At 36.2% G+C, this 72,089-nt stretch overlaps 2 protein-coding genes and 2 long non-coding RNA genes across 4 annotated transcripts; 1 reads left to right on the top strand and 3 right to left on the bottom strand.

Annotated features, from left to right (window-relative positions):
- Nucleotides 1-31,544: 31,544 nt before the first annotated feature.
- Nucleotides 31,545-41,413, bottom strand: LOC145791155 (uncharacterized). The gene is made up of 4 exons (XR_014330919.1): nt 39,844-41,413; nt 38,676-39,698; nt 38,031-38,580; nt 31,545-31,644 (listed from the first exon to the last, which is right to left on the bottom strand). It is a non-coding gene; the product is annotated as an uncharacterized LOC145791155 (long non-coding RNA).
- Nucleotides 41,414-44,131: 2,718 nt separating this feature from the next.
- Nucleotides 44,132-49,693, bottom strand: LOC145790339 (uncharacterized). The gene is made up of 2 exons (XR_014329023.1): nt 49,440-49,693; nt 44,132-44,431 (listed from the first exon to the last, which is right to left on the bottom strand). It is a non-coding gene; the product is annotated as an uncharacterized LOC145790339 (long non-coding RNA).
- A 1,843-nt stretch (nt 49,694-51,536) lies between these two features.
- SBH2 (sphingoid base hydroxylase 2) lies at nt 51,537-58,329 on the top strand. The gene is made up of 2 exons (XM_028204113.2): nt 51,537-52,143; nt 57,588-58,329. The coding sequence occupies exons 1-2, from the start codon at nt 51,922-51,924 to the stop codon at nt 58,137-58,139; spliced, it is 774 nt and encodes a 257-aa protein (XP_028059914.2). The 5' UTR covers nt 51,537-51,921; the 3' UTR covers nt 58,140-58,329.
- An 8,215-nt stretch (nt 58,330-66,544) lies between these two features.
- On the bottom strand, nt 66,545-71,165 carry LOC114263560 (protein PHYTOCHROME KINASE SUBSTRATE 1). The gene is made up of 2 exons (XM_082871313.1): nt 69,411-71,165; nt 66,545-66,694 (listed from the first exon to the last, which is right to left on the bottom strand). The coding sequence occupies exon 1, from the start codon at nt 70,937-70,939 to the stop codon at nt 69,662-69,664; it is 1,278 nt and encodes a 425-aa protein (XP_082727439.1). The 5' UTR covers nt 70,940-71,165; the 3' UTR covers nt 66,545-66,694; nt 69,411-69,661.
- Nucleotides 71,166-72,089: the final 924 nt, after the last annotated feature.

Genomic DNA, 72,089 nt, shown 5'->3' with positions numbered 1-72,089 from the left:
TCTAATCATCATCATTCATCATCAATAATGGAGACTTTTTGTGAACCTAATGAATACAATCCATTTTTTTTTTCAAAAAACACAGTGAGTTAAAAATCAAATCACAAATTAAGTCAATTGATAGTTAAAAAACACAATTAATTTTTTTTTTCAAAAAACACAGTGAGTAAATTACAATTTTTTTTTCAAAATACAATCTAATCATCATTAATAATTGGTACTTTATGTGAACATAATGAATACAATCTTCTTCTTTTTTCTCCAAAAAACAGAGTGAGTTAAAAACTAAATCACAAATTAGGTCAATTGATAGTTAAAAAGCACAACAATTTAAAAAAAAAAACAATGAGTTAAAAAAATCAATTACAAATATGTTGCTTCAAAATACAATCTAATCATCATCAATAATGGGTACTTTATGTGAACCATTGAACTAACTACAATCGGTAGTTACAAATCCAATGAATTAAAACCAAATCACAAATTAAGTCAATTAGTAGTTAAAAACACAATCATATTTTCGGTCATAATAATTAAAAAAAAAAAAACATAGTGAGTTAAGTCAATTGATAATTAAAAAACACAATAATTTATGTTTCAAAAAACACAGTGAGTTAAAAAAATCAATTATAAAAAAAATTTAAAATATAATCTAATCATCATCAATAATTTATCATTAATAATGAGTATTTTATGTGAACCTAATGAATACAATCTTTTTTTTTTCTTTCCAAAAAACACAGTGAGCTAAAAATAAAATAACAAATTAAGTCAATTCATAGTTAAAAAGCACAATTATTTTTATTCTATCTAACTACAAGCATATTTTTTTTCATAATAAAAAAAAATAATTGTAAAGAAGAACCATTAAAACAGTAAATAAAAAATATTAAATCACATTAAAAAAAAGAATTATTGAACAAACTACAATCACATCACATTTTTCCCATAATAAAATAAATAAATGAAAAAAAGAACCATTAAACTAATTACAATACAATCACATTAAAAAAAAGAACCATTGAACAAATTACAATCACATCATATTACTCCCATAGTAAAATAAATAAATGAAAAAAAAAGAACCATTAAACTAATTACAATGCAATCACATTAAAAAAAAAGAACCATTGAATTAACTACAATACACTCACATTAAAAAAAAAAAAATCATTGAACAAACTACAATAACATCACATTTTTGCCCATAATAAAAAAATAAGTGAAAAAAAGAACCATTAAACTAATTACAATACAATCACATTAAAAAAAAAAAGAACCATTAAACAAACTACAATAACATCACATTTTTTCCCATAATAAAAAAAATAAGTGGAAAAAAAAACCATTAAACTAATTACAATACAATTACATTAAAAAAAAAAGAAAAAGAACCATTGAACAAACTACAATCATATTAAAAAAAATCGTTAAACTAACTACAATCACATTTTTCTCTTTGTGAGTGCTTATGTTTATCTAACTTCAATCATATTAAAAAATCAAATTATAATTTTTTTTTTTACAAATCACAAAAGGAAATAACTTCAATCATACAAATCAGAAATATTTTTATGCTATCTAACTACAATCATATTTTTTTCATAATAAAAAAAAATTGTAAAAAAGAAAAGGAGAAATTGCTAATTGTTTGCATGCATGGGAAAGGTTATTACTCACTGTTTGCAAGGGAGAAGTTGAAAGTTTGCATACGTGGAAGTGAAGAAGTGCTGCACATTGAAAAATAAATGAAAAAAAAAAACATTAAACTAAAAAAACCATTGAACTAACTACAATAAAAAAACACAATGAGTTAAAATGATTAATTACAATTTTTTTTTCAAAATATAATTTAATCATTATCAATAATTCATCAACAATAATGGGTACTTTATGTGAACCTAATGAATATAATTTTTTTTTTCTCAAAAAACACAGTGAGTTAAAAATAAAATCACAAATTAAGTCAGTTCATAGTTAAAAAGCACAATTATTTATATGCTATCTACCTACAATCATATTTTTTTCATAACAAGAAAAATAATTGTAAAGAAGAACCATTAAAACAGTAAATAAAAATATTAAATCACATTAAAAAAAAAATATTGAACAAACATGTTGGCTTTTTGGCTTTCGAATGTTATTTTTGTAATTATGAGCGTGCCAGTAAGGATCAATCAGTCCTTACAGAAAATTAATTGCCAACCAATTATCAGACGATTGTGTTTTAGTTCTTTCAGCCTCAATGATAAGGACTTTTACTGATGGCTTGATTCAGGAGAATTAAGTAAATAATAATTAAATGAACAACAATTGAAGCATTTCATTAAAATTAAAAAACTTACAATAATTCAAACTCAGCCTTGTAGAGGTTTAGAGCAACAATCTACTTGAAACTACTCCTATGAACGAAGTGCAATGCAGGAATTTCAAAGTACAGAAATGTAAATTCTCAAGGATGACCATCGAACTGCATTTCCAACCGTCGAACTGCTCCTCTATGATCGCTAATCATGTTGCCTTATAATTAGCTCCACTATGCCATCACTTACAGTTAGGCTTCCCTCTTAATTTTGAATTTGAATGTGAGTGACCATTGAAACCACATCACTTTGTATTTTCTTTACTGATCCAATATTACTCAAATCTCGTAATAATCAATACTAACTGTCACGTGTACGATTATGATTGAAGACTTGAATAGTCTTCCTGTATTACTCCTATTCTACGCGCGTCGAATTGTAATTGGCTTATACAAAAAATGTAGTCAACTACAATCACATTACATTTTTTCCATACTAAAAAAATAAATAAAAAAAAGAACCATTAAACTAACTACAATACAATCACATTAAAAAAATGAATTATTGAACAAATTACAATCACATCACATTTTTCTCATAATAAAATAAATAAATAAAAAAAGAACCATTAAATTAATTACAATACAATCACATTAAAAAAAAAAAAGAACCATTGAACTAATTACAATATAATCACATTAAAAAAAAAAACCATTGAACAAACTACAATCAAATCACATTTTTGTCCATAATAAAAAAGAAGAATCATTAAACTAATTACAATACAATCACATTAAAAAAAAAAAAAACATTGAACTACCTACAATCACATTAAAAAAAAAAGAACCGTTCAACTAACTACAATCACATTTTTCTCTTTGGGGTGTTTATGTTTATCTAACTTCAATCATATTAAAAAATCAAATTATAATTTATTTTTTTTACAAATCACAAAAGGAAATAAGTTCAATCATACAAATCAGAAATATTTTTATGCTATCTAACTACAATCATATTTTTTCATAATAAAAAATAATTGTAAAAAAGAACCATTAAAATAGTAAATAAAAAGAACCGTTAAAACAGTACACAAAATGAGAAATTGCTCACTGTTTGCATACATGGGAAATGTTATTGCTCACTATTTGTAAGGGAGAACGTTTGCATACGTGGAAGTGAAGAAGTGCTGCACAATGAAAAAAAATTTTTTAAAAAAAATCATTAAACTAAAAAAATCATTGAACTAAGTACAATCACATTTTTCTCTTTGTGAGTGTTTATATTTATCTAATTTCAATCATATTAAAAATCAAATCATACAAATCACAAATATTTTTATGCTACCTAACTACAATCATATTTTTTTCATAATTAAAAAAATAATTGTAAAGAAGAACCATTAAAACAATAAATAAAAAGATTAAATCACATTAAAAAAAAGAATCATTGAACAAAGTACAATCACATCACATTTTTCTCATAATAAAAAAAAATAAATGAAAAAAAAAGAACTATTCAACTAACTACAATACAATCACATTAAAAAAAAGAACCATTGATCTAATTACGATACAATCATATTTAAAAAAAAGAACCATTGAACAAACTACAATCACATACATTAAAAAAAAGAACCATTGAACAAATTACAATCACATCACATTTCTTCCCATAATAAAAAAAAAAATAAATGAAAAAAAAGAACCACGTTAAACTAATTACAATACAATCATATTAAAAAAGAACCGTTGAACTAACTAAAATCGCATTTTTCTCTTTGTGAGTGTTTACGTTTATCTAACTTCAATCATATTAAAAAAGTCAAATTATAATTTATTTTTTTTACAAATCACAAAAGGAGAAAAAATATTTTAAAAAAATAATTATAAAAAAAAACAGTAAATAAAAAGAACACAAAAGGAGAAATTGCTCACTATTTGCTTAGGTGGGAAAGGTAAGCTCACCGTTTGCAAGGGAGAAGTTAGAAGTTTGCATACGTAAGAAAGGGTATTGCTCACTGTTTGCAAGGGAGAAGTTGGAAGTTTGAATGCGTGGGAAAGGGTATTGCTCACTGTTTGCAAGGGAGAAGTTGGAAGTTTGAATACGTGGGAAAGGGTATTGCTCACTGTTTGCAAGGGAGAAGTTGGAAGTGAAGAAGTGTTGGTGGTGGAAATGAAGGGAAGAAGTTGAAAGGGTCCAATTGGTATGGTAGAAGTGAGGAAGGCTGCAATAGGTATGTGAAAAGTTAAAAAGGGTGTGTATATGAGAGAAGTCAAAAAAACTTGGAAAAATTCAATAAGTGCGGAGTTTTTTTTTATAAAAAAAATCAAAAAATTAGAAAATGAGGATTGAGATATTAGAGTTCCCACAAAGCTTGTGGGTTAGAAATCCCTTTTTCTTTATATAATATATAGATAGATAGATACATACATACATACATACATACATACATACATACAGATGTTTATAGTTGTTTGAAATATTTCTTTATATACAAATTATTTTTTTATAGATTTTTTTTATAAAAATAATGTAACAATCCCAACACTAAACATAGTGTATGGGAGAAAGGATAACTATGAGAGAAGTCAAAAAGTTTGTTGGTTGGGAAAAGTCAATAAATACTGAGGTTGTTTTTTTTTTTTTAAATCAAAAAATTAGAAAATTAGGATTGAGATATTGGAACTCCCACAAAACTTGTGGGTTAAAAACTCTATTTTCCTTATATAATATATAAATATAGATAGATAGATAGATAGATAGATAGATAGATATGTCTAGATTTTCTACTTATTGATTTAAGAATGTTGCACTTGTTTATAATTATTCCATTTTATTGTGAGGGAAACACTATATTTGCAAAAGAATCTACTTCATCCAAGCAGATGATGAGAGACGACCTTCACTGAATGCAGCAACATGATGCAATATCTTGATTAAGTGGGGTTGTCTTATTATTTTGACTATTATGTGTTCATGACCAGGAAAAAGAAAAGGTCTCAATTATACAAAATGCACCCCATGATTCCCAAACTACATTCCAGTTCTCAATATAAATTATGTGGACAACAAACCAACAGAAGTGGCTTCCATGAAAGAACACAAGTAGCAGAAATCCATGAGAATTCTCTCTAAAAAAACATTATATTGAATTGCAAGATAAACGAACCGATCTAACAAATTGTTGTTGGAACACCCACTCAATAATAGGTATCTTCTGCACAAAAACTGATAGTGTTGGCCAAAATCTACTGCACATAATACCCCATCAGCTACTAATATTAAGTAATATGAGTAGAGGACATGAAATCATTGGAGGAAAATCCAATGAACCTAAAAAAAAAAGATGAACCCATATGCCTCCAAAATCATTCCCAATATAGCCCATCCTATAACAATCAAGAAAAAGCTCACACCGAAAGAAATAGTTCCTTGTACAATCATCACAAGGCAAATAAAAATGGGAGATGAGTATACACACTGAATGGAGAAACATAGAACAAACCAACCTTGAAATTGCTACATTTCATGAAGAACTACATCAAGGACTTTGGTCCCATGGTCATCGTTACCCTTGATGAGAAAAGGATCTGATTCAGTAGTACCAAAATAACACTATGTTAAGCAGGCATCAAATGCACAGTAAGCTAAACGGAAAATGCTCAATAATGGAAGAAAGTGAGCAATAAAATTATAATGAGAAAAACTTTTACTTACATTTCCCATGGCAAATAGTCCCTTGTCAAAAAATAAAATGGTTCCCAAGAATGAGAATAGTATGCCAAATGCTGTCAATCTCAACCCAATCTTTGTTTCATCATAGAGTTTCCAGTTCTTTCATTAATCAGAATTTTGAAATGGAAATATTCGTAAAAATAGAGCAAATGTTATGAATGTAAAGAACCTAAATAAGTTAATTGCTTTGTATAGCAAAATAAACATATAAAAGAGTACTTTATCCATGAAAGGAACCATTTCATAAGGAGCTGATCTCTCAAAATACTGAAAATAAAGGTAACCTAGTCTCTCATTCCAATGCCAAAGGCTCTCTTGCTCAAATACTCCATCCTTAGAGAAACATCCATCCTATCTTGATAGTTTCTCGTTCTCGTTCTCGCTCTCACTCTCACTCTCATCGCTGAATGAATCACTAAATGAGTCCCTTGTCTCACAAACTGACTCGGTCTCTTCTTGAAAAACATTCCTTGTGAATTCATTCAGTATAGCCACTCAAAATCAAGATTTAGAAGTGAATACCCCAAAGAAAACTATATTATACATACCTTTTTAAGTACCAATGTCAATAAACACCAAACAATCAATCATGGGATTGGAGAATTTCAATTGTCAAACCAATTTAAGAACATAGAATTACAATTAATACCAAAAAGCAAGAAAGAAATCACCAAAATGGGAAAATTTTGACTAACCCATATGAGGGTTCCAATCAATTACATTACAAAATTGTATCAACCTTAAAACCAACTATAAAGAATAAGAGATGATGGCAAAAGTAGAATAAAAGTTCACAATTAATTGTTTATACAACATTGTAATCACAACAAATAATCTTTATTCCAAACTGTATCAAATTATTAAATTACAAATAAAAAACAAAGCAACCCATTGCATGAGCTCTAGCTAATTATAAATGTTTATATACAAATGTCAAGAATGAATTTGATACCTAAACTGTTCGACGAGTTGCTCGTAAACATTTGGATTGTAGAGAGGTAAGGCACATAGCACTGAATTAGAGTTTCTCCATTGTCCACTCTGATCTGAACTCCAGCACCATAAGCACTCCATTCATCAAAAGAATTCCAAAGATTAGCCAATGTAAAATACACAACTTTTCCCTCTCCCAAGGGTACTAAAGACTGTTAAATTTTCTGATTTTGCTCTGTACAAAGATCATAAATCAATCAATCATAAAACACATGAAACAATCATCATTCTATTAGCATCAAAACAATTTTAAGGAAAAATATTGAAATAAGAAAACAAACCTTGGGTAGGAACTGAGATGGGAGTAGGCCAATTCGTTCTCCCTTCTCCATCACTTTCTTGATAATTCCATCATTCTTGCAAACATCTACTACTGTAATCCATGAGATAAGATCCACTTCAAACTGAATGACACAATTGGAAGGGACACCATTTATGCCTGTGGCTCCATAACCCAAATCAGGGGGTGCCATGAACACTACCATCTCCTCATTCTTCATGGTAGTGATTGTATGGTCCGATGCATGAACCACTTGACCTAACCAACCCATCAATAAACCAATCAAGTTGAAGGAAACCCAAAAGTAACTCCATGACAATAAAGAATCACAACGAAATAAATTTGCATCTAAAAATACTACTCAATGTTTTTGAATTTTAATGTAATGTCTTTAAAGCTATAAATCCATCAATTTTGTTAGTGGAGATTGAAGTCTTTAGCATCATTGGTTTAGTTTCTGAGTATGAGTTCTCTAACTTTTATGAGCATTCACACATTTTCAAAGCAAGTTTTCAATTAAGGAAGCCTCTAATTTTTTGGTTTGCATGTTCAGGCATATTGTCAAACAGGTGGTGTGCCTAATTTGTGTATGCACTAACAAGCAGCCACGAGAATAGAGGCATTCAAATCAGATATCAATATATCTATAGCTAGCAGAGAAAAAAAGTAAAAAACCACTAAATTACATACCAGGTTGTAGATTTTGGGCTGTAATCTGTGTACCTAGAAACAACGAAGCTAAACCAAGATGGGAAGTGAAACAGAACAAACGAGTATATACATATATGCGTTGGTCTTCGGCTGAGAGAGAATCGTTTGATTGCAAAATTTGATCCACCGAACATAAGAAAATTCTATGAGGGACAGGTGATTACACCCGGTTCGGTTGCAATACTTAACGGAAGACACGTACACCTACCTCACTCAAACGACATACGGCCAAGAAGACACGCAAACCAAAAAATTGGGAAGAAAAGTTGCAAATGACACGTAAGTGAATTCTTCGGGCCAAAGGTAATAATGTGAACACTTGCTAGGCATTTTTGGTAATTCCATCAGTGTTAGATTCAAAAAGAGCTGCTTGCTTCCGCTCTTTTATATATAGGTTATAAATAACAATTAGCTCCTTTTTATTTATAATTTGTTAGCCAAAATAAAGTGAAAAATAATGTCATCATTTTTTTTACATTGAAATGTATATTTTTATTTGTTTATCCTTGTGTCTTTATAGTATTTGCATTAGTTTCGGTTCATTAAATCTCACTAAAAGAGAGATTAGTGTAACAATGGAGCTTTTATTTTTTTTTTTTCAAATATCTATCCTCAAAAAACTTATTATAGAATCACATCAGTTTGTTTAAAATATGAATTGTTGTTTATAATTTTTAGGGGATTTTTTTTAGGTTCTTGGTATTAATATTTTATAGTATAAATGATATCCAATATTTTCATGATATTTAAGGTCCTTCAACATCGATCTAGAGAATTTTCTAGACTTTCTAGAGAAATTCTAGGAATTTCTGTGGACTTCCTAGAGAATTTCTCTGTATTTTGACTAATTTTCTCTAGTTTCCTCATAATTTTCTCTGTGTTTTTTTTTTTTTTTTTTATCAAACTAGAGAAAATTGAATAACCACTATTTTTATTTTGACCAATTTTCTCTAGACGGTAAGACATTTAGACAACAACAAACCAGAGAAAATTGAACAACTACCATTTTGATTTTGATCAATTTTCTCTAGACTGTAAAACATTTAGACAACAACATATCAGAAAAAATTGAACAACCACCATTTCATTTTGACCAATTTTCTTTGGAAGGTAAGACATTCAAACAATGACAACCAGAGAAAATTGAACAACCACCATTTTGTAAGACATTTAGGCAATAACAAACCAGAGAAAATTGAGCTACTTAGAAACCAAAAACAAAGAGACCAGGAAAAATTCAAATTTCTCTGACTTTGTTCATAGAGAATTTCTCTGACTTTCTTCACAATTTTCTCTGTGAAAAAAGCATCTGTCTTAGTTTATCCAAAAATTTTACTCCAAAATTTATACCTATCAAAACCATTCAACAACTTTGAGTTGAGAATCATCGTCAAGGACCCAATCAATAAGTTATTGTTTGGGCTTGTTGATGCCAACAAGATCAGCTTCTTCTAGTAGAAATGCATCACCTCTTCGATAATACCATCTACCATTGTTTGCCAAATCGGAGCTTTAGGCTTGCTCTGAGGTACTGAATTTGTAACCATATCTCTCTTTACTATAACAAGGTTTCATTCTCTCTCTCTCTCTCTCTCTCTTTCTCCCTCTCTCATATTTTCTCTCTCTTCATCTATCACTATTGTTGCTTTTATCTTGCTCTTACTCTGGTTCTAGGGCTTGGCTTGGCTTCTAATTGGGATTCTCGAAGGAACAGTGCTTCTCACAGCAACAAAAATGGTGATGACAATGATCTTGCCAACCGTTGAAGGCTTCAGATCTCGCCATCGTGGTCGGTCGCAGATCTCTATCAGACTACAAAAGAAATTGTTAAATTACTAACCTGAATAACATGCAACATCACCGTTGCAATCAAATCAAATCTGGGCCACCGTCGCAACCCCTTTCCCACCATTGAAGTTAATGGAGGTCTCGTGACATGAAAAGAGAAAGAGGTGGTGGCAATGACACAAGCAGAGTCGTGGTCACAGAGGTGACAGACTACGGCGGAGAGGAGTTTGAAGAGAGATAGATAAATGATGTTTGATTTGAGAAAGTCAAATTTCTCTGTGATATGGGTGTGAAGTTGAGGGACCGTAGACATCATAAAATAATATTGTGGATCCCTTCCATTATTAAAAATGGGAGAAGGACCTTAGACTAATTTTTCCTAATTTTTATCTTATAATTAGATTTTTTTGTTTAATAGAATTAATACAAAAAATTGAAATTTCTAATTATTGTTGGTACTTGAAATATATTGATGATATCTTAAAAACTATTAATCAATTTAATGGTTTATTACTAAAATGAATTATTTGTTATAGAATTAAAATTTTGAATTGACAAATCTTAAAAAAAAAAAAAAATTATATATATATTTAAAAAAAATCTCAATATTTATAATTTACTATTTTATATTTATATTCTTAAATTGTTAATATAAGCTAAGTTTGACATCTTTTTCTTGAGCTAAAATAGTTACAAAAAGATAAAGGAAAATGATCTATAGCTCAAAATTTTCGAGCTCGAATGGCCTGAATAAAAAGTAAAGTCTATTCTCTCTCCTAAGACTCTAAAGCCATCTCTCTTTACTCACTCTCTCCTCAGACTCGAGTCCAAAATATTATCTACTCACTCCAAAAGCATTCGAGCCCTTAATCTCTTTCAAATCCTCTCATCAACACCGTATCCTCATCTATCTCTGTGAACGCGTAGAACAGATCTTCAGCTACAGGTGTGGACTCGCATACGTCGGTGTCGACTCGCAGGATAAAAGGTACCACAACAAAAGGTAAACCCAGAATCGAAAAAAAACTAGGGTTTTTGTGTTTGGATTTTTCTTGCAATTTTTGTTAGGGTTTTGGTTTTGCCTTCAATTTGTAGAACATGTTTTCCGGCCTTATGAATTAATGATTGTTAGGTTTATGATTGTTTGTTAGGGTTTGGGCATTATGGGTTTTTCCTTCAATTTTTGATTGTTATGTTGATTTTGATTGGCCATTATGTTGATTGTTTGGACATTATAGGATATCTATTGATGAAAGATGTTTATTTACAAAAATTGATTGAAGTTAATTTACTTCACAAGGTGAATGAACACTGATTCGGCATTATTCTGTTGATACCTATTATTCTATGACTTAAGTTGATCAAATGTGAATGAACATCCCTAAATGCTTGAAATCTGGGAATGTCCAAATGGGGTTAACTTAATTTACTTCACAAGGTTCAATTAGAAAATGTTGGTTTTTGATTGGGCATTATGTTGATTGTTTGGGCATTATGAGATATTTGTTGATGAAAGATGTTCATTTACAAAAACTGATTGAAGTTAATTTACTTCAAAAGGTGAATGGACACTAATTGGGCATTATTTTGTTGATACCCATTATTCTATGACTTAAGTTGATCAAATGTGAATGAACATCCCTAAATGCTTAAAATCTGGGAATGTTCAAATGGGGTTATGTGGACGCGCCCGAACGTCCCGGGAAAATCCCGTTTTGTTCATTTGGGCTCACTACAGTTCGGAGTCACGGTTCTGATTCTAATCTTGCAAAGTGCAATGCGAGATTGATAAATCACCAAAGAGTCCAAATCCGACAAATCGTTTTGAAAAACTGATTTTTAGAAAGAAGTGCCAAACATGGACTACTTTGTCAGATACAGAGTCGTCACCTAAATGTTTTATTTTGGGAAATTTAGGAAACCCTAACTCGTGCCTAAGGCCACGTGTCCGTCATCACCAAAGTTGTCTTGGCTCAGGAACTTGGGTATGAGAAAGGAAGGTCGTGCAATGAGCACCCCGCTCGCCCGATCAAAGATCAGCCTTTACTAACATGATATCTTGTTTTTGAAAACACATGCGTTCTTATTCCGGTTATTTAACTTAGAATTACTATGCTATGCGCACAACAAACAAGTACAGACTATATCACCTAAATTGGAACAAAGCATTACATATCCGTTTGTTTGAACATGGTTTGAGGTTTGCTACTCGCAAGTAGGCTAAATCGAGGATTTCAATGAATTGTCCCAATTTCAAGCAATCCAACCTTCACCCACAGGCATTCAGGCAGTTATATCACATAAGCAGTTAGCCTTATGGCAAGCATGCTATCATGGTAACACTCATACTCATGCAAGGATGCTAAATCATAAACACTCACCGAGTACTCCAAGCCAAAACAAAAGCTATGCTAGAAATCAATTCATGATCCTAGCTATGTCAAGAATGCCTAATACAACACATACAAAATGCAACTAAGATAGGCTCGGATATTCTAAAATGTCATATAAAATGCAATTTGATACATGTATTCAAACAGGAATTGAAATACAATGCAGTTAGCATGATGCGCCGAGCCCGGTGCATGCAAGACAGATGAATGGATGCAAACATGCGAGCATAAGAATGCTAATTGAAACATGCCCAAAAACTAACCATCACAAGCTGGTAAATAAAAGGGAGAAAAAAATGGGGGTTGGAAGACATGCATCACACACACGCACACTTATTTATAACAGTTGTGCCCTCTCGACGGAGGGTCCGAATGAATAATACAGAACCAACTAGCTAATCTAAGCTGATCTAATTAAATTAGTTATTACACAACAGAATGAATAACAAGCTACAGCTAATTATTACACAACTCTAACTAATTAACAAATTAACTAAGTTGGCAATTGAATAAACATGTAAACTATATAGAATAGGCTGCCTCCAATCTGCCTTAGATGACGAAGGGTGCGTGCCCGGTCACCTCGTGCGAAAATCCATCGCGATGCCCCAATTTGCCTCTGTTTGTAACTGGTCTAAGAACATTGCAAAAAGCTCCAGAAGGCTGAAACTCCATCATGGGAATCTGTAGGAGGGAGGCCGACCAGTTGTTGGCATTGGAGACCACCTACCGACCACTTTTTATGCTGAAAACCAGAAAAAGTGGTCGGCGAGCCACTTTATCTGGTCGACCGACCAGTTTTTGTTGTTGGTTTCTGGTTTACTGCAACATAGAGCAAGAAAGGGGCATGGCAAAGTATTTGCAGCACATGTATGCACAACCACCCTCCCTATCATTACGTAAGCTTAAGGGAGTATGATTCTCGACCCTCGGGCCACCAATCATGCATCTCGATGCATGATGGCCGAGGAGCCCAAATTGTACAACTCAATATGGAATGAATGCACACACGAACATATAAAGCCTAAAACTCCATCATGTATAGTCAAGAGTGTCGGCGACCGAGAATTGAGGCACGTTTCATCACTTCGAGTATGAAATGCCCCTCGTTTCCCGTGTTTGGACTAACTCTTATTCCAAACACAATGCAACAAATAACATGTCATAGCATACACAATGCGGGTACCAATTAGCATGCACGATGCAATGATGGTATACTCAATGCAATGTGACCTAAGCATACACAATGCAAAGGATAAGGCATACACAATGCAATGGACAACATAGCATGCAAACAACATGCAATCAATCATGCTTAATGGACTTAGACTAAAATGAACAGACCTCAGCCATGCCCAAATAGAGGCCATTTCACACCAAAACTTAGGCACAAAAAGGCAAAGAACTTGTGCTCATGCAATGGCTCATCAACAAGGCATAAAGGTCAACTCTCAAACAAAATGAAGAAGTGACGAATATGAGAGTATGGCATAGGTACAAGCACTGAAATCATCTGCCAAGTGATGTCATATCATGCAAATAGCTCAAATAAAGCATGCCAAGAGACTCGAAATACAAAGCTAGTCAAGGGCTTTACACTACAACCATACCAAGCAATGCTCAAATGACCTAAAGCACTCAAAACAGACCTAAGGAAGGTCAAAATGGTAGCAAAAACAAGCTAAACTCGCAACAAAGATGACAAGAAAGATAGGCTCCCGAATTAGCTCGCAAACAAGGCATAAGGGCACAACTCTTAAACACAACGAAAGAGTGATAACCATGAGAGCATGGCAAAATTTATGGTCTGAAATTACCTACCAAATGGTTTCATATCATGCAAATAGCTCAAATATGACATGCTAGGTGGCCCAAAGTGCAAGGCTAGCAAAGCCAAATACACCATAGCTATACAAAACCAAACATGCATGACCAAAATAATACCAAACAGACCTTAAACGTGGTAAAATAAGGCTAAAAGCTTCTTTGGGTCGAGCCAAAATCATGCTAAAAACATGGCTTAAAGCACAAAGCATGTTAAGGCAATTTCATGGAATTGCACTACAAGTGCATGAGGCATGCAAGGGCCAACCGAACCAAACCAAAACAGAGTCATGACATGGCAAAACATCACCAAAAATATGCTGAAATGGAAAGAAAACAAGCTAGAATGACATGCTATTTCATGAAGCATACAAGGCTAGTTTGTGTGATTTACACTACAAGTGAATTATGCATGCAAGGGATGATCAAGACAACCAAAAACAGATCTAAGGCATGCTGAAATAACCCCAAATACATGCTAAGAACAAGCCAACACAAGCTTAAAACACATGCTCAAACATGAGGTATATATGGCAAGTATTGAAGACACAAGGAGAGGGGATGACCCTCTCCTTTTTAGGACCTTAACATTCCACTACTGAAAATCCTCTAAATTTCAGTGGTGAGAATGCCAAAGCAAGGTGATCCCAAAGGCTTAAAGGGAAGGTTCAAAACAAGACCAAACAAGGAGGTAGACTACCCCAACACAAAATGACCTTAAACAAACATTTTAAACAACCTAAAAAAAGACTTTTTTCAGTTGAAAGCTAAGCCCAAGTAAGCATGCAAATGGGACCAAGGGAACAACCAAAACAAAGCTTAAAAGGGAGAAAATGGGTTACCCTTGAAGCACTGCAATAACAGCTTCTTTCTCAGCCAAAAACCAACTTTTTAGCCCCCAAATATGTCCTCCAAGAACCTCAGCTCAATGATGGGGGGGTGTGGTTAAGTGAAGAATAACACCCTTTTTAGGCACCAAAAATAGAGATATAGAAGAAGATATATGCTTGTGCCTTAGGAAATTTTCTGAACCTCTCCCATGGAGAGGGAGAGCCTCTCTTGTAGAAAAACAAAGGTTCAAGCTTCTTGGAGAAGCTAAAACTTGGTTGCAATCCCTCCATACAGCTGGCACAACTGGCATCCACATAGTCTGCCAAAATAGGGAGAGAGCTGCCGACCGCTTAAAGTGGTCGGCCTGCTACTTGCAGTGGTCGGCCGACCACTAAAAGTGGTCTCCCCAAAAAAAAGTGGTCGGCAGGAGGAATTGGTGGTCTCCACACTGAAAGCAAGCCAATGGTGGGGGAGAGACCAGAAAAGGTGGCCTAAAGACCAAGAAAACCAGTTTCCCGACCAGAAAACCGCCTGGCGGGAAGGAAAGTGGTCTCCAAGGGGAAAAATTGGTCTCCCATCCTCGTACCACCTTCCAAGCAAGGAAAACAAGGTTTGTACCAAAAACAAACCAACACAGATGCAAAACGAGAGTTCGGGAGGCAAAGCGCGCAGCCGGGAGCCTCGAAACCCTGCTGTTGAGCACCAAAAGTGGTATACGACCACAAAAGTGGTCTCCCGGACCACAGTGTCTTTCTAGATAGCGGAAACAAGGTGTGGTTCAAAAACCACGCCAAACGGAGAACGTTAAGCGGTCCCGAGACAAGGCGCACGACCGAGGGCTCCAAAAATCGAAAACTAGTTTCCAAACGGGAAAAGCGGTCTACGACCACGAAAAGTGGTCTATGACCACAAAGAGATGGTCTACAAGACCTCTCCCTTCCTCCGGGAAGAGAAACGGAGTTCGGTCCTCAGACCGAGCCGAAGCACAAAAGAGTTCAGAGGCCCAGAGGCAAGGCTCTCAGCCAAAATTCCGAAACCTCTAAACGAGCACAACATGCACCATCACCGAGCGCTCAATCGATGACGTCTGAGTCTTAAGGTCGGTCAAAAATGGGGTGTCTACAGTTGTCCCTCTTTGATAGAACTCGAAAGTCATAAATGACGGGAGTGAATGTCAAAGCCCAGAGACGACCCATTTTTGACCAGGCCGAAGACTTAGACAAACATGCAAGATAACAAAGAAATGTGCCTGCAGGCAGGGGCAAAATGCAAATGACATGCACAGAGCCGAACATAACTTATGATCATGCAAAGAAAGCTGTAACGAAGCAAATATACACAATAAATGCAACGGTTTAAGCATGTGAATATAAAACAAACTTCATTACATGCCGAAAGGATGTAAGAGAATTATACAATTCTCACTACGTCTCACACGGAATACATACAATACCGTCTGGTTCGTCTGGTCGCGCCAGTTTCAAATGAACCGTACATACAATATCGTGCCTACATAAGAAAGAAACTCAACAGGTACAATATCGTTAGAAATATGCATAGCAATGCAAGTTAAAAGTGCGTAATAACGCAAGTGGAGGGATGCATGACAATGCAACCAAAGTGTGACGCATTATAATGCGGAAGGGATGCAAAGCAATGTAATGCACTAACAAGTGCAGATGAGGTGCGCGAGATCGAGCGAATGATACAATGCACAAAACAGTGCGATAAGGTGCGCAAGATAGCGCGAATGATGCAATGCACAAGACAGTGCGATGCGCAAGATAGCGCGAATGATGCAATGCACAAGACAGTGCGATGAGGTGCGCTAGATAGCGCGATGCGCAAAATAGCGCAATAAAATGCATGCACAATGCAAGTAATGTGCACAAAATAGTGCGATGTAACAGACAGTATAGTAGAAGCAAAAAAGGGGGGGCACATTCCAACCATGTTGGAATCATGTCTACTCGTCATGAACATATTCACATATCGACACTTCAATCATTCTGAACCCACAGTTCGTACCTAGCATTCCGCTGACTCGGCACACGGCTCGCTACACAATGCTTTGTTAATTCGGCACACTGCTCATTTGGGCACACAGTACATTTAGGCACACAGCTCATAACACTGCTCAATCTGAACACTCAGTCCATAAAACAGCATTCTGTTAGGTTGGCACACAGCTTATAATACTACTCAATCTAAACACACAGTCCATAACACAGAATTTGATTAGGTCGGCACACAGCTCATAATACTGCTCAATCTGAACACACAGCCCATAACACAGCATTCTGATTTAGTCGTGCACACAGCTCATAATACTGGTCAATCTGAACACACAGCCCATAACACAGCATTCTGATTTGATTTGGCACACAGCTCAAACTTTTCAATGTGAACACACAGCTCAAATTTTGATTGTGAACACGCAGCTCACGATTTGAAATCTGAACACGCAGCTCAAATTTTGATTGTGAACACGCAACTCATTCTTTTGAAATCTGAACACACAGCTCAAATTTTGATTGTGAACATGCAGCTCACGATTTGAAATCTGAACACACAGCTCAAATTTTGATTGTGAACACGCAGCTCATGGTTTGAAATCTGAACACGCAGCTCAAACTTTTGAAGTGAACACGCAGCTCACAAATTTTTGAAATCTAAACATACAGCTCAAATTTTGGTGGTGAACACGCAGCCCACAATTTTCAAATATGAACACGCAGCCCATATTTTTTTATAAAATCTGAACACGCAGCTCAAACTTTGGTGGTGAACACGCAGCCCACAATTTTCAAATATGAACACGCAGCCCATATTTTTTGAAATTTTTGAACATGTAGCTCAAACTTTTTTTTGAAATTTTGAACACCCAGCTCAACTTTTGAAGTGAACACGCATCTCACGATTTTGAAATTATGAACATGCAGCTCATATTTTTTTAAATTTCTAAACATGCAGCTCAACTTTTTTGAAATTCTGAACACGCAGCTCAACTTTTTTTGAAATTCTGAACACACAGCTCAACTTTTTTGAAATTCTGATCACGCAGCTCAACTTTTTTTTTTGAAATTCTGAACACGCAGCTCAACTTTTGAAGTGAACACGCAGCTCACGATTTTGAAATTATGAACACGCAGCTCATATTTTTTGAAATTTCTGAACACGCAACTTAACTTTTGAAGTGAACACGCAGCTCACGATTCTGAAATTATGAACACGCAGCTCACGATTTTGAAATCATAAGCACGCAGCTCATATTTTTTTGAAATTTTGAACACACAGCTCAAACTTTTGATTCTGAACACACAGCTCATTCATTTCACTTTGAACATACGACCCATACATTTTATCTGCACGCAGCTCATTCGTTTCAATTTGAACACACAGCTCAAACATTTTATCTGCACGCAGCTCATTCATTTCACTTTGAACACACAGCTCAAACATTTTATCTGTACGCAGCTCATTCATTTTATCTGCACGCAGCTCATACATTTTATCTGCATGCAGCTCATTCATTTTATCTGCACGCAGCTCATTCATTTCACTTTGCACACACGGCTCAATCATTTTATCTACACGCAGCTCATTCATTTTATCTGCACGTAGCTCATACATTTTATCTGCACGCAGTCCATAAATTCTATCTACACGCAGCTCATAAACTACAATTTGCACGCAGCTCATTCATTTCACTTTGCACAAACGGCTCAAACATTTTATCTGTACGCAGCTCATACATTTTATCTACACGCAGCCCATAAATTTTATCTGCACGCAGCTCATAAACTATAATTTACACGCAGCTCATTCATTTCAATTCTGAATGCAAGTATCCTCCCATTTCACACGGGGTTATGGATCGATCTTGGTGAGGGAGTGGTACATGGAGCTCTCGGATGTTGTCCGACACATTGTGGACAAAACAAGGTTTGGCCCATTCTGTGCAGGGTTGTCACGTCATCCAGCGAGCAGGACCCTCCTAGGCGCACTTGTAGAGAGATGGTGGGACACCACCAACTCCTTTCATTTCTCGGCTACCGGGGACATGACGATGACCCCATTTGACTTCTCCATGCTGACGGGCCTTGACGTAACAAGCCGGCTGATCCCATATGATGCAGATATGGGTGAGTGGAAGGCAGCTTGGATTTACCTGCGCGGAGCCCGTCCGCCGATCGACAGATCATCAGGCAGGGTCAGGTACACCTAGTTCTCCGAGCGGTACAGGGGGACTTCGCCCCAGACAATTGAGACCGTATAGTAGTATGCCTGGGGATTTTTGATGTTCCTCCTTGGGACCACTCTATTCTCCGACAGGGGGAACACAGTTGGGCTTTATCTGCTCAGTGCTCTGGTAGACCTATCACGGGTCAATCAGTATGATTGGGGTGGCGTTGGCCTCGTTACTCTTTACTGCTACATGAGCGCGACTTCCCTAGAGTGGGGAACCATATTGGGCGGCTACTGGCGAGCCTGGGAGGTATATTCTGCCCTCTTGATTTACAGTTCTGCTTTTCATTATCTGTACACTGCACACTGCACACATTACATTCTGTATTCTACCTTCTGCACTCAGTATTCTGCATTTCCTATATATTTTGTATATTGTACACTGCACACAGCATTCTGCACTCAGCATTCTGTATATTGACAGCCATTGTATTGCCTTTCACAGCTATGGGTTTATGCGTATTTCCTGACATTGGCCCTTGAGCTGGAGGTCGAGACACCTCTTGAGATCCCCTTCTCGTGCAAATTTGAGGGTCAGTGCCAGCCCAGGCCTCAGGAGACTTTGCCTTACCTCCAACAGTTCTTTGATACTGTACGGGTAACGGAGGTAATCCAGAACTCTCAGCTCTTCATGTTTTCCGCTTTGATTTGTCTTGCATACTTATGATATCTAATCAATTTATGCACTTGCTACCCGCAGGTGACCTGGCAACCTTGGATAGCCATGCCAAGGAATCTCCGATTTCTATTTCCTGGGGGATGGGGCATTTCGCGATACAGGGTTCTGCTTGAGGGACCGATAGGCAGAGCCTGGTTCCTTGGAGAGCGTTTCATGCGCCAGACGATGGGCAACTCCGATCAGGACGTTCCCTCATTGCCACCACCAGAGATGCGGTCCGCAGGGGATCTCCTTTTGTGTTCTGTTGTTCGAACACTTACCTTTAACTCACAGTACAAAGGTGCTGAAATGAGGACAAGGGGCAACATCTGCTGGGAAGCCACGGATGCCACTTTTCTTCCTGATCATATTCACAACTTTCCCTATTCTTCAACGGGGTGACATACTAGGTTGGTTCAGTATCCAGAATTGAGAAGCACACCCGTTACTTCAACCTATGGGGCTTCCATACAGATTTCAAGCAGAAGATACACCCCTGGGTATTTAAACCAGATTTTAGTCTCAGAAATTCCAAACCTTTGTGTTCTAGGCATTAGCCATTCGAACTCTAGTTTCCACTGTCGCAGTTGATCTCCTAGGAACTCATTGCAAACACAGCCAAGATGCCTCTGGCAGGGATTGGTACTCCGGGAGAGCATTTCTGATTGTCATTCTGGCTTTGAGGAAGTCGACACAATATTCTATTCACTTGGAACACACAGCTCGTACGGCACACTGCTTATTCTGAACACACAACTCATAACACAGTATTCGGTTTATTCTGCACACGGCTCATACAACGCATTGCTCATTCTGAACACACAGCTCAAAACACAGTACTTGGTTTACTTGGAACATAGCTTATATAGCGCATTGCTCATTCTGAACGCACAGCTCATAACACAGTACTCAATTTATTCTGCACACGGCTCATACAACGCACTGCTCACTCTGAACACATAGCTCGAAACACGGTACTCGATTTATTCTGCACACGGCTCATACAACGCACTGCTCACTCTAAACACACAGCTCAAAACACAGTGCTAGGTTCATTTTAAACACACGAGACGAAAAGATGGAACTTGTAGGAGTCGAAACAAACTTAGATGCTCCGAATTTTCCCTCTTTTCTTTTACTTTGCAACCTGGAACCTATAGCTTTAGATAGGTCCTGATTCTACTGCTCTGAGATGGCCTGGGTTGAACCCTACAGTTTTATGAAAGAACAAATTCTGTTTTGCACAAATGTGGAGAATGGCACAGCATTCTTGAGCACAAAACGATTCAATTTTGAAATTGTAATGAGAAAAGAGTTCTCAATCGGGTATTGAGCGTACAGCTGACCATAGTCAAAACGACTCAACAAAGACAAACAAAAGGTAAACAACCTAAACACATCGAGAAACACTCAAAATGACTCAAAACAAGAATCGAGACAAAACAAAAGACACGACACTCAGACGTGCACAGGGAGCCTGTTTCTCTGGGTATTGTTTCCCATCTTTTCTTATTTGTGATTCTCACATCACTCGGCCTTCAGGCTCTGTTTTTTTTTCTGAGAAACCCCTTTTTCTCACTTTTTCTCTCAGCGCACATCTCTCTATTCTTTAATCTCTCATTTTTTATCCCCCTCCCGGGTGGTTGATGGATAAACAGAAAGTTGTGGGCTCGTGCCCCTAGCATTCTGCTAGATTGTCATTCTTCTGCGCACAGCTAGTGAATTTCTCCCACAGAGGGGTTGCACCATAACTGGGTGTGTAGCAAATCTGCAGCTGACATTGGTTGATGATGCCCTGCTGGAGAAGTTTGGACGTGATCAAACCTGTCTAGATGAGGGAGTGGAATATCCTGATCCATTCCGTTTCGCGCTTCGCACTTAGCTTGATACCTCGCTGCTTGGAGGATGAGAGAGCTTTCAGCCCTTTGTTGTTAGCTTCAGTTGTGCGCTTTGTGGCGAGTAAGGTGCCCTTCTTGGCAAGCATGTTGACAATGGGGGAAAAGACAGAACACCTGACTCAACTGTGCCCCTAGTTCATCATTTTGACCATTTTTTTATTTTGGCTTTCTACTAAAACGATTTTGACCAATATGAGAGTTAGATTAACATACTTGTTTAATTTTCTGATTTGAAATCATGCAAGTCAGGCTATGAGCACTGAAAATTTCCCTTTTTTGGGTCCAAGAAAAAAGTCCAGTTTTGGAAAAATTGAATAATTTTCGAGAAAATTAGTCAACCTTAGTAAAAATTCTCAAAAACTGTTTTTACAAATGGCTACTGCTCAATGGGCATGGAATTTACTCTTGAGATGCATAACCTCAAATCCGAAGCAATGAAAAATTGCCCCTTGCCTAAATGGCGCTACACGGCAACGAAAGTTGCCCTTTGTCTAAATGGCATCATAGCGCACTATATGGCAACGGAAAGTTGCCCCTTGTTTGGATAACGCCGCAGCATACTGTAAATAGTTCTCATAGTGAAGATCACAACCGAACTCTCAGATACAGAGAAGACAAAGATGGTCAGAACCATTACTTGGACATGGTCGATCTGGAAGTGTTTACGACTGGACTTCAGAATGAAGTTGCCTACGTATCCCAAACATGGGAATCAAGCCTTACATAGTTCGGGTTAAGGTACACTCGAGTATTAACCTCTCATTTTACGCTCTAACTTTTGCCAAGGCCGTCCTTCCGGGTTTTCAACCTTGCGAGCTATATTTTTCTTTTTCTTTTCATTTCTCTTTTTTTTTTTTGCATTTTTTCTTTCTTGTTCTTTTGCTTTTCTTTTTTCATTTGCTCTAACTTTTGCATGGGTCGCCCTTCAGGGTTTTCGGTCCAACGAGCCTCTCAAGGGTAAAAGTGTAGCTTTGTCCATGTCAAATGGTTTTAGGATCTCGAAGCCATCTGAATCCAGGAGAATGGCTGTTGTTCGCTGATGATGTTGAAGTCCATCCAATGGGGGCTAGATTGCCCCCAGTGTTGTGGATAGGAACTTGGTTGTCCTTCAGTAATACTTTCTTTTTTCTTCCCTTTTGGGATTTGGCATTCTTGCTGATCTTCGTTAGCTTAAGAAACATCCCAATTTTTGCTCTTCGAGCGTATTCGACATTTTTGCCCCTAGCTCGAGGGGTGCTTTTGATCGAGCTTTGCAAGCTTCTTTTGATCATGTCTGACTTTCTTGCCCTTAGTTCATGGGCTGCTTCTGATCTGGCCATACAAGCCTCACAAGCCTCACATTATGGTTGACCGTTGAACATTCTGAATCCAAGTTCAAGGTTTGAAAGTAAGGGGTCGATTCTCGAGACTGAGAGCGATCCTAGACTGCACAATCTCAAGAGCGATTCCACACAGGTCTTCGCAGGACTGTGCAAAATATTTTTTGAAATTTTTTTAGAAAGCGACAAGTCGCTCACGCTGAAGACAACGCGAAATCAATCTGGATCAAGCCAGGATCTTTCTCAGTACTCACATTAACAAACATGATTTCATTCATTAAGGGCTTAGCATGCCTCTCTTTCTCTCAGTTGATCAAATTTTACAATTCCCAAGGAATTCCTTCCTCTTCGTTTTCATCACAATGTTCAAAAAGTTTTGAAAAACTTAGGTCAATGTAATGACTTAAAGGCACAAAAGAAGTAGGTGAAAAGCACTGCCGTTTCATTCAAACTTCTGGCATAACTGGCTCAAAGTAGAAATATGTACAAAAACATGAAAGCCACAGCTGTTTCATTCAGATCTTCTGGTGTAACTAGCTCCGCTGCAGAAACAGACTCAAAAGAAAGCAAAAAGACAATCACAACACAAAATAGTGATATTTGTGGTGACGCCCTTGGAATCACTTGACTCCTATACAACAGGACTGACTCGATACAACAAGACAGACCCGGCTGACATAGTACAAAAAGACTGACTATATACAAGATAACAAAACTGACTGAATACCCAAGTCATAAAGTACAAAAATTAGCATTCGTAAATGCTCAAAACTGTGCGTGCCATACGCCACATCTGAAATAAACTGAGTGTCGCCCGCAGGTGGTTCATCCTCTGATTACATCACATTATCTTCCAGGTTCACTGATCCAGTGACGATAGACTTTGCTGAGCTTGGCGGGAGGATGACCTCGTTGTCAATCAAATCCTGTACTTCATGGCGAAGACGGAAGCAATTGTCGGTGCTATGACCAGTTTGTTGATGGTACGCATAGTACTGGGTAGCGTCATGACCAGATGGAAGATGATCAGGGAGAGGCCGAGGCTCGAGGGGTTTGAGATGCCCCTTTTCTGCAAAGATTTGAAGAGCCTTAGACAAAGGCATATAGAGGTCGTGGAAGACCCTGTGACCTCGGGGTAGATACTTCGAGGCTTGTGGATTTTTACTGGGGGTACTAGTAAAAGGGACAGCAGGTGCTGGCTTGGTCTGCTGACCTTTTCTGAGTGTAGGATTAGGATTGGAAGGAACGGTTCTGGTATGATGACCCTTCTCCCAATTTTCTCCTTGGTTCGAACTGCCCTAATTCTGAGTAGGGAATGTGTCATCTACAGTTTTTGTAGTAACTGCGAGTACCTGTTGCTTATTCAGTCCCCCAGCTTTCAAGACCTCAACAGCCTGCAGAAGTTGTTCATAGGGATCAGTGTCTGCCCCCATCTTGTTCTTACCACTCGCCTCAGCTTAGTCGAAGGTTTGGGTTGCCACATCAGAGCGGAACCCGGTTGTTGTTGGCATGCCATTGCCTATACTTAGAATGGGTTCAGGTTGGTTGAGTTCAATTACAATCTGCCCCAAGAGCGAGGGTTCTTTCGACATAAAGTTTCCAATATGTGACATGGCTGATGGTGGAGCCAACATCCCGAAGGCTAGATTAGCTACAGATCTCTGAAGATCGCCAATCATCTCCATAAGCTTGAAAGTGGTGGGCTCACGGGTTTGAAATACTTGGGGTTCCCAGATCGGATGTACGGCAGGTGACCTGGGCGGATGTTCTATTTCAACGTCGGTCTCACCCTACATGGTGATCTCCTGGTTCAATGTTGCTGCCATGACCACAATTTCTTTTGAATTCTATGTCATCACGAGTCTGCTGAACTGAATAAAGGGGATGTGACTGGTGACTGGTAACTGACGGATCTGATGAATCGGTGAGCCTTGATTGGCCTTTTTCTGCCTTGCCTCAGCGAAGGAGAACACTGGTTGCTCTAAATCGAATCTCTAAGCTAAAAGAGAAAACAGGCAGCATTTTAGCCCGATTTTACCAGAACAGACATAAATATAGCTAAATAACTGTATTCGACCACTGATCACTGTTCCCCAAATTACTGTCCCAAAATTGAATCTGATACCCGCAGATATAACTGATTCTCAAATACTGATGCCCTCAGGCCTGATACCCAAACTTGCAAACTGATGCGTGTAACCTGTAGAGACACACTCCTTGACAGCACATAGCAAGCAAATGAGAGCCAAAACACCTCTATGTTGGGGTAGGGTCTCCTTGTTCTATTTTGTCAAGAGCTAGGGTTTCACTACGCACACAATGGTTTTAAACAACCTATAATCGGGTAAGCAACCTGTCCTAGTTTGGAATAGTCACTATGGATTCTGAATATGCACTAGGTCGAATGGTTAAAAGGGTGCCCCGGTAAAAATCGGGGCTTGTGTTCCCATCGTGGCAGAGCCCGTAACCGGTTAGCCTTATGGCACGCTTCTCAAAACGAGCCTCCGGCAAACCGTTCAGGAATAGCAGACGGCAAACACTGTGTCCTAGGCGCACCAATGCACATGCAATGCAAAGAAACACATAAGTATAGTCAAAACAAGATATCATAAGATCGAGTCAAGTTCTCTAAATCCCCAGCAGAGTCGCCAGAAACTGTGGACGGGCCCAAACGTCCCGAGAAAATCCCGTTTTGTTCATTTGGGCTCACTACAGTTCGGACTCAAATGTCACGGTTCTGAATTTAATCTCACAAAGTGCAATACGAGATTGATAAATCACCAAAGAGTCTAAATCCGGCAAATCGTTTTGAAAAATTGATTTTTAGAAAGAAGTGTCAAACATGGACTACTTTGCCAAATACAGAGTCGCCACCTAATGTTTTATTTTGGGGAATTTAGGAAACCCTGACTCGTGCCTAAGCCCACGTGTCCATCATCACCAAAGTTGCCTCGGCTCGGGAACTTGGGTACGAGAGAGGAAGGTCCTGCAATGAGCACCCCCGCTCGCCCGACCAAAGATCGGCCTTTACTAACATGATATCTTTTTTTTGAAAACACATGTGTTCTTATTCCGATAATTTAACCTAGAATTACTATGTTATGCGTACAACAAACAATTATAGACTAGATCACCTAAATTGGAACAAAACATTACATATCCGTTTGTTTGAACATGGTTTGAGGTTTGCTACTCGCAAGTAGGCTAAATCGAGGATTTTAATGAATTGTCCCAATTTCAAGCAATCCAACCTTCACCCACAGGCATTCAAGCAGTTATATCACATAAGCAGTTAGCCTTATGGCAAGCATGCTATCATGGCAACACTCACACTCATGTAAGGATGCTAAAGCATAAGCACTCACCGAGTACTCCGAGCCAAAACAAAAGCTATGTTAGAAATCAAATTCATGATCCTAGCTATGTCAAGAATGCCTAATGCAACACATACAAAATGCAACTAAGATAGGCTCGGCTATTCTAAAATGTCATGTGAAATGTAATTTGATACATGTATTCAAACAGGAATTGAAATACAATGCAGTTAGCATGATGCGCCGAGCCCGGTGCATGCAAGACAGATGAATGGATGCAAACATGTGAGCATAAGGATGCTAATTGAAACATGTCCTAAAACTAACCATCGTAAGCTGGTAAATAAAAGGGAGAAAGAAATGGGGGTTGGAAGACATGTATCACACACACGCACACTTATTTACAACAGTTGTGCCCTCTCGACGGAGGGTCTGAATGAATAATACAGAACCAACTAGCTAATCTAAGCTGATCTAATTAAACTAGTTATTACACAATAGAATGAATAACAAGCTACAGCTAATTATTACACAACTCTAACTAATTAACAAATTAACTAAGTTGGCAATTGAATAAACATGTAAACTATATGGAATAGGCTGCCTTCAATTTGCCTTAGATAACGAAGGATGCGTGCCCGGTCACCTCGTGCGAAAATCCATCGCGATGCCCCGATTTGCCTCTGTTTGCAACTGGTCTAAGAACATTGCAAAAAGCTCCAAAAGGCTGAAACTCCATCATGGGAATCTGTAGGAGGGAGGCCGACCAGTTGTTGGCATTGGAGACCACCTGCCGACCACTTTTTATGCTAAAAACCAAAAAAAGTGGTCGGCGAGCCACTTTATCTGGTCGACCGACTAGTTTTTACTGTTGGTTTCTGGTTTGCTGCAACATAGAGCAAGAAAGGGGCATGGCAAAGTATTTGCAACACATGTATGCACAACCACCCTCCCTATCATTACGTAAGCTCAAGGGAGTATGGTTCTCGACCCTCGGGCCATCAATCACGCATCTCGATGCATGATGGCCGAGGAGCCCAAATTGCACAACTCAATATGAAATGAATTCGCACACGAACACATAATGCCTAAAACTCCATCATGTATAGTCAAGAGTGTCGGCGACCGAGAATTGAGGCACGTTTCGTCACTTCGAGTATGAAACGCCCCTCGTTTCCCGTGTTTGGACTAACTCTTATTCCAAACACAATGCAACAAATAACATGTCATGGCATACACAATGCAGGTACCAATTAGCATGCACGATGCAATGATGGTATACTCAATGCAATGTGACCTAAGCATACACAATGCAAAGGATAAGGCATACACAATGCAATGGACAACATAACATGCAAACAACATGCAATCAATCATGCTTAATGGACTTAGACTAAAATGAACAGACCTCAGCCATGCCCAAATAGAGGCCATTTCACATCAAAACTTAGGCACAAAAAGGCAAAGAACTTGTGCTCATGCAATGGCTCATCAACAAGGCATAAAGGTCAACTCTCAAACAAAATGAAGAAATGACGAATATGAGAGTATGGCATGGGTACAAGCACTGAAATCATCTGCCAAGTGATGTCATATCATGCAAATAGCTCAAATAAAGCATGCCAAGAGACTCGAAATACAAAGCTAGTCAAGGGCTTTACACTACAACCATACCTAGCAATGCTCAAATGGCCTAAAGCACTCAAAACAGACCTAAGGAAGGTCAAAATGGTAGCAAAAACAAGCTAAACTCGCAACAAAGATGGCAATAAAGATAGGCTCTCGAATTAGCTCGTAAACAAGGCATAAGGGCACAACTCTTAAACACAATGAAAGAGTGATAACCATGAGAGCATGCCAGAATTTTATAGTCTGAAATTACCTACCAAATGATTCCATATCATGCAAATAGCTCAAATATGACATGCTAGAGGGCCCAAAGTGCAAGGCTAGCAAAGCCAAATACACCATAGCTATACAAAACCAAACATGCATGACCAAAATAATACCAAACAGACCTTAAGCGTGGTAAAACAAGGCTAAAAGCTTCTTTGGGTCGAGCCAAAATCATGCTAAAAACATGGAATTGCGCTACAAGTGCATGAGGCATGCAAGGGCCAACCAAACCAAACCAAAACAGAGTCATGACATGGCAAAACATCACCAAAAACATGCTGAAATGGAAAGAAAACAAGCTAGAATGACATGCTACTTCATGAAGCATACAAGGCTAGTTTGTGTGATTTACACTACAAGTGAATTATACATGCAAGGGATGATCAAGACAACCAAAAACAGATCTAAGGCATGCTGAAATAACCCCAAATACATGCTAAGAACAAGCCAACACAAGCTTAAAACATATGCTCAAACATGAGGTATATATGGCAAGTATTGAAGACACAAGGAGAGGGGATGACCCTCTCCTTTTTGGGACCTTAACACACCATTTCCACCACTGAAAATCCTCTGGATTTCAATGGTGAGAAGGCCAAAGCAAGGTGATCCCAAAGGCTTAAAGGAAAGGTCCAAAACAAGACCAAACAAGGCCTAAGAGGGGGGTAGACTACCCCAACACAAAATGACCTTAAACAAACATTTTAAACAACCTAAAAAAAGACTTTTTTCAGTTGAAAGCTAAGCCCAAGTAAGCATGCAAATGGGACCAAGGGAATAACCAAAACAAAGCTTAAAAGGGAGAAAAGGGGTTACCCTTGAAGCACTGCAACAACAGCTTCTTTCTCAGCCAAAAACCAGCTTTTTAGCCCCCAAATATGTCCTCCAAGAACCTCAGCTCAATGATGGGGGGTGTGGTTAAGTGAAGAATAACACCCTTTTTAGGCACCAAAAATAGAGATATAGAAGGAGATATATGCTTGTGCCTTAGGAAATTTTCTGAACCTCTTCCATGGAGAAGGAGAGCCTCTCTTGTAGAAAAACAAAGGTTCAAGCTTCTTGGATAAGCTAAAACTTGGTTGCAATCCCTCCATCACCTTCAAGCCAAGCTATGCATTCGCCAGATAAGGTGCGACTAAAATTGGGAGTGGGAGCCAGCAATTCTCTTGTCCTCCATGCAGTTGGATATCGACCTAGTTGTGAACCTCGGATTGGAAATGAAGCCGGGTACTCTACTCCCTCCTCTGGGCAAGTCTGGTCATGCCCGAACTGACGTCTGAATCGGAATGGAAAATATAAGACATAGTGTGTCAAGCTAATCAGCTGAATACTGAGTTTCCGAGACATGTTGTAGCTCATCTCGGGCAGATCAAACCAGGGGCAATGCCAAGCAATGTCAGCAGCGGACCTGTTGCACATCCAATGGCACCACCATCCTTCGTTCGAAAAATCAACTAGCTGTTGGCAAAAGAAATAGCCTTGTGCTGAACATGCAGGGCAAAAGTCCACTATCTTCAACCTGTCCATGAGCCATATTTGGGGGAGGGATGAAAAAAATAAGAGAGATTAAAGAATAGAGAGGTGTATGTGGAGAGAAAAAGTAAGAAAGGGTTTTGAGAGAAAAAAAGAGCATGAGTGCAGAGTGATGTGAGAAACACATGTGAGATAGGATGGGAAATATTACCTGCAAAAAGTACAGGACTTCCTGCAAGTTTGTTTGTCTCTCGCCAATGGAAAGCATCCAAGCCCATCAAAGTCTCAGCTAGTGTCAAGCCAATGCAGCTCTTGCCCTCTTTCAAGCCTTGGGCCACTTCGATCAAGCGAATGCTAGACCCTCCGAAACCAGGGGCAAGCAGAAAACGAGCCAACATACACAAACAAAGGGCATGCTGCCGAAAACTCTGCCAGAGACAGTTGCCGCGGTTGCCGGCGTCAGAAAATCGATGAATCAAACTAGGAATGTCCAGCTCCCTGTTGCGAACCAAGGATCGAGCTTCATGTAAAGTGAGCCCACACATCCTTCCTAAAGCTTGGATGTGGCCAAAATGGGACTGGGTTAGGATTTCCTCGTCACGTCGGGATTCCATGAAAGCTTGGAATTCTTCAATCGTAGGGCATATCTCTTGCCCCCCAAAGTTGAAAACATGTGTAACTGGGTTCCAACACCTAGCCGTGACATGTAGGAATTGAAAACACATCGGAGAACGACTCAGTAGGTATAGTGCATTTATGCCGAAACCCCAGAAATGCAGCTTTTTCGAGCCATCTAAAGTTGCAATCCAATCGAAGAGTTTTTTGGCAAAGAATGGCTCCATTTGAGAGAAAAACAGAGTTGGAATGAAGAAATCACAAAGCTACAACTTTTGTAGAAGATAAGGTAGTGAATAGAGGCTTAGTGTCAATATTTTGGAGGTTTGGCACATTGATGGCAGGCAGAGGCCCATTGATGGCTGGCAGGAGGAATGGATAGCCGGCAGGCCACCCCTTATGGCTAGCAGCCTTCATTTTGTGTCTACTGCCCTCTTTTGTGAAGATTCAATTGTACGTAGTAGTTTTATTTTGTTATTTGTGTGTTCCAAGGTCTTGTTTTGAGTCCTGTTTCGGCTTAAACATGTTCGTTGAGTTAAATTCATTTTGTTTTGCTTATCGAGTTGTATTTATGTTGATTAGTTTGTTAAGTTGTTGTGTTGTTTGTCGAGCTGTTATTTTGTCTATCGAGTTGTTTTATTCTGTTTGTTAAGTGTTGGTCGATTCATTACCTGATTAAGAAGGTGCCAATACAATGTGCAGTTTTCAGTCAGTTTAATCTCGTTTTTATGCATTGTAGTGCTTGTGCGGTGCTCAGAATGTAAAATACAACACTTTTTCATCCAAAAGTTGTTTTCATTCCAATCATGGTTACTTTTTACAAAAGAGTACAAGTTTTTAAAGCAAAATAAAACCTGTCTAAAGTTATACAAAGTGCTAACATTACTAGCAAAAAGAAACTAAGCAAAAATACAGAAATCAGTGCCATCCATCTCATGATCTAAAGGCCCTCTTCGTCCTCTTCCTCGGTGGAGTGGACTCTGCGGCACTATCTTCATTAGCGCCACTGTCTGAACCTGAACCGGAGTCTGAATCGGAGCCATCTCCACTCTCTGCCTCGGAGTCCTCCTTAGCCTCAACAGCCTCACCACTAGTAGAATTCGAGCTAGCGTCATCGTTTGTACTCTGAGATGAATCAGCATGCTGACTCGCCGCCTCCTCGGTCTCATTGGTCTTAGTATCATCGCTACCCAGAATAGGCTCTGAGGGCTGCTCCCAACTCGGGCGCTCCTAGCTCGGCCTCGAATGCGTGCTGGAATCTCTCTCTCTCTCTCTCTCTCTCTCTCTCTCTCTCCTCCTTGTCGCCGAAGGAGGTACTAATGGTCCTGCTCCAGCTCTTGCTGGTGCGTCCAATGTGGCTGGGATCTGAAAAAAGCAATTGTCAATATATCAGTCTCAATGTATATAGCAGATGCAAAGAAAATATGCAACATGAATGAATGCAGTATTTGAGTGCAAGTGTATCATATCAGTGTAGTATGGAACATATTACGGTTGAAATGCTAATGTATCGGCAGAAAGTTTGATGACATGAAGCGCGAACTGAAGGAAATTACTAGAATTCCGTAGAGGTTGAGCAGATGCATGCTTCTCTGCACCATCCCCATTAGAGATGGCAATCTGAAACCGACCCAACGGTGACCCAACCCCCCGTCCCCGAATTTAATGGTTATTCATCGAAAAATATCCCCTACGGGCCGGGGACAGTATTCAAAATTTCATCCCCGATGATATCCGGGTCGGGGACGGGGATAGGTGTTTCAGACCCGGACCCGGCCCGGCCCCCCGGCCCCGTCCCCGCCCTGCTTATTCCCCGAGATAAAATTACCGTTTTGTCCTTGCATATATATATATATATATCATATATGCTTGTATTTGTTTAGGGTTTCACTTTCAGACACCAAACTCAGCCTCTCACACACGGCGCTCCTCTCTCTCTCTCTCGCAGCTCGCCACTGGTCTCTCCCTCTCTCTTTCATCTGTCACTGTCGCGCCTCCCTCCTCACCGGCGATCCTCCATCACCACCGAGCCTCTCACTCACACACGGCGCTCCTCTCTCTCTCTCTTGCTCACCACTGGTCTCTCCCTTTCGCTCGCCACTGGTCTCTCCTTTTCTTTTTCATCTGTCACCGCCGAGCCTCCCTCCTCACCGGCGATCCTCCGATCGTCCCTCACCACCGCTCCTCCGGCTCTCTCTGTTTAGGTATCTCTCTCTCTCTCTCTCTCTCTCTCTCTCTCTTTCTAGGGTTTACATATATGTATATATTATATATATATATATATATCTGAGTGTTTAGATCTGAGTGTATAGATCTGTAAATATTTTGTATATTTGAGTTTAGATCTAAGTATATATCTGAGTTTCCATTTATTTTTGGGTCAATATTTTGTATATTTAGCTTCAGATCTGAAAGACATCATGGGAAGTAATGGTTTTATTTTATTTTGCTCTTCAAGTCTTGATTCGGATTTAAATTTAAAATGACAGAAAAGATAATTTTGTTTATTTACTTGTTTCGTTATAATCTGGTCTCTGGTTATTGAGTGTAGGTGTGGTTCATATCACTAGATTTTCAATATATATATATATATTTTTCACACTCTTTCATGTTTTTATTTTATTTTTATTTAGCATTTGTACTTTTGATTTCTTGTTTGAATTCTGCTAATAGAACACTGATATAATTTGGTGCCCTAGGTCTGCATTCTCTATTTGTGAATGATTGTGCTGTAACTTTTGGATTTCTTACTATTACTGACATGTCGTGGAAGAAAACTTGTTTAGTTATTGGGCATTGATCCTTTTTATGTTTTTGCAATGTTAAAAGTGATGAATATAGCTCATGGTGCATATTTAAGAAGGTTATGAAAATGTTGCTTGAACTCTAGACCCTTGGATGTGTCCTATTTCAGGATTAAAATGTTGCAAAGAAGGTTAATACTTAAGACCCTTGGATGTGTCCTATTTCAGGATTAAAATAACAGAACACTGATATATACTCAGATCTAAACTCAAGCAGAGGAGAGGACTTGCAGTCAAAGTGCTTGCTTGAACTCTACGGACCGGAGGTATTTTGATTCTATTGCTTTCTTGCATGTGGAGCTTATATTGGTCAGACACAATTTGACAGTGATTATTTGAACTAATGGAAGATATAATTTGGTTGCATTTTGTTAAAATGATTATTGCCACAAATCATGTTTTGCTGCATTAGTGATAATCAATGTTCACAGACAGAACCTGTTTGCTTCAACTCAGGGAGTGTGTACAGTTTGATTTTAAGAGCTTGAGTTTGACAAATGGGGCATCAAATTGTTTACTTTTTGCAAGATATTAATAATGAGGCCACTATCAATTTTTTTAACCTTGCGTTTGGATTATCTATTTAAATTCATTATTTAAATATAGTCTAAGTAAATCAGTTGAGCTATCTTAGTTGATTACTATTATATACTTTTATATGAATAGTTAAGTGTTTAATTCTTCCTTAAATGCAACAATTGATAATTTCTTTTCCATTTTAGATTAGATCAAAATTATCTGGATACAATTCTGTTCAAATTGTAAATAATTTTCTATTGATGAATAATAAAATAAAAATCTAAGTGACAATGGCTCCATTTGGTGCATGGTTTATAACTTCTTCTTTTTTAATTTTTTAATTTTATGAATTATTATCATAATATTTGGTATAATTTTTTATTATTGTTTGCTATACAAAAATAGTTTAAGGTTGTGTTTAGATCAATGATTTAAATAGAAATTTGTGAGTGAGAAAAAAAATAAAAAAATAATAGTAATGTTTTCTAACTTTTTTTCTTCTTTTCATTTTTTTCTCAATCATTGTTTCAAACACATCCAAAATAAATTTAAATAGTAGATTATCTAAAAGTATGAAAAATAATTTTTAAGATTTTGTTTTTATTATCAACTTTTGTGCTTACGAAAAACTGTAGGGAATACAGCCAATATGTTTATTCAAAGTCGCCTCAGGCATACGCTAGGCAGGCCGACACTTTCCAGGACCTTCATATTTTTTTTTTAAATTAAGGATTCAAAAAAATTCAGCCCCTATACTTCATCAAGAATATTTAAAAATATGCATGTGGAAGAAAAATGTATCCTAAATAATGAGTTTTCTTCTGGATTAGGAGTCTGTCTAACTATGTTAAAAGTGATGAATATAGCTCAAGGTGCATATTTATAACTTATTGTTCATGTAACAATTGCTTAGTGTGTTGTCCACTAATCACACTACTCTTTCTAAGAGAAAGATGATGAGTACTTAATTTGTTTTAATCAGACTACTGTTTCTAATTGTTTCAATCATGTCATAATTTGTTTAAAAGATGATGAGTACTTAATTTATTTATATTAATTCAATCCATATTATTTTTATAAAGGTTAAAAATGTCAGATGTTAACTCTGAAGCACCAGTTAACTCTGAAGCACCCGTTAACTCTCAAGTACCATTTGAGAGTGACGCGTCACAACATTCATCGCCAGCTACGAACGCACCTATGAACTCACCGTCTCCCCTCTCTAATCAACATGTTATTGATTTAGAAGAGTCTAATACTACTTGTGGAGGAACTAAAAGAAAATCAAGTGTTGTGTGGGAACATTTTAAAAAACAACAAGTCAATGGGGTGTGGAAGGCAATATGTAATTATTGTAATAAGCATCTTGGAGGTGATTCAAAAAATGGAACAAGGCATTTGCATGATCACCAGAAGAGTTGTACTAGGAAAAAAGTGATGGACATGAGGCAAAAAGTGTTAACTAACAACTTTAGTAGAGAGATTCCAAAAATGAATTCTTATATCTTTGATCAAGATTTTGCTAGGAAAGAGTTGTCATATGCCATAATCTTGCATGAATATCCCCTCTCTATCGTAGACCATGTTGGTTTTAAACGATATTCAGCAGCACTTCAACCATTGTTTAAAGTGCCTTCTCGAAATACGATAAAGAGTGATATTTTAAAGATTTATGATTATGAGAGGGTGAAGACATTGAGTTTGGTGGAGAATAATAAAAGTAGGGTGGCAATCACAACTGACATGTGGACTGCTAGCAATCAAAAGAAAGGATTCATGGCTGTCACCGCATACTTTATTGATGATTCATGGACATTGCAAAGTCGCATTTTGAGGTATATTTTTGTAAATTTGCAAATCATTTAAAAATTCTAACTTATTCAGTTCAATTTGCAGGTTATTAATACTTGTTTATGAATATCATATTTTAGGTTTATTTATGTTCCATGTCCACACACAAAAGAAGTTCTTTGTGATACTTTGCTTGAGTGTATGATGGATTGGAATATTGATAGAAAAATCTCGACTGTTACTGTTGATAATTGCTCCACAAATGATGCCATGATTACCATGTTGATGGATAAGTTAAGTAATTCATCGCTTTTTGTTGGGTGGTACTTTGTTTCATATGCGTTGCTGTGCGCATATTTTGAATTTGATAGTGAAAGATGGATTGGATGTCATACGAGTTGGTGTGGAGAAAATTCGAGAGAGTGTAGCTTATTGGACAGCAACACCAAAAAGAGTAGAAAAATTTGAAGAAACAGTCAACCAATTGCGTATTTCACATACTAAGAAATTAGGACTTGATTGTGCAACTAGGTGGAATTCAACCTACTTGATGCTTCAGGCAACCTTATTGTATAAGGATGTCTTTTCTAGATTGAAAATTAGAGAGCCCCAATATAAGACTGTGCCAACTGAGCAAGAATGAGAGTTTGCTAGAGAGATTAGTGGGAGGTTTAAGATTTTTTTTTCTATCACTGAGTTGTTTTCTGGTACAAAGTATCCCACAGCCAATGTTTGTTTCCCAGCTTTATGTGAGATTAGGATGACACTGTCTCAATGGCTCTCTTGTGAAATTGAAGTGATCAGAACAATGGCATCAAAAATGGTGGAAAAATTTGATAAATATTGGTTAGTGATACATGGTATTATTGGGGTTGCAGTTGTACTCGATCCTAGGTATAAGATGAGTGTATTGGAGTTTTATTTTGAAAAACTTTATGGAGACAAAGCTGAAGATGAAGTTGATAAGGTTCGTCATATTTGTTATGATTTGTTGCAAGAGTATCAACACCGAGTTGGTATGGAGACCGATGTTGTTGGTGACTCTTCTGCTCATCCAGAAATTGTTACAGAGACCCTTTCAGAATTTGATTTGTTTATTAGTAGAAAGAGAAGTAAAAAAATGAAGAATGTAAGATCAGAGTTGGACCATTATCTAGATGATGATGTTTTGCCAAGAACTTCAGGTTTTGATGTTTTGAATTGGTGGAAAGCTAGTGGACCAAAGTATCTGACCTTACAGGCAATAGCTAGGGACATTTTAGCTATTCCTGTATCCACTGTTGCTTCTGAGTCAGCATTTAGTACTAGTGGAAGGTTAGTGAGTCCACATCGTAGTAGACTTCATCCAAACACATTAGAAGCATTAATGTGTGCACAAAGTTGGTTGTGGGGTGAAGAGATGAAAGGTATTATTTCATCCAATTTACATATTATTATTTATATTACCATGGAATAATTTCACTATTGAATTTATATTCTTTACTTTTTAGGAAATTCAACATTGGAATCGGTGGGCTATGCAACTATATATGATGATGATGAGATCGAGTCGGATCAGTCATGTGCCATTTTTGTGTTAGTTGTCATCTTTTTTGTTTTAATTGTTAACATTTTTTACATTTTATTATTAGTATTAATTATTTATTTTTTTCCTTTTGTTATTTAACAGGAGTTCAAGTTGAAGGAGATGATGGAAGTTGTGTGGTTTGTATGGGTTTGAAGAAATAATGGATTTGCTTTTTTATGTTGTAATGGATATATTTTTTTTATTTTTAATTTCAATTTTTGGGTAACCTATCCCTTGCGGGTTGTGCTTGGGATTAATTATTCTCTTTGGTACTTGTTGAATTTTCTTGTGTGTGTGGGTTGCTGGACAGATGTTTGGTTTGTGTTATTTTGTTGCTACATGATGTTTTGTTTGTGTTGTTTTGTTGGACTACTGAATTTTCATGTTGTAATGGATGTTGAATTTTCATAATGTTGCTACAGGATGTAATGGATGCTGAATTTTCAGGATGTTACTACAGGATTTAAATGGATGTTTATTGATGTTTTGTATTTTGCTTCAGGATGTTTACATTTACAGATTTTTACAAATTTTTTTGTTGCCTCAGGATGTTTTGTATGTTGGCAACAAAATGTTGCTTCAAATTTTTAATCAATTTACAGATGTTGTTTCAGATTTGTAATCAATTTACAGATTTTTAATCCATTGTTTCAGGATGAAAATGGATGTTTCAGGATGTTTTGTAAAAATGGATGTTTCAGGATGTTTTTTAATCTATTTACAGATTTTTACATATATAAAAAAAAAAACACCACCGGGGATTTTCGGGGTCGGGGATCCCCGATCCCCGATCGGGGGCGGGGATGGGGCCAGGCTATGAGTCCCCGTCGGGGATCAGGGACGGGGACAGGGCGCATATAAATTTCGGGGATCGGGGACGGGGGGAGTAGTCCCCGGCCCCGCCCCACCCCGTCCCGTTGCCATTCCTAATCCCCATCAGGGAAGCTGCTAGCTCGAGGGCCACCCCAGTGTACTCTATAGATGCCTGCAAGTGCGTTGAGGTGATCAGTGTTCTATAAGCATAACTAAAATAAAGTTGATATATGCAAAATGTAAAGTGTGATACATACTGGAGTCGAGCCTCGAACTCCGACAAGCTCATGTCCGGCTCGTGCAGGCTCAATGGGGATCTGGTACATCTCCTTTGGTATGCTGCCAACAAGTAAGTGTAGTGGGAAGCTCTGGCCAACCAGTCCCCTGTCTCGCCTGGGAAGCCCCTCTGCCACGGACTCTGCTTGCCCGACTCGCTCTGCATCTTATCCTTGCGGCCAAAGCTCTCGCGTCTTCATCCCCGCGAACGCCGATCAGAGGCGGCATCAAATGTGTCTGGATAAAGGTTGCATAATCGCCCTCCACATGGAAGTACTTTCCTTCCAGGCCAACCATGAACTGGATCACTACGTCAGTAGTCAGGCTGTGTGTCGTTCTCATAGATATAGGTGGTCTCATCGGTATAAATAGAGCAGACAGGTCCAACGTCTGATGCATAAAGCGCTCACCTAAAAACCATGCAAGGCAAATTGAGCCCTCAAGAAGAATATGGTGGCAGGTAACGATCCGAGCTACATTGTACCGGACTCGAAGCTCTGTCGGTATCATAGCCCAAGGCTGTCATGTGATCTGAAATAGAAAGTGAACAGATTATTAGTTGTTGTCAGTTGCTAATGTGTGCATCAAAACAGTTGTAAAGCAAAAATGACTTTGTTTCGAGTTACCTCATCTGCCGCAGCCATGTCGAAATACTGGCGGAAGAACATAAAGGACTCGTGGGTCCTACAGCGGAGCTAGTCGTCATATACCCGAGAAAAGGGAACTGTCAATGGAACCTTATCCACAAGCTCTGGGGCAAGAGCCGGGAAGTATGCGTATATCCATAACTATAGGAAGAATGCAGAGGTATAAGATCAGGTGCAGAAAATGCAAAGCAGAAAGCATATAGTAAGATTAGGTGCAGAAAATGCAAAGCAGAAAGCTTACAGTAAGATCAGATGCAGAAAGTGCAAAGTAAAGAGCACATGTGTGGAATAGAAATAAAGAAAGAAATGCTTGAGCATAAAATGTAAAGTGTAAAGAGGGAATTGAGATGTGTACCTCTCAAGCTCGCCAATAGCCTCCAACCAAAGTCCCTCGCAGACAGAAGTAGGAGTTCATATATCTGTACAATGTGGTGAGGTCGGCTCTGCCCCAATCATAAAACTAAACTCGAGGAAGCACCACCAAGGCGCTCAACAAATACAGACCCACGGTATTTCACCTGTTTGAAAACAATGTGGTACCGAAGATGAGCATGAGGAAGCCTCTAGCATACTGCACTATCTCCTCAATCGTCTCGGGCTTACTCCCCCTGAATCGCTCCTCAAACTAGCTGTATCGCACCATGCCTACTCGGTATATCGGTGGATGTGCCCCAAGCAGCTCGAGCCATGCTTCCTCTCATTCTCCTATGTCTGGATCGAGAGGGATCGGATCGCCCCCTATTCTTAAGCCGGTGATCATGGCAAAGTCGTAAAGAGTCATCGTCATCTCCCTCGTGGTGGAAAAGTGGAAGGAGTTGGTGGTGTCCCACCACCTCTTCACCAGTGCTCCTAAGAGAGGATGGCTCGCTACAACCCGACTGAAGCTGGAGCAGAAGAGACCGAAGCCTGTCTCATCGACAATGTCACAAACTCCAGCTGGAGCTCACCATACCAATCTCGAGCGGTCGTCGAACCATAGCCCTTAAAGGCGTGAGACTCGCCCTGTGGTAATACATGGAGTGCAATTAGACCAATGCAATGCATGAGATGTAATCAGATCAAGACAATGCATGAAGTATAGTTGGATGAAGGTAGTACAAGAAATGCAACTAGTTAAGGGCAATAAAGCATAAAAACAGTTTCATACCTCAATGGCAATGGCCGATAAATGAGATGCTGACTCCCTCAACAAGAGGTCCTTTGGTGCGTCTTTAGCAAAGTCACTAAAGGATCTGATGCCTCTCGCAGTGGGCACTATGTGTGTCTAAAGATGGTACCTCGCTGGATTAAAAGGCCGTATACTCAATGGTAATGGCTCTGGCTCGGCCTTGGGCTCGGCCTCGAAGTCTGCCTCGAAATCTATTAGAGGAAGCTCCGGGGGAACCCCATCATGAGGAAGATCATCCGTCATCTAAAAAGGAAGTGAGAAAGTGGGCGAAAATGAGGAAAATGGGTGGAGAATGCCGAAAGTCAACAGAAGTCAACCCTAAGAGAGAGAAAATGGCAGAAAAAGTCAAAGTCAGGAAAAGTGCACAGAACTCAGTTTTTGCATACAATGAAATTGTATTTCTTGGTTTTTTGGCCATCACGCATTGAAAATGCTTAGTTGGTGGTTTTGGAGCGAAGAATACCACTCCTTGGAGATGTTTTGATGATAAGGAGTGGTGCACAGTACATACAACCTGTGAAATTACTTCTTTCCTACCCTGTGTTGTGCTCTGTTGCAGTAGAATGAAGTTGGTCATCAGTGGCCGGCACGCCATACACTGATGGCCGGCAGCCTTTCACTGATGGTCGGCAGTGCCTTTTTGTAGCAGGCACATGGCCGGCAACCTCCATTAGTGGCCAGCCAGCCACTGATGTACTCTCAGAACAGTGCCATTTTAGCATACCAAAATTCAACTATGCAAATAGAGGCAGTCAGCAGTAACACAGTGGCATTTTGGGTGGAAAACAAGCGCGCGCATGTGCATTTGATGTGTCTCAAGTTTAACTAGCTAGAATAGCATGCCTATTGTTATTTTTGAGCTGTTTTTGTCCTTAATTAATTTAGTTTAATTAATTAGCGCAATATGTATTTGATTAGATTAGATTAGTTAGTTGATTGTTGTAACAATTAAGTAGCTTAGCTTAGCTATTTCTTTATTTTGTTTTGTATTAATTAGCTTAGCTTAGACTAGCTTAGTTTATTCATTCAGACCCTCCTTCGCGAGGGCATAATGTTGTAATAAGTGTGCGTGCGTGTGTGCATGTCTTCCAACCCCACGTCTTTCTCCCCTTTATTTAATCGCTTTCGATGGTTAGATTAGGGACATATTTTGATTAACATACCTTATGCTTGCATGTTTGCATCCATTCATTTGTCTTGCATGCACCGAGGCTCGGCGCATCATTCAAATTGCATTGTCTTTTCGATATTTCTTTGAATATGTGTTTCAAAACATGCTATCAAATTGTTGTAAATACCATGATTAGGTAGCCGAGCCTATTTAGTCGCATTCTTTGCATGTGTTGCATTAGACACTTTGTATAGTTAGGATCATGCGTTTTGTCTAACTAGTTTCTGTTTTGGCTCGGAATACTCGGTGAGTCTTTAAGCTTTAGCATATTGCATGAGTGTGATTGTCATAGTGCCATGTTTTGCATGCTTGCCATGAGGCTATGTGCTTATATGATTAACTACATGAATGTCTGTGAATGGAGGCTTTGTTGTTTGAATTGGAACGATTCAACGAATGTAAGTTTTAAACCCACTTAGTTGTGGCAAAATCATGTTTTAAGCCCACTATGTTTGGTGGCAAATCTGCATCTTTAAGCCTACTTGAGGGTGGGCAACTTTAAACCATTTTCACAAAACAAACATGAGTTGAATTGTTCCAAATTAAGTGGTCTCCCAGAAAAAAGTGGTCGGCAGGGGGAATTGGTGGTCTCCACACTAAAAGCAAGTCAATAGTGGAGGGGAGACCAGAAAAGGTGGCCTAAAGACCAAGAAAACCAGTTTCTCGACCAAAAAACCAGCTAGCGGGAAGGAAAGTGGTCTCCAAGGGGAAAAATTGGTCTCCCATCCTTGTACCACATTCCAAGCAAGGAAAATAAGGTTTGTACCAAAAACAAACCAACACGGATGCAAAACGAGAGTTCGGGAGGCACAGCGCGCAGCCGAGAGCCTCGAAACCCAGCTGTTGAGCACCAAAAGTGGTATACGACCACAAAAGTGGTCTCCCGGACCATAGTGTCCTTCTAGATAGAGGAAACAAGGTGTGGTTCAAAAATTACGCCAAACGGAGAACGTTAAGCGGTCCCGAGACAAGGTGCACGGCCGAGGGCTCCAAAACCGGAAACTAGTCTCCAAACGGGAAAAGCGGTCTACGACCACGAAAAGTGGTCTACGACCACAAAGAGATGGTCTACAAGACCTCTCCCTCTCTCCGGGAAGAGAAACAGAGTTCGGTCCTCAGATCGAGCCGAAGCACAAAAGAGTTCAGAAGCCCGGAGGCAAGGCTCTCAGCCAAAACTCCGAAACCTCTAAACGAGCACAACATGCACTATCATCGAGCGCTCAATCGATAACGTCTGAGTCTTAAGGTCAGTCAAAAATGGGGTGTCTACAGGTTAACTTAATTTACTTCACAAGGTTCAATTAGAAAAGCATGGAAAAGACAATGCTTAAAACTATGCATTGGAAAGAAAATTATTTGTTGGGGATTATTTTCAGGAATTAAATTTTTAATTTTATTTTTCGGCTTGGTTTATAGCTAGTGTAGTTTATTGTTGTTTTCCTTATTGTTGAGGTCTATTTAGTAGCATGTTGTGAAGTGGTTTGCTTCACTTGAATGCATATAATTTGGTCATATGTGTTATATCAAATACATATAGAAAATAAATAGCATAACAGACATAAGATAAGCCCAAAGAATGAAACTATTTTGACCATAGGTGAATATTAATAAAACAGTAGCTATGTATGTATCAACAATAGCAATAATAGCTATGTATGTATCATGTCTTTGTTTTGTATTTTGTATACAGATTAAAAAATAGCTTGTTCCTCTAGTAACAATAGCAACATAAGATTGAAACCAAGATTGTGTGATTGTGGGAGAATAGCTGCCATGTACATTGTCCGAACCAATGAGAATGGAAATCAAGGGCGTTTATTCTTTGTTTGTCCATCGAAATATGTAAGCAGTACGTTTGTTTGTAAATTTGTTTGGAAGTTGATTAGCTTGATTTGATTAATTGATTGTCATGCATTGTAGATTAGTAAAGAACACTGCAATTACTTCAAGTTCGCAGATGATAATGACGATGACGTGATCTCCAATGTTATAACTCGTAAATCTATAAGAAGCGAAAAATTTAACGATCTAAACACAAGGGTTTATGAGATGGATAATGAAATTAAGGAGCATGGTAGAAGGCTTCGAAGGATGGAGAATAAATTGAATGTGATACTTTTTGTCATTGTATTTTGTATTGTTTTCTATTTTATAATGTAAATTACTGAGTTGATAGCTTTTAGGGAATTTGATGGATGTACTTATGGATTGAATGGACTTGATGGATTGTGGGTATGTATTGTGCTTTATTCAATGTGGGTAACGAAAAACCTGCTATGTTTTCAATTGTTGTTGATATAGATTAGGAGTATATGTTGTTGAATGTAAGTAGTAATTACTGTCTCAAGAAACCAAGTAAAAAGGAAAATTCAGTTGCCAATCTCATTGTTGGCAAGAATGTTAAATGGATTGAATATCCAATCTCATTCTTAGTGTATGAACTGTTAATTGTTTGATTAAAATTTAGTTTTGATTCATGATTAATAATGAGATATTTCAACAACTACAATGCATATTAAAGACAGATTCCCTGACTAATCAAAACAAAACCTGTTCAAAGCAGAAATTCTGTTAACCAACAGAATCTCATTGTTGGCAAGAAATTCAGTTACAATGCATATATTGATTTATCATTTACAGAACCTGTTCAAAACAAAAATTATGTTAACCAACAGAATCTCATTGTTAGCAAGAAATTCAGTTACAATGCATCTATTGATTCCTCATTTACAGAACCTGTTCAAAACATAACCTGTTCAAACCCACATGACCTGTTCAAAACCCACATGCCAAATTGTAAATTTGAACTTGTTCTTTACAGAACCTGTTCAAATCCACATGCCACATTCTAAATTTCTAATGTATCCAAAACAGAACCTGTTCAAACCCACATGACCTGTTACCAAAACATGAGCTAATGTCCAAAATAACCACAACATAACCTATTTAACAAACATGACCTATCGTCCAAAATAACCAAAACATGACCTGTTTAAAAAACATGAGTTGATGTTCAATTAACCTATTTAACCTGTTTAGAAACTAACATGACCACAAAATAACCAACACCTGCTTACGAAATAACATCACCAAAGCTATCCAATTCAACTTTCACTGATAATTAACCAAAAACTGCTTCATTTACAAATGAAGCTATACAAAATGTGCAAATTGTATCCAACGCAAATGAAACCAAATTATCCAAACTTTACAAATAATAGTCATCAAATAACTAATTCGGCACTAAAAATAAAATGTGGCATTTGGATCTACATCTATATTAAAGTTAATAAAATTTGAAGCTGGTGTCAAACTTTGACTAGTTATATTCATTCATGCTTGAGTATGAGATGTGCATTCAATATTGTCCACCATTTCCATTGGGGTAACCACTGTCTATAAAAATAAAGTACGTATTAAAAATATTGTCCACAAACATATTCAGTATTATGAAATAAAATGGATGTAAAAAGGATTTGTAATCATATGAAATAACACATGCCGGTACATACATACTCTCTTAAGTACCATCCATGCAAGGAAAGTAGTAAGATTCAAATTGCACCACCTTATGATCAAATAGTAACAAAATGTGATTAACAATTTCACATATTATAATAAAAACAAACAAAATTTCTATAATTATGAGAACACACACCGGATGGTATACAGTGTCCTGCATGCCTTTCGTAGAAGCAAAGTTTAAGTAACGAGGTTCACATTGACGCACCTTACGACCCTATAGTAACAAACATTTGTTTAATAATTAAGGTTAATGAAATTTTCAAAGTTATAGATCAAACAAAATGCAAATGTTACCCGTGCATTCGTAGCCTTCTTATTCTTTCCTTTCAACCGATTCATGATTTTATCGACTTTGCTAACCTTCCGTTTGGTACATGGACGGCCTCTTCGGCAAGCAACCAAAGGACTAACCACCCTCCGAGTCAGGCTTGCTTTTGTAGTACTACGACTAGGCAGGCTTTTCGGGGAAGCATTAGAAGGTGGTACACTAGTACTATGTGGCACATTACTCGCACAACCCGATGCATCTTATCTCACTCTATCCTTCATTTCCTTCAATCCAAGTTGAATGACTTCGTGTTTACCATCATCATTGGTAGCAAGTTCTATAATTTCATCTAACGTCTTGTGTGACACCCTGAACGTTAATTAAATATCATATAAATACTTATAGTTATACATAATTGTGAATGTATGTGATAATATATCATTAAATAAAGAATAATAAATACAGAATCTAATTGGCATTGGGTTACCAAATATGAGATTAATTAGGGACTATTATTCGGGGCCAAGTTAATAGAAATATAAAATTATAATACTAGTTGGACCAAATTAAAGTTAAAGATAGTAAATAAATAAATAGGTTAAATAAATAAATAATAATAACAATAATGATAAAATAAATATATGGAATAAGAATAATAATAATGGCAGTAATAAAATAAATAAGTTATATGTGCTATGTAAATTAATTTGTCATTAGGGTTATCAAATATATGATGAGGAAATTTATTAGGGTAAATTAAGTACCAGATTTATTTGGGATATATTAGCTGCCTAGATTTATCAAATAAAAGCAAATCAAGTACCATTAATTTTCAAGATTACAAATCTGCTGAAATAAAGAAATTGAGGGGCCATCTGGACACCTAGGCTTAGGGAGGAGGAGTGAGTCATCACCTTGGGGCCTTAGGATAAAGTTGAGTTATCATTTGAAGTATGTGTATAAATAGGGGGGAGGTGTTGTAAGTGAACGGAGAAATAAAGAAGGAAAAAAAAAAAAAAAAAAAGAGACAAAGGAGATCAGTAGAAAGGGAGGAGCCGAAAACCAACAAAAATATAAAGGAATTAGTAAGACTCAATCTTAAAGTGAGTTATATTATACCTTTGAGTTACCATACTATATTTTACGTATGTTTTGACTTACCGTAATCTATTTTATACAAGTTGTATTTTATTAGTTATACTAATAAAAGTTATGTTTTATCAATATTTCAATTACGTGGATTATTTTCTGAACTCTATTTGTTTAAAATGAAACACATGGATATGTTTGTTTAAATTTAGTATATATTTGACTATGACCTTATAAATAATTATGTTTTGTAAGTACCACCACGGGAGTCCCACGCCTTGGAGGATTTAAATAACCATTGGCCTCTGTTTGACCACTTGTGGTCCTCTGTTTGTCATGGATCCATTGACCTCTGTTCTGATTGTCACTTCTGTGACCTCTATTTTATTCTGTTCTATACTGTGGTTGTGGTTATTTATTTTCATAATTTCTGTATTTCAGTTTCTGCCACTTAAACGATTTATTTACCAAATTGAGTTATGTAAATGTTTTGGCTTAACTAACTATCCATGGTTATTTTGTATTCCCTATACTCTTAGCATAATATTTCTCGCTCTGTTGTGTGCTTATAGCTGTTACCATTTCAGGTGACAAGATGTAAGGGAAAACTCATAACCTCACGAAATGGAACCCGCACGTGGATTGATATTGAACCACTTTTTCCTTCTTCTCTTTATATTTTTGCTCCCTTTTGTTCTACTCGGAGCCAGTCACTGAATAATAAAATAATAAAAGTCCTATAAATGTATTTCTCTTATTAAAATAGTAAAATAGAGTAAATTCTTGTTCAATTATTTTTATTTCCACTTGCGTGGTTTAATTTGCTACAAATAGAAAAAGTTAGTAAGTTGCAATTCCAACCCTAAGCCACTGGGATTGGGTCGTGACATCTTGTGATACGTATCATGCAACTTTGCATTCACAGCAGCCCCAGAGTTAGTATTTGTGGTTGGAATGCATGTATACCCTCGTTCCAAATCTTTGTTTCATCTCTCCACAATGTATTTATTTGGAACCTCGTAGATGGACCTCTCAATGAGCATACCAAATGAATGGACACACATAATGCCCCTAAACTCAAACCACCGACATATACATTGGATCTCACATTCAGTTGAATTGCAGTAGACAACAAATTCCACATTTTTCATCTTCTCACCGATCAAAATAGTCTCCTTCATATGATAGGTATAAATTAATCCCTCCTCTTTCACAAGAGTCACATGACAGTATAGTAGACGCTTCAATTCTGCTTGAACCTCTTCAAATTTTGCATTTGTGTAGGCTTCACGAAATTGCTTCTCAAAAAGGTACACCGTCAAGCAATCATACAATTTGTTACAAGATTTGAAGTCTGCTTTGGTCTCCTTCTCCACTTTACTTCTCAAGGCATTGTCATACTGCTCAACAAATTGCTTCAGATTCGTCTTCGAGTTCATATATCCATCAAAAAATGCATTCATGCTCTCACTTCGCTGTGTAGTTGACATGTCAGCCCAAAAAATGTCTTTCACATAGGCAGGAATCCACCTATGTCGCTGATCACATAATACCCTCAACCATTCATTATCATAAAGACTGAACTTTGCAAGCATTGCTTGCCATTCTTTATCAAATTCAATTTTTGTCAAACAATCATAAACTGCATTTTGCAAAGCGGACTTTATAGATTCATATTGGGAATATCCTTTCAATTTCTCCGGAATCTTACTCATTATATGCCATAAGCACCATCGATGTCGAGACTGTGGGAATACAATTTTTATGGCATTTTGCATAGCTCTGCACTGGTCAGTTATTATGGCTTTTGGGTGAGCATCTAACATGCAACTTAACTATTCTCTAAATAGCCAAACAAATGTCACTGTGTTCTCATTACATAACAGCCCACAACCAAACAAAATTGATTGTCCATGGTGATTAACTCCTACAAATGGAGCAAACGGCATGTCATATTTGTTTGTCAAATAGGTTGTGTCAAATGAGACAACATCCCCAAATGCTTTATAAGCCGCCCTACTCCTTGCATTCGCCCAGAACAAGTTTCATATGCGACCATCTTCATCTAAGTCTATTGTAGAATAGAAGTTCGAATTTTTTTGTTGCATGTTATGAAAATAAAGTGTAAGCGAATCAGCATCTCCTACCCTAAGTCTCAATTTTCTAGCATTCTCAATGTGATTTCTTGCATCTCGTTCATCAAATGTTAATGTGTCATATCCCACCGCTTCAATAACTATAGACTGAAAATTCATAGCCACCCATATCCCTACTGCATTATTTATTTTTAGTCTCTTCTTCACAGGAGTAAGAACCCTCTTATTCATTGCAAAATGCCTTGAGTCACTAGGAATGTCGTGAGTCACTAGGAATCAAGTCATGAGTATGTTCAAGCACAACTATTGTTAACTTATATCTTTCATCCTTTTATAGACTGGTTCTTACCCTTACTTTATATTCAATTTTTTATGACAAAGATGGTTCCAGGGGATTTACTTCTGATCTTTTTGTTCTCTTCCGCCCTGAGTACATTCAATTCCAAAGTATTTTACCTCCCTTTCATCTCCAATATTCTGTGTTCTATAAGCTATAGCAAATCCAAGGTGTTTTGCATATTTAGCATAAACACTTCTTGTTTTGAGGTAAAATGCATACCCTTCTTTGGTTCTTCAACTTCACCACTCTCATTTAATGAAATATTGTTCTCCGATTCTTCAACTTCGTCAATCCCATTGAATGAAGTATTGTTTGAATCAATGTCCATTGTACCTTAAACTGAAATATATATTCACAAAGAACACACTTTAAAATAACAACTTGTATGTAGTTTTGGTTATCATTGTTTCATTGCCCAACTTTTTCATAGTATTCTCAAGTAAAAAAAAAAAATGAGTTGTGGTTGAAAATGGATACATAGGAATTCATTTGGATACAGAGATATATGCCCGCCATTGAACAAAAGACTTCATTTAGATGCAGTTTATAAGAATAAAATTAAACAGAATGAGGTTCTGAAATTTAATTACAAGACCAGAATGAGGTTCTGAAATTGAACAGATATATGCCCACAATTGAATAGAATAGCCCCGAAATTTAATTATAACAATAAAACATAAAAATTACATCATAATAAACTTATAATATAGGAAAGCAAATATGAGGTTTTGAAATTTGTGGGAAAAATTACATCAGATGCAATTTCAAAAATGAGGTTGTGCTATTTAATAATGCTTGAAGCAACCAACTACCCAAATATGAGGTTCTGCTATTACACTCCATCTTCATTTGTTTCAAACTCTAAATTCGAGCTAAAAATTTCTCTTACAAAATTTCTATTTGTTTCAAGATTTCTGCCACAAATTTCATATCATTATTCCCCTATTTCAACACAAGCAAATCATCGAACACCTTACGAGCACAAAATCCAGGGACTTACATTCGATGAAATCATAGGCATATATATACATATATATACATATTACACAAGAGGAAAGGAAGAGTTGAAATTAAAGACACACATACCTATGAGTTGAACACACACACAGGCGCAATGCCATTGACGAACAGGTTGGTGGTTAGCGGCGGCAAAGTGATAGTTTTTGTGGTCGTCGATGGTGACCCAAGTCGATCGTCGTTGGCCAGTAGGTCACGAGCTACAGTTATGTCGTCCTCTCTCTCTACTTCCGCTTCGTCTCTGGTATTTTCTCTTCATTCTTGCTTCGCCACTGTTTTGGAAATCAAACGCGTGGTCGGTAAATTTAGATGTGTGATTGGGCGAAAGAGGAGAGAACCACTTGCCAACTCATTCGGGCCATTCGAGCCGGGTGAAATTCGGGCTACATAGCAGTTCTGAAAGATAAAATAAGTTTTTTAATTCAATAAGACAAAACATCACATCTAAATCATAATCATTTTATTTTTTTTTCTCACAAAAGTTAAAAAGTCAAAAAATTATTCCAAATTAATTTTTTTAACTCCAAGCTAAAACAATTACACACAAAAAAAAAAAAAAAACACTCACGCCATGATTATTACTCATAGGGTGTGTTTGATTGGGGGGATTAGGAGGGGGGACTATCCACTATTTGGATTGTAATCCAAATAGTGCACCTTATCCGTCGTTTGATTTTTTTTTAGTCCGGCGGACTCCATGTCCGGTCGGACTCCATGTCCCCCATATGGGGGACTATCCTGTCCTGGGGGGGGGTGGGACAGAAAGTGGGGGACTAATCACTGTTTGGATTATATGCGAAAATGACCATTTTGACCCTCTACTATTTAATTATGTATTATATTTAATAAAATTCAATAAAATTTAAATGTCTTAATATAAAAATAAAATAATTTTATTTAACTTTTTATTAATGTTTTATTTATTTAATTTTTTAAAATAATTTTTTATAGATATTTTATTGATGTTTTATTTTAAAATTTTGTTTATGTTTTATTTAATTTCATTGTTTAAATTTAATAGATGTTTTAATAGATGTTTTATTTAAACAATTAAATGTTTAATTTCAACAATAAATAATTTCATTTATTTAAATTATGTTTTATTTAAACATTTAAACATTTGTACATCAACATGTTTATTAAATTATTTCAACATTTGTATATCAACATGTATATTTATTTAACATATATTAAATTATGTTTTAATACGTCAACATTTGATTACATCTACATTTGTTAATTGTTAATTACATCAACATTTGTTAATTGTTTAAACATAATCTATACATCAACATTTATTTAATTGTTAATTGTTAATTGTTTAAACATAATCTGTACATCAAAATAATTTCAATGTTAATTGTTTAAATAAAAATTTAAACATTTAACCATTAGTATGTTTAATTTCAACAATAAATTTTTATTTGTTTAAATAAAAATAATCTATACCAGTCAAATTTTTTATCAATATTAGTATGTTTAAATATCTTTAAACAAAATTTAACCATTAGTATGTTTAATGTTTACTAAAAATAATTAAAATATTAAAGATATGTTTAATATTGCTATTATATAGTAAACAATTGAAAAAGGGTAAAATAGTCTTTTGTTCATTTATCCTATCCAGTCCGTCCAACCAAACGTTGGATTCACTGAAAATAGTCCTATCCAGACATCTAATCCTATGAAAAAACAAACACAGGATACATATCCAATCCGACCAAATAGTCCGGGGGATTCACAGTCCCAGGATTCAAGTCCGATGGATTCTAATCCCCCATTTTCCAGTCCGTCCAATCAAATACACCCATAAAGTATTGCTTGTTTCATATACAGCACATTGTTTTTTAATAATTCAAAGCTAATCTGAAAGAGTCGGTCAAGCCCGGCGTTCTCCAATCACGATCAAGAGGGCCCCACCCGAACATTCATTGACCCGAGCAAGGATCCTCTAGAGTTTTTTTTTTCCTAAAGTTTCCTAGAGTGGTGTGTTGTATGGTTGAGATTTAATGACAAGTCACATCAATTTTTTAACATTAAATCTCACCCATACAACACACCACTTTAGGAAACTTTAGGAAAAAAAAACTCTAGAGGATCATTGGTGCATTGACCCCCTTCCTTCACTTTCTACTAAAGCCACCCTCATCTTATTATAACTAACATCAACGGTCAATATTGATTGTTGACAATTCATCAAATCTCACGTCGTCACACACAGACACCCAATCAAATCCCTCTTCCCCCACGGTTTTCATCAGAAACTTCTATTTTTCAATATCTTAAAAAAAAAACAAAAATCCCCAACCCTAAGACAACGAAAGCTATAAGAATATCTTCTTCTTCTTCTTCTTCTTGTATGTATTGAAGAACAGAGACCAGATTGGTTAATCAAAGTTTCAGGGTTAGGGTTTTTCAATTTCAATTTGGGGAATTTGTCACCCTGTTTTTGAAAATTCCCCACTCAAAACCAAAGCTTTGATTTTTCTCTCTGCGTCCCTGTTTTTCTTATATATAGTCGTTGTAGAGACTGAGTATTCATTTCTTGGCTATGGAGTTTGGTGTATCGGATGAGTTATTGGGGACTTTTGCCCCAATTTTGGTGTATTGGGTGTATTCTGGAATCTATATACTGCTGGGATCTTTCGAGAATTATCGATTGCATTCGAAGAAGGACGAAGATGACAAGAATTTGGTGTCGAAATGGACGGTGGTCAAAGGTGTTCTTCTCCAACAGTTCGTTCAGGCCGTGGTTGCAATCCTATTGTTCACGGTACCTAATTTATACTGTTGTATCTTGAAAATATTTGTTTTCCATGTGATTTCTTCATTATTGCCTTATTATATTGCATGCTTTTCTGTTTGGATGGGATGATTTGGTGAGAAATTATAAGAAATGGTGAGAAAGACAACTCCTTTCTCATGTTTGGTTTATAAGACCATCTCCAAGGCTTCACCAAACCTGGCATCAAATTTAAAATTTGGTGAAATAGCTACTTTTTTGAGCTCCAACGGTTTCACCAAATCGATATGAAATCGAAAATTCACCAAACCTTTCACCAAAATGAGAACTGGCGCAGCATTTCACCAAATCACTGTTTTTGACCGTTGGCGGAGACCAACCGGTCGACCAGCCTATTGATCGGCCGGTTGACCAACCGGTCGACCACTAAATGGTTCAAACAGTTCAAAAAAAAAGTTCAAACAGTTCAAAAAAAATAAAAAAAATATTTTGCCTTACCGGTCGACAACCGGTCGTCCCGGAAAAAGGTTCAAACAGTTCACTAAAAAGGTTCGAACAATTCAAAAAAAAAATTTGCCTTCACCGGTCGACGAACCGGTTGTCCCGGCGCAAATTTGATGAAAATTTGATTTGATAAACCATTGGAGCCCTCCGTATTAGAATGAGAAAAAAGTCACTTTTTTACTCAGATTTGATGAAAATTTTGGTGAACCGTTAGAGATGCTCTAAGTTGGGTGAGAAATGGTGAAGAAATAGTGTGAAAAGAGAACTCCCTTTTGGTAAGTATTTCATTTCTCACCCAAAGTGGTGAGATTTGGTGAGAAACAAGTTGATTGGTTGTAAAATATTTATAATACTAATATTGTCCTTTAAAATGCAAAGGAAGAAAAAGAATTCCCACTCATATCCCTCTCTCACATAAGTTGTTATTTTACTCATCCAAACATGATAGTGAGAAACTACAATAATTTCTTTTCTTTTCTCCAAACAGAGTGTTACTCCTTTGGTGATTGATTTATGATTGTTGTTGAAGAATTAAGGGTTCATTACATACTTGTTTTTTATATCCATGGTGTATGTTGTTTCGTCATGATATTATTGTAGAGGATAACAACTAAGAGATGAATTAGCACTGGCCTCATTTGTCAACTATACATTTTAGCTAAAAAGTCAAAAAGTTGATATAAGTTGTCATATCACTCTCTTTCCTGTTCTGCTCATTTTTTTCGTAAAATGTCAAAAAATTACTAAAATAGGATGCTTCCAAACGAGGCCGAAATCTGGGTAAATGTATTTGAGTCAAAATAGTTTAAAATTAGTGGAACTAAAATGGAATATTTTAGTAACAATAGAAGTGAAAATAATGAAGAAGTGTTGAAAATAAGGAGATAACAAAAGATGAACATTTTCGTTATTTAGGTTCGAAAGTTGATAATGATGGAGAAATTGGAGATGATGTTATTTATAGAATCAAAGGACGTTGGTTCAAGTGGAGAAGTGCTTTTGGTATATTATGTGATTGACAAAACCAACAAAATTGAATGGGAAATTTTTTAGAACAACTATGAGACCAACAATGACGTTTTAGGGGACGAAATGTTGGGATGATGATGATGTGTCGATGGATGTGTGGTAAGACTACGAAAATTAGACTTAGATAGGAATTTATTTATGAAATGGTCAAAGTAGCTCCAATAAAACAAGCTAAGATGGTTTGGTCATGTTAACTGACCATATAGCAAACTAGAGAAAAGAGTTAAACTAGGTCATTGAAGATTTACTTTTAGGCTTCAGATGTAGGATGCTTAGGTTTCTCTTTATTATCTTGGATTGTTTATCATATGATGTGAGATGGAACAGGTGTTCTAGTGGAACTAAAGTAGAATAGACAAAGTGGTGAAGTACTTGTGTTGTACAGTCACATTATTCCTATGAATTTAAATTTAAATAAATATAGCACACTTTATTGAGGTTGGGTCATGGGCAAATTTAGTTATATGCTGTGGCTCCTAGTCCACCTTAGCAGTTTACTTGAATTAAAAAAGAAGAATTTAGCCCACCAAAAAGCTGCTATTTGCTTTATTCTTTTTTGATGCAATTTTCTTGTTTATACCTGCATTCTGGTTAACAACTTAAGAATTATTGGGTTCACATATTTATTTAAAGGGAACAACAAAGATTGTTCGTTAAAAAGGGAACATCAAAGATTGCTTCTTCTTCTTCTTCTTCTTCTTCTTCTTCTTTTTCTAGTATTGTATTTATCTATTTATAAAGGATTGGAATTTTTAAATTGTGGGAGTAATACTTCAATTTAATTGTGTGTATATCATGAAATTGTTAATTACATGGAACCATTGTTAGGAGGCCTATGGCCAAACTCTATTTCTAAACATTAAATATATCTTCTTCATGAAGAATTGATAAGGGCTGGTGTCAATTAGAAGCCATTTGCAAAGAAATTGTTCAATAATAATTAATGATATTTTTCATCAAACACTATTAAAAAAACGTCACTAATTGTTAATTTTTAGTGGCAGTTTGAAAATTGTTATAAAAAAATGTCACTAATTATAGTTTTGACGACAGTTTAAAAAAATCATCATACAAAAAGTCTCACTAATTGTCAACTTTCAACGATAGCTTAAAAAATTTATCGCAGAAAAAGTCACTAATTATAAGTTTTAGTGAAAATTTATAAAAATCGTGACAAACATTAATTGTTAATTTTCAGCAACATATGCAAAAAATTATTTTTAAAGAATTTACTATGACTTATTTTCAATGATAAGGGCTGGTGTCAATTAGAAGCCATTTGCAAAGAAATTGTTCAATAATAATTAATGATATTTTTCATCAAACACTTAAAAAAAGTCACTAATTGTTTTTTTTAGTGGCAGTTTGAAAATTGTTACAAAAAAATGTTACTAATTATAAGTTTTAACGACAGTTTAAAAAAATCATCATACAAAAAAAGTCACTAATTGTCAACTTTCAACGATAGTTTAAAAAATTTATTGCAGAAAAAGTCACTTATTATAAGTTTTAGTGAAAATTTATAAAAATCGTGACAAAAAAAAAGTCATTAATTGTTAATTTTCAGTAACATATGCAAAAAATCGTCACAAAAAATTATTTTTAACGAATTTACTATAACTTATTTTCAATAGAACTTGATGGGAATTAAGTTCAACTATTGACCTATTGATAGTTTATCTTTTTTTTTTGCTAATATTTTGAATGTGGAATAAATGAATCAGATTTCTATTTTATTTGCTAGTTTTTTTCATCAAGCTCTCTCTCTCTCCATTTTTCTGACAGCATTTGTGCTGGCCTCCTATAGGAGCTTAAATTACACAGAGGAGTCAAATAGAGGGCTAGGCCACTGCTGTAATTTGTGTGCTGGATTAAAATTTTTTGGGAAATTCATGTTGATTTTTATTTTAAAATAATGTTCATGTTCATTTGATCAAGTTCTATCTATTTCTTCTTGTATACTTGCGTTTATCTGCTTAATTTTAATCAGTCCTTGTAAAACATGATTGTTGTTCTAATATCTTTGTTAACTAGCCTTGGTTTTCAGTAAGTTTAACCAGCATTAATGCATGTGTTGCATGTGATACTTGTAAGAAATTGCAACATAAAGTACCTGACTTATGCACGAATGTAAATTATAATCAGAGTATGTACATTTGTCATAAAACAGACTACAACACAATCTGAAAGACATAGTAAAATTAGCGTACAAAATTTTATTAAATGCAGTCAAAAGGGTAAAGGCCAGTGCAGTAATTGTCTGTACATAACATATGCATGTAATGTGTATATACTATATACATGTAGAGAGAAAAGGGATTTGTTTGAATGATTAGGCATAGACTTGGGAATAGATATTGACAGTTGAGGCCTATAAAGGTTTCTGTGAATGAAATCACTTTTTCTTCTTCCGTATCATCAATTGTAAAGCTCTGGCTTGAATAAGTTTTTATAGTAGCTGACCCAAGTACTATTTGCAAATAACAGCAGCACTCAAATTAAATGCAATGTCAAATTGTATGTGAAGAAATGAGCCCCGAAAACAGCAAAATAACCATTTGCAACTCAGTAGTGGAGCTAATGTTTTAATACCTGGTTGTCTGTCACCAAATTTTAGGGTAGAGACATCTTGACATCATCTTAAGATCCCGATGTACAAAGGCTTAAAATAACAAAATAAATCACCAAAACTGCATCCGTCTATCACTATTCTATTGATACATTTTGTAGGTCTCAGCAAGGCCAAGGCCTAGTCCATGACAACTTCTTCATGTTCAAGATGCTGGACCAGATCTCACTATTGGGATTAGTCAATTAACTGGACATTACTACATAACCGTTACTACTCATTTATACCAGTATGGGGTATATTATACAGCATCATTATGTTTTATATAATCAACTAGCTTAAGTCAAGTAATCCATCTCTCAGTCAACTTTATAATGCCACTTCTTATGCACAATAAGCTATGTTCTAACAGATATTGCAATAATCATATTCTTGAGATGAAGTTTTAACTTTTAACCACTTTTGGATTAGCAACACGTTTTATGATTCCATTCTAATCTGTACTGTTACATTTATGAGAGAATGACATCTCATATTATGACAACATTTACATATCACACACTTCTAACAAATTTTTTTAGTCAAATAGGTGAGGAGAAAATTAAATAATAAAACACAGAAAAGCACAATAAAAATGATGATAGTATTAAACTCTAGTAAAAGTATCCTTGAAAAGTAAATGAAGTAACTTGAAATATACTCTTGTACAAGGATGAACAGGGACTTGAAGACAAATAGAGAGAAAAAATTATCCAGAGCGAAATTTGTGGACAAAATACAAAGTTAGATATCGAAAGAAAAGAGTACGTCGTAGAGTGTTAAAATGGACTGGAATTTGTATTAGAATAACATAGAACATATAGTATGATTCTGTTTTTAATCAATTGGGAAAAAATTCATAAAAATTATTAGGTTCGTCAAAATTAAGGCATGGAGTGGAAGAAAGTTAGGAAGGATTGCAAAGCAGAGTTAATCATGAAGAGGAGCACACTTTGTGGAGCAATTTTGGAACTGTACATTAGTTTTTTTAAGTGGGCCTAAATTGAGTATCATTAATCATTAATAAAAATTTTAAACAAAATTCTTGTTTGCAAAGTGAGCCTAAATTGGGTGGAATTAATAAAAAAATTTTGTTAAATTTAGTGCAACACTTGGCCATCTATACATTTGTATATATTATATAGATATAGAATCATAGATAGATGTTAGGAGGTTTCAACACTTACTAGTAAACATTGACATTGATATTGGTGCATTCTGAATTTGCATGTTTGTACTTTTCTCAGCATTTACATTCCCAAATTAATTGCTGATTTATGCATGATTGAAAGATGCTTTTTTGATTGCTAACGTACTCTTTTTTCGTGTGTAGGTTACTGGAAATGACAGTGAGACTACCACAGGTCAACAGTCTTCCTTTGTTCTATTAAGACAATTCTCTGTTGCAATGGTGGTTTTAGATACTTGGCAGTATTTCATGCATAGGTACATGCATCATAACAAGTTCTTGTACCGTCATATCCATTCTCAACATCACCGGCTTGTGGTCCCATATGCATTTGGAGCTCTCTATAACCACCCATTGGAGGGTCTTCTTCTTGACACAATTGGCGGGGCCCTATCTTTCCTCCTCTCCGGCATGTCTCCTCGAACTTCCATCTTTTTCTTCTCCTTCGCTACCATCAAAACCGTAGATGACCATTGTGGGCTATGGCTTCCGGGTAACCTCTTTCATATTTTCTTTAGAAACAATAGTGCCTATCATGATATTCACCACCAGCTCTTTGGAAGCAAATACAACTTTTCACAGCCATTCTTTGTCACATGGGATAGAATTCTAGGCACTTATATGCCTTATTCACTTGAGAAGAGAGCAGGTGGTGGGCTTGAAGCAAGACCTACTAAAGATTGTAAGGACAACTGATGATGAACTTGATGTTTGTTATTATTGTTTGTTAGAAAATATGTACCACTAGTGTCAGTTTTTTATTGTTCTAATTTTTCCCAGTGCTTTTGATTGCTTATATGATTTGTGTATATATTGTTGTATTATTGGTTTTCTTTTGTCTATGTAAGTTTTTGATACTCATCAATAATGGATGTGAGAGCTGAAATCTTGGCAGTGGTTTTATTGTGGCCCTTGCTTTGTTCTGTTAGAACATATCTCAGTGGCCATGAGGTCTGTCTAAATACTTTCTCCTGTATTCAGATCATTTTCCAATTTTCTAGTTTAAATTATTGATAATTTGTTTATTATTACTTCAACCCTACTTGATTGAGACATGAGGCTAAGTTTAGAAATGATAGTTGAACAGAATTAAGACATGGAAAATGTACTGAAATCCATCTTTGAGTGTTACAACTTACACTTTTTCTTGAGTTGATATATATTTGTAGAGATGCAGTGACTGGTAGTAGATATGTGCTCTTTCTTTTTCCAGAAAACTTTACAAGAAAATTATGATTTAGAACTTACATAAAGTGAATCTGAATTAGAATTTTGAGTTTTTAGCATTGTGTTCTTTTTCTTTTGTTTTTGTAACCACACGGTCAGTGTTATGTGCTTTTATGACTGTGGTCACAGTTACATTTAACATTAAATTAATATGGACAGAAAGGAGTTGTCAAAGTTCAATCAACGGACAACTACTTGCCTTTCAATTCTGCAGTGACCAACATGCTTTACTTTTTAATTATTCCTTCCCTAATGAAGATCTTTGACTGAGAAATTGTTAGGGTTTACTCTTGAAATCATGTTTGGTATTTTGTTTTTATATTTTGTTTTCTGTTTTTATATTTTTAAATATTGAAAACTTATAAGATAACAATCATGGTCTTTCTTCTTTTTTTTTGGTTTTTGGTTTTTGTTTTGTTTTGTTTTGTTTTGGATTGAATTTGGATATCACTTAAAGCACATAATTAAATCTAATATTTTTGGCACACTCTCAAAATGTGTGAACAAATTTATTTTTCTCTACAGTGGCAGCTGGTTTCCATTACTAGAAAATTTCTTCCAGCTATAAATTCGGTTCCTTTTGTTGAATAATATAATTGGTACAAATGTATTAATTTCTTTTTGTCGTGGTTTTAGCTACTTGTGCTTTTCAATACTCACTCTGTGACCCCATCATTCACATGCTTCCCTCCCTCTGTCAAACTCTTAGATGGTTCCCTATGTAAAATTTTCAACTGTTTGTCTGATAAGCTTTTTTTGGGTAATTAAAGTTAGGATTAATTACATCAAAACTTCCTCTCAGTATTACTTTACCCCCCTTCATCCCTGAATCCGTACCTATTGACTCCATTAAGTATGATTTTTTTTTTAAAATTTTGTAGATAAAGTGATATAGTGATATTTACTAATAATGGAGGGGTCTTAGTGTAATTAACCTTTAAAATTATGATTGGCTGTTTTTTTTTTTTTTCAATTTTTTTTTCTTGCTTTAAAAAAAAAAGAAAGAAGAAGAAGCTTGCAACATATAACCGGAGTGCCCTTCTCAGAGGCACCTTTTAAATTTAATTAAATACTAGTGTTCCACCCGTGTTATGCATAGATTGTGTTTACAATTATTTATATATATGTGAATTGTGATTTTTATTTTTTTATATTTTATTTTATTTTTTTTTTTGCATGCGGAAAAAGAAATATAACAAATGTAACATATCTTCAATCAATTATTTTATGTTTGCTTTTATTCAAAATTGAAAAATAATGTACGGGCAAAATTTATAACTAAATTAAGGAAAAATTTATTCCTAACGATATTTTTTTACATCTGTATAAATACTTTAAAAAAAAACCTGAAAAATATAGTCAATATAAATATTATACATTAAGTAAAAAAATGTGGTTAGCAATTATGCTTATATAAATTTACTATAGTTTTAATTTCGAATTTAAAAAAAATAAATTTGAAATCATTTTATTTAGTTAGTACCAAATAGAATTTTAATATACAAATTATTTTTTTAGATTTTTTATAAAAATAATTTAACAATCTCACCACTAACCATAATGTATAAGACAAGTTGAAAATTGTGCGGTAGTAGGTATGAGAGAAATAAAAAAGACTTGTAAGTTGAGAAAAATCAATAAATGCTGAGGTTTTTTTTTTTTTAAATCAAAAAATTAAAAAATTAAGATTGGAATAATAGAATTTGCACAAAACTTGTTAGTTAGAAACCACATTTTCCTTATATAATATATAGATAGAGAAGGTAAATTATTACCTTTTATTCTCAAACTTTCAACTCAATTTTATTTTGGTCCGTAAGTTTTTAATTACAATAATTATGTCCTTAAATTGCAATCCGGGTTTCAAAAGTGGCTCAAATGGCCAAAACGACGTCGTTTTGAGTACAGAACAACATAAAAATGGCCAAAACGACGTCGTTTTAGCCATTTGAGCCACTTTTGAGCCACAAAATTTGAGCTACGAGACATTTTCCGGGTTTCATTGTAATCTGCTTGTTATTCCACCATTTAAAATTCGAGTGCTAATTAAAATATGAATGTGAAGAGTCAAACTAAAATTTGAATAAAATTTAAAAGTAAAAGATACAGGGTATGTTTGGTTTGTGTTTGAGAGATGTGTTTTAGAGATAAAACGTACGAAAAGTTGTTTGGTTTGATTTTTTTCAAAAGATGTTTTGGAAAATTATTTTGAGAGAGAGTTTTGAAAAAAATGATTGATTTGATGGGTGTGAGAGAGAGATTTGTTTGGAAAACTTGTTTGGTTTATAAGTTTTGAGAAATTTTTTTGAAAAAATTTGTTTGATTTGATTACTTTTAAAAACTTATTTGTAGAGAAAATTTCCCAAAATTTTTTCAGAAATACAAACCAAACGAACCCACAATTTTTTTTTTTCACTTATTAGACACTTAAACGTGTTCAGTTTTCATTCACATTTTAGCAATGAGTGACAAATAAAATTTAGGCCAAGTTTGGTATCTACTAAATAATACAAAAAATCAAAAAGTCACTATCCTATTTAAGTCACATCATCTTATTTAAATCACATCACTTCTCTAACAAATCACATCAAACCCAACCCAAACCCAACCCATATAAGCCAATAAGTCAAAAAATGTACCTTTTTAGAACATCTCACGTGTTAAGATGGGGTTACTTTTTAGAAAAATTGCACTTCAGTACATTTGTAAAAAAAATTATAAACCAGTAATAAACTTTATCAGCTTAATAATGAAATTAATAAATTTTTTCATGAATTTATAACCATTTCTTCTTTGAAGATTTGTCTTGTCTACTATTGTGATCTATCAAGTCATGGACCATCTATTTATAGGGTGGCTATGCGTGAGTATGACTAACACATGGTGGATGAGAGTGTCACAGTCTCTCCAAATGACATTCCTTTGCTTTCATAAATCCTCATTATTATTAGAACAACTATACTATAAATTTATAAATCTTATTCACAAAAATAATGAGTGGTTGAGATTCATTTGAACCCATGAAACATTAATTAAATCTCAATTTTACTTTCTTTTTTTTACTAAATTTTGAAATAATTATTTTGAATGAATGGATGTTTTATTATAAAAATTAAAACTATGCTCAATAGATTGGAGAACTCTTCCAAATCCGCCAATTAAACATATTTGGAAGTATATATCAGAAATAAAAAATGCAATAGACTCTAAATAATTTATCAAATTTTTTATCAAACCTTACACATGAGTCATGTGAGACCCATACACATGTGGATTTGTGTGAATCCCACACCCACGTGAGAGATTTGATAAAAAATTTAATAAATTATTTAAAATCTCTAACATTACTCATAAGAAATAGATGTTTGATCTACCATGTCATGCCAACAGTTTTTTTTTTTCTTCAATTGTTCTTTCTGCAAAATAAGTGGGGGTTGAGTTTAGTTAGGGAAGCATTCTTTATTGGCTGTGGTTTGCCTCTAGTCCACCATCCGGACTAGAGTGTTCAATCTGACTTATTGGGCTCACTTTTTGAATTTTTTTTTAATAATTTGAACCGTTCATATGTTAAGATTTGTTGGGTTCATTATCTTTGTAAAAAATCAAGTCAATCGGATAACGATACTTTGTATTCGGATCACTTTTTTATAAACCATTAATTTTCTAACCGTTTATTTTTTCCAAACAAAAGTGATCCGAATATATAGTATCTGTTGTCCAATCGACATGATTTTTTATAGGAATAATATGCTCAACAAATCCTAAAATGTGAACAGTTCAGATTATTTAAAAGAAATCCAAAAGTGGATCAAATGAGTCCAACTGGACCAGACTGTCTCAGATCTGGACTGGAGACAATCTGGACCCGTTATGTATGCCATGACAAGCAACCCAAAAAAGGCCCAAATGTTAGTACTATATTGGCTTGAGTTCAAGTCATGAAAGTTACCTGAAAATGAAAATAATAGGGAAAATTACCAAGAAGTCTCTTTTGAAAAACGTGTAATCTATTTAGTCCCAAAACTTTTTGTTTGTACCCAAAAGTCTAATAACGTTATTCTTTTTCTCTGCCTTTCTTCTTCTTCTCTTTGTGATTTCCAGCGATCGTTGACGGGTAACCATATCTTGCTTCTTCTCTTTCTCTTTCTCTTTCTAATATATAGTCATCGGCGATCAACGACTACCATCGATTGGGATTCACCAGCAACCACCGACCGCCGACTCCTTACCTCACCTACGGTAAAGAAGATATGTTTCCGACGAAGAAGATGAAGAAGATGAGTAGATCTACTTAGTTCTACATCAAATCCAACTAGATGTAAACAAAAAATAGTTGCCGGAGTACAATCATCTCTCTTTATTCGCCTCTCTCCTTTGATCTTTTTTTTTTTTTTTTTTTTTTTTTTACGTTTTCTCTGCTATACACTTCTCTTTTTCTATTCTAATGGAGAAAATTTTCAAATTTTGAACAAGTAGTTTTTGAGTTTTAATTACAAGCGGTGAAAACTGTAAAATTTTGCAGTTTCAAATTTTTTGGTGCTGGAATGAATCATGGTTTAAAACTGTAAAATTTTGCAGTTTCATAACATTCTTTAGAACTGTAAAATTACAGTTTCATAAAATATTTTTCAGTTTGATTAATAAGGATAAATGCTTAATAAATTTTTGCTTTGAAACTGTAACATTTTATAGTTTCAAAACTTATTTTTCAATTTGATTAATATTGGAGATTATTTGCTTAAACTTTAACAAAATTAAAAAATAGCATATGTTTTTTCCATTATTACTGTTTTTTGTGGTTTCATTTTTTTTCTTTGTAGTTTATCAATATTCAGCACATTTTACTATGTTTTTCGCTCTAATTTCTCCATTTATTCTTTTTTTTCTGGCAATATTCTAGACATTCCGGTGAGTCTCTAGTGATGTTCTTAACGTCCAGTGAACGTTCTGAACATTTCGGCGACTTCCATTAACGTTCTTAACACTTCGGTGAACTTCCGGCGATACTCCGGCGACTTCCCGGCGATACTCCGGCGACTTCCCGGTGATGTTGAATATTCTGACGAGTTTCCGGCGACTGTTTGACGGAAGTCCAACGACAGTAAGATGTAACAGTGTCTGTAAATTTAAAAAAAAAAAAAAGATTTTTTGGGAACAATTAAAAATGTATAGGACTAATTGGTGCAAATATTTTGTTTGAGGATTAGTTGGGTCTTGAACTTTGTACATGAGACTTATCAATAAGTTTCCCAAAATAATATTGGGTACATTTTGTCCTCAAATCTCACTTTAATAAGAGTTGTGTGTAAATTTTTTTTTCTTTCTTTTTAGTACCTCGGAAAATTATAAGAGTTTCGTGTATTGAAATTATTTTTTTCCTTTTATTTTTTGATGGAGTGTAAAAAATCAATGGAACATTTTTATGAAACAATTGTGCTTACTAAAAAACTCAAATTTACACCTAGAACAATAATAACGACCCCTAAAATATAAATTCTAGATTTATCTCTAATCACATGAATTATAACATATCAGTTGTTGATTTGTTAAAAAGTCAACTAATTAAAACCAACCCTTTTGCCATATTAGTGTGAATAAATTTAAAAGTGATACCTGAAGAATTTCTATCCTTACTCTTCAATTATTTAAAATTCAAGTGCTCTTTAGGTTTTAAATTGAGAATACATATATATATATATATATATATCAAAATTAAATTGATAAAATTAAAAAGAGAAAATTGATGATAAATCAAATTTAAAGGGTGTATAAAGCATTAGGTATAGTGTATTTTTTTATTTTTTTTATTAGTGAATAGTTTGGTGAGAGATCCTTGCAATTGTTTTGAAAGGCATTTTGTTTTTAATTTTATCCCTTAATTTATCTGTTGACTTTTGTTTCCTATCTATTCAAATTTCTTTCTATCTGTTCAAATTTTTTCCTATCTGTTCAAATTTTATATCTATCTATTCAATTTTCTTCCTTTAGTTGTTCAAATATCTATCCAAATTTTATTATCTACTCAATTTTTTCTATATATCCGTTTAAATCTATATATCTATTCAATTTTTCTCAGTTCAAATTTTATTATCAGTTTAATTTTTTACTTATCTGTTTGAAACTATCTATTCAATTTTTTATTTGTTTTATTTTTTTTATCTATTTTATTTTTTTATCTGTTCAAATTTTAAACATATTTTATGATTTGGTATCTCTCTCATCCTTTATCTGTTCAACACAAAAACAAAAACTATCTTTCTTCTCTCTTTATCTCGCTCTCTCTCATCCTTCATCTGTTCAACACACAAACAAAAACAAAAACAGAATTCATTTGTTTGATCATCATCAACAAAAATTTGTCTGTTTGATCATCATCATAATCATGATCATCATCACCAACACCAACACCAACACCAGATCAACTACAACAATCAACAACTAAAAAAAAAAAAAAAATTTAATCTGAGCTACAGCTCAAAGCAATATATAAATATATAACTTTTAACTGTAACAGATCTGATATAAAAATGAATCTAAGCTACACACACACACACACACACACACATATATATATATACATATATAACAAATCTGATATCCGAGATCGAAGGAGACCACACAGCTTTGAGATCTGTGTGGATCTGATGTGGCATTCCATCTTCCGAACCTGATATCGGCGACGAAGAACCCTAAGTGCGGCGCCATGGATGTAGCAGAGAGAGAGAGAAAGAACGAGGCATGTTACCAGATCTGGTCTGTTCGAATCATTTCTCAAACAGTATAGATCTGGCCATGGCGGAGCTGTGACGGACACCGTGAAAAGAGTCTAGAGTCGACAGAGTAGCTGTGGTGGTGGTTGGCAGTGGAGGTGGCGACGGCGGTGGGTGAGAGTTAGAGAGAAAGAGACAGCGTCGTCGTAGGAGAGAGAGTGTATTTTTGTCATTTTAGAAAGGCTTGTCATTGTGGACATGCTCAAATAACGAGGGGACTTTTGAGCATAGAAAACACATAATTAAAATTTTCACCCGAGTATCTAATTAAAAATTCAGATTTTATTTTGTTATAAGGTCTTTTTTTTTTTTTTTTTTTTTTTTTTTTTTTTTTTTTTTTTTGGTAATTTCCCTCCAACAAAAATGGACAACTTGATTTTTTAACAAAAAAATCTTTCATGTGCAACTCTAAACCATGTGAGAAGATGTTAAATATTTTTGGTAGAAAAATCAATGTTTGTACCAAAATTTTAATTCTATAGAAAGAAGAATGGAAGGAATGTTTCAATCCTTTTTTGATTTTATCTTATGGTGGTTAAGTGTACACATTTCATTTTGCAGACATTCCAAAAGATTGCATTAATGTTTGAATCTCTTCAATCTCTTGCTTGTGGTCCTGGAAAAATATCAAAAAAAGTTTCAATATCTTCTCTCTGTCTCATTTCTCTGGTAGTATCACTGCAATTTAAATTTGATACAATTTAATTTTATTAATTATTAAGAATTATTTTAAAATTAATTTTGAGTGACGAGAGTGGGATAGAAGTTTAAGTTTGAGGGACGAGAGGGGGGAGTTCACCATTTGGACTAGATTGTATCATTGTGGGCTCTCCATGTCATATTTTGATAATTTATTTATGTTTTGGATTATTTGGTGGATCGTTCATATAAAAAAAAAATAATAGAATTGATTCAAATTTTATAGTCACATAATTTTATCTTATTTGTTTCAATATATATATGCATAGATGGTCTATTTTCAAAATCGTACATGTTTTTTTTATTTTTAAGAAAAAATATGATTAAATTATATAATTATAATTATCAAATTAATTTTTTTTATTATATAGATGATTTACACATAATGACTCAAAAAATAAACACATCAGAATCAACAGCTCAACTTTTGACAATCCAAGAAAAGTGGTGCTTTCTAAACCATGAGACATCCACAGGAGAATACAGAATTCAAAAAGCAACTTTGCCGTGTACGTTGTTCGGCGAAACTGAAAACAATCCCGTTGTGTATTAAACCTGTTAATATATTTTATGTTAGTGCTTTAGGCTTTAGATTAGTGCCTTTACTTTCGGTTAGTGGATCCACTTTTGGCATGATGATGTTTGTAATTTTCTCTCCTATATAACGGAGAGTGTACCTCTTTATTCATATTACATTCAATACAACATTTCAATACACAATTCTTTCTCTTTCTTTATACATAAAACTTTCATGGTATCAGAGCTATAAGATTTAGGCCTATACTCCTTTCTTTCCGGCGGGCAGCCGGCCGGCAACCTTGCCTTCGCTGCCCGCTGGAGTTTTTCAACACATACCTTGAAATTTCTTCGAGTCCACCACCTTCACGCCCAACTCCTTCGAGTCGCAGTCCTTGTCTCACCAAGCTCACCCAGCTCTCTCTTTCTGAGAAGAAGTATGGCTCAAATACATGTGAAGCTCCTCCAATAATAGCTCTCTCTCCTTCTGAAAGTTGTAGAGAGAGAAGTAAAGTAACTCCCAACTCAGTCCCCATCAACTCCAACTCAGTCCTCGTCGCCCTCCTCGACTCCCATTACACCGAGCTCGCCAAGCTCGTTGAGCAAGCCCTCCTCTTACCAACCCTCGAAGCCATAGTAAACAACCACAACATCACCATCTTCGCACCAAAAAAAAAAAAAAAAAAAAAAAAAAAAAAAAAAAAAACAAAACGCAGCTCTTGAGCGCGACCTCGACCCCGAGTTCAAACGATTCCTCCTCGCACCCGGCCATCTCTAGTGTCGGCAGTTTCACCTCGGTAGCAGTTTCTTCTTTGGTCTCTTCTTCAGCAACAATCCAGCCTCTTCTTGCTTTGGTGTAGGCATCTTTTTGAAGCTAAAAAAAAAAAAAACAAAACAAAACCGACACACATAGAAGACCAAACCCATCTTTGGCATGCTCTTACTTTTGTTTTGATGAGATGGCTAAAATACCATTGCTGCAGCAAGCTCACCACCGCCGGTTTCCGATGGCTCTTGTCAGGAACACCGCCGATCTCATCCGTCTTCTGCCGACGCTAATCTCGCCAAAGCATCTCAGATCTGCATATGATGATCTGTGAGACAGCGTGTTTTGGTGAGACACATGCATGACCTCTCTATCTATCACCTTCTCTCTCTCCACAGGGGCAAAACCCAGCTTGCCCATGGCTGCCACTCCAGGTGCCGTCGTTGTCACCGGCGACCAACACCACCGGTAGCCTCATCTCCGAAGCTCTCTCTCTCTCTCTATGCACCGAGCCACCACCGTTACTGCACCGTCGTCGACTGTTGTGAACCACCGTCGGCCACCAAAAAATTCTCTCTCTCGGCATCTCTCGGAAACACCCACATAGCTCACTCTCTCTGCAACTCTCTAGCTGGGTCTCTCAATCTACAACGCACATGGGTTTCTCTCTCTTGGAGGGGCCACCCAGTCAACCGACTTCCTCCTTTATTTTATTCGTTACCATATCCTCCACTACCTCCTTTTTTTTTTTTTTTTTTTTTTTCTAAACAATATTTTTGAACAAACAAACCCACAAACCATGTGCTGGTTTTACCCAAATCAATGGGCCACCCTACACCCAAATCACTGTCTCTTTCATATTTTATTCATCTAATGGCTGGCACCCTCATGGGTTGGTTTAAACAAACCGTGGGTCCCATTATCACTTTATTTTATTTTATTTTATCTTTCTTTTTCCATTTAAAAAAAAAAAAAAAAAAAACATCATCCCTTTTCTCTCTCGCAATTTTCTTATTTTAACATCTCAGTTGGTGAGCACCATCCATTTTTCCATTATTTTCTTATTATTATTATTTTTCCACCAAAAAAAAAAATAATAATAATAAATAAATCCATTCACAACCAACTCGTTTTTCATCCTCTACCATTTTTTTTTTTTTTAACATCTTCACTCTGTGTTGAGCTGTTTTACTCCACATCTTCACTCCCTTTGTTTCAACCTCAAATAGGTTTCTATCTTCACCCCTATTTGAGTTTGAGGGGGGGTTATACATATATCATGGTGAGCACGGTTACACACCCTGCGAACCACCCAAGCCACCCCATGGCGCACTCCCTAAGTCGCCCCCTTGGTGCACCACCACAAGCTTCTACAAACGGTCCGACATGACCCCATAAACTGTCCCGACATTGATTCCGGTCAGCTGCTACATCGGTCCGACATGACCCCATAAACTGTCCCGACATTGATTCCGGTCAACTTATACATCGGTCCAGCATGACCTCGTAAACTGTCTTCTACAACGGCCTGACACGACCACACAGTGTCTGCTACACCGGTCCGACATGACCCCGTAAACTGTTTGCTACACCGGTCCGACATGACCTCATAAACTGTCTCCTACAACGGTCCGACATGACCCCATAAACTGTCTGCTACATCGGTCTGACACGACCATACCGTGTCTCCTATCCTGTTTTATTTTATTTATCAGTTTATTTTTCTGTTTTGTTACTCTCTCCAAACTCAAGTTGGTTAGTACCTATCCTCCTTGAGTTTGAGGGGGGCTGTTAATATATTTTATGTTAGTGCTTTAGGCTTTAGATTAGTGCCTTTACTTTCGGTTAGTGGATCCACTTTTGGCATGATGATGTTTGTAATTTTCTCTCCTATATAACGGAGAGTGTACCTCTTTATTCATATTACATTCAATACAACATTTCAATACACAATTCTTTCTCTTTCTTTATACATAAAACTTTCAAAACCAAAAAAATAGGCACATCCAAACCATCAATTTCTTAGGTTAAAACTTCACTCATAATCAACAATGAAGACATTGGTGATAGTAAGTAGCAAAACAGATTTATTTTCTAAAAACCCATCAACCCTACCGATAATATATCTATCGATCATACTTAGTAATCGAATTCTATATTACCCAATGCGCAAAAAGCGCGGAAGCACGCGCAGAGTGTGAGCAGGAGAGCGAGTGTGCATCAAAATCAATGCTTGTCAGCTAATTTTCCGGTTGTAACTGTGTCACCGGTCCAAACGAGCCCAACTCGCGACCGTGCGTTCGCGGGTCAGGGTTCGCCTTTCCATTTGTCCGGTAAGCATCTCCTGCGACTCTGACAGCTTTATGGCTCTTACAACTCAACAGTATGCCAGAACGCTGCCTGTCTGCTTCTTTACTAACCCCAGTTTTCTCATTCAGACCCATTTTTTGGGCTTTTGTCACGACTTCCGAGGACGTTATTAGGTCCGCGGTGTCAGACATTGCTGAAAAATCAACAGCGCTGGCCGTGCCAACGCTCCACTCTATGCTTGCCTCACTTGGCGCATAACAATTCGTCGGCGTGACACAACTGGACATCCCATCCGAGGCCTGTCTTAGTAAATATGGGTAATTAGGATTGTTTTTTAAGCTCTCAATCTCGAATAAATCAGAACTTGCATCGCTTTCAGCATCGGTGTGTATTATTATTCCATCAGACCCTGCCTGGATTTTCTTCTCCAATACCGGGGATCCAAACACCTCAAAAAACTCTCTCTGTTTGTCATCATCGTCGTCGTGTTCTTGTAAACGCGCTTTAATTGCTAGATTTTCGGCCTTCGAATTCAAGATTGGGAAAGTGAAACCATTTCCCACCTCATCAATCTTCATGCAATGCAACCGGGATGCATTGATTTGGGCTAAATCAACCGTGTGGTGGCCATTCTCGATATGTTTTTTTGAAACCGTTCCATCTCTTGTCTTTGACTTACTTTCACTAAATTGTTCATCAGTTTCAACAGAGTCCCTGTCGTTGCAAGAACAATTGCACCCGAGACAGGCAAGAAGACCCTTCTTGCCATGTATCTTCTTAGCGTTTCTCCGGGGCGAATTTCTCACAACATTTTGCAATAATACATTTTGGATATTCGAACTTGATTCCGAATAAATACTTGGAGTTCCTGGTTGAATTTTGGGCTTCACAAGGCCTATTTCAACCGATTGTTCGTCCTTAGCATACTTGTACTTGATTGCGCCAACTTTAAGATTTTCATCATCCACATGGTTGAAGTACTTTTCCGCTCCAAAAACATCGATTTCGCCTTCTTCTTCTGCTTTCTTTCTTCCCAAGTAAAGGTTTTCGTGTGGCGTGATGATGATGGGATTCGGGCTTATATCTGATTCTGTGATTTTGCGTAGATAGATTCCTTCAGAATAGTTCACGCTGCGGAGGTGATTTTTGTTAACGAAGGATTGTGAGATGTTTTTGGTAGAGCTTGATGTTAATTTAAACAAATCCATGGAGAGATTTTTAGAGAAAATGACACAACAGAAACAAAATTCTGATAAAGAAAGAAACACAACCAAACAGAAGAAGATAAAGAAATGAGAGCTTGAGTAGAAATTGAGAGGTCTGTTTGGAGGAAATGAAAAGGAAGTAGAGAATGGTTTAGGAGAAGAGAAGTTTTAAACCAATGGGTTTATTGAGAACCATTTGTTTGAGAACCAAAGGGGTCATTATTTTATGCTTAAATTTACAGTTAGTCAAAATGGTTGTTGTGGTGTTACAAGCTTTTCAACACTATCTATGGATATAACCATGTGACATTGAATAGGCTAACCACCATGCTTTTAAATTGCGGTATCGGATAAAATAACGGTATCAATCGTGAGATATCGGTATCGGTAGTATTGACCTGTACATATCGGGAATCAAGTTTCACAGCCATGAAATTTCTTAACCATTTTTCAGCACTTTTTTTCCCGTTGCGGTGAGTATGGATGTATCACGACTTATGTAACATCTTGAAAAACAGTTACGGGTAATGGAACCGGTTGGTTTACCAGGGATTTTCAATCACAATGCAATATCGGTGGATATTCATAACGGGACTTTGATTTTCCGATATGTATCTACTGGTACACTATGTACCGGCTTTTTTTTCAGAATCATGTTAATCACATATAGGGGTGTGCATAATACCGCCGAAACTGTACCGAACCGCACCGCTAAGGCAAATTCGTTATTATTTGCCAATCGAACCGCTGATTTTTGGTAAGAAAAATAACAAATTCTAGTGACACTTTTATTAATCCACCGGTTTCAATTTTTCTTCCAACCGCACCGACCCGCACCGCTATTAAATCATGTTTTATAAGATTCTAAAAATTCTTTTTTACTTAAGTTTGCTTGTTGTTCTATACCTTAGAATATAGTATTACATTACTGCTCGAGGGGAATTCAAGATGTCAGTAATCCAAAATAAAGTTGAATTCCAATTCACTTTTCAATCTTTTTTTTTTTTTGGCCATGTTGCAAACTTACATCAGCTCACTTTTCAATCTAAATACTTTTCAACAGTAAACATTTTCAATATATTGTAAACCCTGAATGATATTAATTTTATGTATTGTATTTGATCATTGTAGCTTCCACAGATGCTTGTAATGA

Source organism: Camellia sinensis, chromosome 5, assembly GCF_055761805.1.
Source record: "Camellia sinensis isolate YWXY chromosome 5, ASM5576180v1, whole genome shotgun sequence".
Taxonomy (NCBI): Eukaryota; Viridiplantae; Streptophyta; class Magnoliopsida; order Ericales; family Theaceae; genus Camellia; species Camellia sinensis.
This window is presented reverse-complemented; position numbering and strand designations above follow the sequence as displayed.

Bases quoted from the DNA above. Each gene is read 5' to 3' on its own strand.
- SBH2 (XM_028204113.2), top strand. From the start codon at position 51,922: ATGGAGTTTGGTGTATCGGATGAGTTATTGGGGACTTTTGCCCCAATT. The intron at 52,144-57,587 runs GTACCTAATTTA...TTTCGTGTGTAG, and splicing joins TTGCAATCCTATTGTTCACG to GTTACTGGAAATGACAGTGA.
- LOC114263560 (XM_082871313.1), bottom strand. From the start codon at position 70,939: ATGGATTTGTTTAAATTAACATCAAGCTCTACCAAAAACATCTCACAA.